Here is a 72,089-nt window from a genome sequence, read left to right as displayed (position 1 = left end):
TGATTCCTTTACCACCCTGAAGAATAAATTTACTTCAGCTCCCATACTGCAATTCCCAGATCCCAGTTGTCATTTTACGCTTGAGGTTGATGCTTCTGAATTTGCTATTGGGGCTGTTCTGTCCCAGAGGGTCTCCCAAAAAGAGCCTTTACATCCAGTTTCCTTCTATTCCCGTGTCATGAGTTCAGCTGAGATTAACTATGGCATTGGTGATAAGGAATTGCTGGCCATCAAATCCGCATTGGAGTTCTGGAGGCATATTCTAGAAGGAGCAAAATATCCTATTACTATTTATACCGATCATCGTAACTTGGAGTTCTTGAAGATAAATAAGACCTTAACTTCTCGCCAAGTTCGCTGGAGCCTCTTCTTCTCACGTTTTGATTATGTGATCACTTACCGTCCTCAAAAAATCTCAAGGCGGATACTCTCTCACGTATACCTCTTAAACCACAAAATCACCTGGCTCCAGCCGCTGTGATACCTGAGGATAGGATCATTTGTTTAACCAATGATTTTTTTGGTAACACTAAAGCTACAACTGAAGGAGGATTCTTCCATATCTGATCTCAATTTAGATAAACATTCTGATGGACTGTTCTATCATAAAAATCTACTTTATATACCTATGGCTCTTAGGAATCAGGTGTTGGCAGCAGCTCATGACTCCATATTAGCGGGTCATCCTGGGGTTCATAGGACTCTCCATGTTCTTTCAAGGAACTATTGGTGGCCCAAGATGTCTGAAACTGTTACTCAATATATCAACTCTTGCTTCCTTTGCACTACTAAAAAACATCAACATAAACGTCCATATGGATATCTTCTCTCTCTTCCCATACCAGAAAGACCCTGGGCGGACGTTGCCATGGATTATATAGTTGATCTCCCACCTTCTGCAAACTTCAACACTATTCTGGTGGTCGTTGATCTCTTCTCTAAAATGGCCCATTTCTTGCAGCATAGAGGTCTACCTACAGCTTCTGAAACTGCTACTCTTTTCATAGATCATGTGGTCAAACTGCATGGTCTACCAAATTCCATTACTACAGACAGGGGTTCACAGTTTACTTCTAGGTTTTGGAATCATCTCTGTCAATCTCTTAACATCTCTAGAAAGCTTAGTACAGCTTTCCACCCTCAGACCAACGGGCTGACTGAGAGAACAAATAAAGCTTTGGAGCAGTACTTCCGTTGTTATTGTTCCCTAGAACAAGACAATTGGCATTCACTCCTTTCTACTGCTGAATTTGCTCACAACAATATGTTAAATTCCTCTACTAAAATGACTCAATTTTTCCTTAACTATGGATTCCATCCTTCTTACGATATTCTTACTTCTAACACCTCACCCATACCAGTTGTTAATGACAAGATCAACACCTTGGCTAATGGTTTCGATAATGTAAAACAAATACTACATGATGCTCAAGCCGCTCAAAAACGTCATTATGATTTACAACGTTCCAAACCTCCTGAATATAGGGTAGGTGACAAAGTTTGGTTGAGCACTAAGAATTTGAGATTACAGGTCCCATCCAAGAAACTCGCCTCTCTCTATTTGGGTCCTTTCGAAATTAAGAAGGTTGTTAACGCTAATGCAGTGACACTCATTCTACCTTCTTCTTTGAGAATACATCCGACGTTTCACGTCTCGCTCCTGAAACCCTACACTTCTCTTAGGGATACCTCTACCACGGCTGCTTCCCAGACCCATGTGGCTGATGAGATGGAGTATGAGATTGAGTCCATCCAGGATTCTCGATACTTTCAGAAGCACCTCCAGTACCTGGTTAGTTGGAAGGGTTATGGTCCTGAAGAAGATTCCTGGGAGCCTGCTGTAAATGTCACGGCACCGCGTCCTCTTTCTCTATTCCATCGGAGGAATCCTCACCGTCCGGGTCCTTGATCCGCTAAGCGGCTCCTTGAGGGGGGTGTCCTGTCAGGGATTTATTCATGATAAGCCTGTTCCTTTAAATCTTACTCCTTGTACCCTATTTAAGGCCCCTCCTCTCTATGCTCCCTGCTTGGTAATTTGCTTTTGTTACTATACGTGACTGCTGTCAGAGAAACCTAGCCCTTTCCTCTGAATAAGGGGATTATTTACCTACTCCAGTGAAACTCTGCTGAGCACTCCCAACTCAGCTTCTCTCTACCTGAACAACTAAAACGTCTCCTGCAGATACCGCATTCAAACCGGAACCAAAAGTTTAGCTGCAGTATTCCTACTTTCGCTACTCCGGGTGTGTGTGACGTCACACCCGGCATCTCAGCGTTCCTGCAGCGCGTGTACCGCGCCTCTCTCACTCTCTCCTTCAAGGGTAACAGTATTAACCGCATTTGCTCCCACGCTGTTCCTGAAGTACAACTTGGATTTGGTCTGTATTCACTTTCTAACATTGCTGGATATTACATTGACTTTCATATTTACTATTTCATCACCATTACGCTTATTGAGTGTTTGCTACCTCCATTTGTGAATAACATCATTACCTGCCATAACTCATTGCATGATTAAGTGGATCTTTGAATTCATTGACACGCTTGTTGCTTCATTTCATCTAACCATATTGACTGTATTTGCTCATTATCTCACCAGACTCCCATAACTAATAATATCTGCATATTCCAAATTAACTATCTGTTTACTGCCATCTCCTCAAGTATTTCAGTTACATACTGTGATTTCATTGACTATCTTTGTACTCTGTTTTGGTATAAGCTCCATCAATCTCATTCTGTGCTTGTGCTCTATTAACCAAACATATCTCTTTTTCATTATCCCTGAATACATTTAGTTTGACTAATGACATATTTCTTAGGCTCTATATGCTTTGCCATGCTGTACTTTAGTATTGCATATTGAGTGTGTAAGTCTATCATATATATATATCTTGTCTACCTTATATTGCAGTATCTTCTATCATACTTACATTCAATTGTAACCTTGTCACATAGTCCTATCTATCATTAGATACTTCTCTATCATTTATTTGGTTGCGTGACAGCTCCGTTTTCACTCTGTACCCTGCAGTAGTGACCCTCAGTTCAATGAGCAAAACCGGATTCCTATAAGTTAGATCTGTGTGAATCCAAGGTTTGGTGTGAGGCTGAGTGGTCCTACAATAGTGGATACTAGGTACCAGAACTTCACACACCACTTGTTCTACTACATAACACGTATCATTACAGACGCCAAGTACTGCTAGTGCGTCAAATTCTTTCACCCTGCAAGATATGGCTGCAGTTATGCATACTACCCTCACAGAGGTTTTATCTAAGTTGCCTGGGTTGCAGGGGAAGCGCAATAGGTCTGGTGTGAGAAAAAACGCTGAGCCCTCTGACGCTTTATTAGCCATATCCTATGTACCCTCACAATGTTCTGAGTTGGGGGTGAGGGATTCGCTGGCTGAGGGAGAGTTTTCTGATTCAGGAAATATGTTCCCTCAGACAGACTCAGATATGACGGCTTTCAAATTTAAACTAGAACACCTCCGCTTATTACTCAGGGAGGTTTTAGCGACTGGATGATTGTGACCCTATTGTAGTTCCAGAGAAATTGTGTAAAATGGACAGATTCCTAGAGGTTCCTGCCTACACTGATGTTTTTCCAATCCCTAAGAGGATTTCGGACATTGTTACTAAGGAGTGGGATAGACCAGGTATTCCGTTCGCTCCCCCTCCTACTTTTAAGAAAATGTTTCCCATATCAGACAACGTACGGGACTCGTGGCAGACGGTCCCTAAGGTGGAGGAAGCTATTTTTACCCTGGCTAAGCGTACAACTGTACCTATTGAGGACAGTTGTGCTTTCAAAGATCCTATGGATAAAAAAATTAGAGGGTCTCCTGAAGAAAATATTTGTTCATCAAGGTTTTCTTCTTCAACCTATAGCGTGCATTGTTCCTGTAACTACTGCAGCGTCCTTTTGGTTTGAGGCTCTTCAGGTTGAGACCCCATTAGATGATATTCTGGATAGAATTAGGGCTCTCAAGCTAGCTAATTCTTTCATTACAGATGCCGCTTTTCAATTGGCTAAATTAGCGGTGAAGAATTCAGGTTTTGCCATTTTAGCGCATAGAGTGTTATAGCTTAAGTCCTGGTCTGCTGATGTGTCATCAAAAGCTAAGCTTTTAGCCATCCCTTTCAAGGGAAAGACCCTATTCGGGCCTGAACTGAAAGAGATCATTTCAGACATCTCTGGAGGGAAAGGCCATGCCCTTCCTCAGGATAAGACGAATAAGATGAGGACCAAACAAAATAATTTTTGTTCCTTTCGAAACTTCAAAGGTGGTCCCTCTACCTCTTCCCCTGCCGCAAAGCAAGAGGGGAATTTTGCTCAATCCAAGTCAGTCTGGAGACCTAACCAGACTTGGAACAAGGGTAAACAGGCCAAGAAGCCTGCTGCTGCCACCAAGACAGCATGAAGGGGTAGCCCCCGATCCGGGACCGGATCTAGTAGGGGGCAGACTTTCTCTCTTCGCTCTGGCTTGGGCAAGAGACGTTCAGGACTCCTGGGCTTTAGAAATAGTAACCCAGGGGTATCTTCTGGATTTCAAAGATTCTCCCCCAAGGGGGAGATTCCATCTTTCTCAATTGTCTGTAAACCAGACAAAAAGAGAGGCGTTCTTACGCTGTGTAGAAGACCTATATACAATGGGAGTGATCTGCCCAGTTCCGAAAACAGAACAGGGCCAAAGGTTCTACTCCAATCTGTTTGTGGTTCCCAAAAAAGAGGGAACCTTCAGACCAATTTTGGATCTCAAGATCCTAAACAAATTCCTCAGAGTCCCATCCTTCAAGATGGAGACCATTCGGACTATTTCTCTTGTAAGATGTATCGAGTCCACGGATTCATCCTTGTGGGATATTCTCCTCCCCTACAGGAAGTGGCAAAGAGAGCACCCACAGCAGAGCTGCCTATATAGCTCCCCCCTTAGCTCCAACCCCCAGTCATTCTCTTTGCCTACTCTAAGTAACTAAGAAGTGCAGAGCGAGTGTGGTGACAAAAATGTTAGTTTTTTATTTCTCAAGAGGAGGTTTTTTCCCCACAAATCGTTCTGAAGGGCAGGTAGGCTTGCTGAAAGTCTTTTTTACCGGTTTTGACGTTTTTTCAATCCGGTTTTGCCATTAAGGGGTTAATTGTTTATTTGCATAGTTGTGCAAAGTTACTAAGGCTGTAAGATACTTTTTTACACTGTTTTGCAGAACTTGTGCAGCTTTTTTTCTCTTAAAGGCACAGTACCGTTTTATTTCTAAATGTTATTTTCTTTGATTACAGTGTTTTCCAAACTTGCTTGTTACATTACTAGCCTGTTTAAAATGTCTGATACCAAGGAAAATCCTTGTTCTATATGTTTGGAAGTAATGGTGGAACCCCCTCTTAGAATGTGTCCCAAATGTACTGATATGTCTATAAATTATAAAGAACATATATTAGCACTTAAAAATAGAGCAATAGATGATTCTCAGTCAGAAGTAAATGAGGGTTCGCCATCTAGCTCTCCCCAAGTGTCACAACCAGTAACTCCCTCACAAGTGACGCCAAGTACCTCTAGTGCGTCACATTCATTTACTTTAAAAGACATGGCCACAGTTATGAATACAACCGTCACTGAGGTTTTATCCAAACTGCCTGGTTTACAAGGAAAGCGGGACAGCTCTGGGTTAAGGAAAAATGCTGAGCCGTCTCACGCTTTAGTAGCCGTATCTGATGTGCCCTCACAGTGCTCTGAAGGGGCAAGGGATTTGTTATCTGAGGGAGAAATTTCTGATTCAGGAAAGACGCTTCCTCAGACAGATTCTGATATGACGGCCTTTAAATTTAAGCTTGAACACCTCCGCTTATTACTTAGGGAGGTATTAGCAACTCTAGATGATTGTGACCCTATAGTGGTCCCAGAGAAATTGTGTAAAATGGATAAATACTTAGAGGTTCCTGTTTACACTGATGTTTTTCCAGTCCCTAAGAGGATTGTGAATATTATTGCTAAGGAGTGGGATAGACCAGGTATTCCGTTCACTCCCCCTCCTGTTTTTAAGAAAATGTTTCCCATATCTGATACCATAGTGACTCATGGCAGACAGTTCCTAAGGTGGAGGGAGCTATTTCTACTCTGTCTAAGCGTACAACTATACCTATCGAGGACAGTTGTGCTTTCAAATATCCTATGGATAAAAAATTAGAGGGTCTCCTGAAGAAAATTTTTGTTCATCAAGGTTTTTCTCTCCAACCTATTGCGTGCATTGTTCCTGTAACGACTGCAGCTGCTTTCTGGTTTGAGGCTCTAGAAGAGGCTCTTCAAATGGAGACTCCATTAGAGGAAATTATGGACAGAATTAAGGCACTTAAGTTGGCTAATTCTTTTATTACAGATGCCGCTTTTCAACTGGCTAAATTAGCGGCAAAGAATTCAGATTTTGCCATTTTAGCACGCAGGGCGTTATTGCTTAAGTCCTGGTCTGCCCTATTCGGGCCTGAACTGAAGGAGATTATTTCAGACATCACTGGAGGGAAAGGTCATGCCCTCCCTCAGGATAGATCATATGAGGGACAAACAAAATAATTTTCGTTCCTTTCGGAACTTTAAAAGTGGTCCCGCTTCAGCTTCCTCTGCTACAAAGCAAGAGGGGAATTTTGCCCAATCCAAGTCAGTCTGGAGACCTAACCAGGCTTGGAACAAGGGTAAACAGGCCAAGAATCCTGCAGCTGCCTCTAAGACAGTATGAAGGGGTAGCCCCCGATCCGGGACCTGATCTAGTAGGGGGCAGACTCTCTTCGCTCAGGCTTGGGCGAGAGATGTTCAGAATTCCTGGGCTTTAGAAATTGTGTCCCAGGGATATCTTCTGGAATTCAAGGGCTCCCTTCCAAGGGGGAGATTTCACATTTCTTGATTGTCTGTAAACCAGACAAAGAGAGAGGCGTTCTTACGCTGTGTAGAAGACCTACATACCTTTGGGGTGATTCGCCCAGTCCCAAAGGAGGAACAGGGGCTAGGGTTTTATTCAAACCTGTTTGTGGTTCCCAAGAAAGAGGGAACTTTCAGACCAATCTTGGATCTCAAAATTCTAAACAAGTTCCTCAAAGTTCCATCATTCAAGATGGAGAATATTCGGACTATTCAACCTCTGATCTAGGAGGGTCAATATATGACTACCGTGGACTTAAAGGATGCGTATCTACACATCCCTATTCACAGAGATCATCATCAATTCCTCAGATTCACCTTTCTACACAGGCATTACCAGTTTGTGGCCCTTCCCTTCGGGTTGGCCACGGCTCCCAGAATTTTCACAAAAGTGCTAGGGTCCCTTCTGGCAGTTCTACGACCGCGGGGCATAGCAGTGGCGCCTTATCTATACGACATCTTAATTCAGGCGTCGACTTTCCAGCTAGCCAAGTCTCACACAGACATCGTGATGGCTTTTCTGACATCTCACGGGTGGAAGGTGAAGTTCTCTCTTCCCTCTTACAAGAGTTTCCTTCCTAGGGACTCTGATAGACTCGGTAGAAATGAAAATATTTTTGACGGAGGTCAGAAAGAAAGACTCTTATCCACTTGCCGAGCTCTTCATTCCATTCCTCGGCCATCAGTGGCTCAGTGTATGGAGGTAATCGGACTCATGGTAGCGGCAATGGACATAGTTCCTTTTGCTCGTCTACACCTCAGACCACTGCAACTATGCATGCTCCAACAGTGGAATGGGGATTATGCAGATTTATCTCCTCAACTGCATCTGGACAAGGAGACCAGGGATTCTCTTCTCTGGTGGTTGTCTCAGGACCACCTGTCTCATGGAATGTGCTTCCGCAGGCCAGAGTGGCTCATTGTAACAACAGATGCCAGCCTGCTAGGCTGGGGTGCAGTCTGGAAATCCCTGAAAGCACAGGGCTTATGGTCTCGGGAGGAATCTCTCCTCCCGATAAACATTTTAGAACTGAGAGCGATTTTCAATGCACTTCAGGCGTGGCCTCAGCTTGCTGCGTGCAAATTCATCAGGTTTCAGTCGGACAACCTCATGACTGTAGCTTATATCAATCATTAGGGAGGAACAAGGAGTTCTCTAGCGATGATGGAGGTAACCAAAATAATCCGGTGGGCAGAGGATCACTCTTGCCATCTCTCAGCAATCCACATCCCAGGAGTAGAGAACTGGGAGGCGGATTTTCTAAGTCGTCAGACTCTTCATCCGGGGGAGTGGGAACTCCATCCAGAGGTATTCGCCCAGCTGATTCAGCTATGGGGCACACCAGAATTGGATCTGATGGCGTCTCGTCAGAATGCCAAACTTCCTTGTTACGGGTCCAGGTCCCGGGATCCCAAGGCGGTACTGATAGATGCTCTAGCAGTGCCTTGGTCCTTCAATCTGGCCTATGTATTTTCACCGTTTCCTCTCCTCCCACGTCTGGTTGCCAGAATCAAGCAGGAGAGAGCATTGGTAATTCTGATAGCTCCTGCGTGGTGCAGACCTAGTGGACATGTCCTCGGTTGCACCGTGGACTCTGCCAATGAGGCAGGACCTTCTAATCCAAGGTCCGTTCACGCATCCAAATCTAATTTCTCTGCGTCTGACTACTTGGAGATTGAACGCATGATTTTATTAAAGCGTGGTTTCTCTGAATCGGTCATTGATACCCTGATTCAGACTAGAAAGCCTGTCACCAGGAAGATTTATCATAAGATTTGGCGCAAATATCTTTATTGGTGTGAATCCAAAGGTTACTCGTGGAGTAAGTTTAGGATTCCTAGAATATTATCTTTTCTCCAAGAAGGTTTGGAGAAGGGATTATCTGCTAGTTCCCTAAAAGGACAAATATCTGCTTTGTCTATTCTACTTCACAAACGTCTGGCAGATGTCCCAGACGTTAAAGCATTTAGTCAGGCTTTGGTCAGAACCAAGCCTGTATTTAAACCTGTTGCTCCGCCATGGAGCCTAAACTTAGTTTGTAAAGTTCTTCAAGGGGTTCCGTTTGAACCTATGCATTCCATAGATATTAAGCTTCTATCTTGGAAAGTTTTGTTTTTAGTAGCTATCTCTTCGGCTCGAAGAGTTTCTGAGCTATCTGCTTTACAATGTGATTCCCCTTACCTTGTTTTCCATACAGATAAGGTGGTTTTACGTACCAAACCTGGGTTTCTTCCTAAGGTTGTTTCTAATAAGAATATAAATCAAGAGATTGTGGTTCCTTCTTTGTGTCCTAATCCTTCTTCTAAGAAGGAACGTCTGTTACACAATCTTGATGTGGTTCGTGCTTTAAAATTCTACTTACAAGCAACTAAAGATTTCCGTCAAACATCTTCTTTGTTTGTTGTTTATTCTGGTAAACGGAGAGGTCAAAGGGCTACGGCTACCTCTCTTTCCTTTTGGCTGAAAAGCATCATCTGTTTGGCCTATGAGACTGCTGGACAGCAGCCTCCTGAAAGGATTACTGCTCATTCTACTAGAGCTGTGGCTTCCACATGGGCTTTTAAAAATGAGGCTTCTGTTGAACAGATTTGTAAGGCAGCGACTTGGTCTTCGCTTCATACTTTTTCCAAATTTTCCAAATTCGATACTTTTGCTTCTTCTGAGGCTATATTTGGGAGAAAGGTTCTACAAGCAGTGGTGCCTTCCGTTTAAGGTCCCTGTCTTGTCCCGTGTCTTAAAGCTTTGGTATTGGTATCCCACAAGTAAGGATGAATCTGTGGACTCGATACATCTTACAAGAGAAAACAGAATTTATGCTTACATGATAAATTTATTTCTCTTGTGATGTATCGAGTCCACGGCCCGCCCTGTTTTTTAAGACAGGCATATATATTTTTATTTTTAAACTTTCAGTCACCACTGCACCCTATGGTTTCTCCTTTTTCTTCCTAGCCTTCGGTCGAATTACTGGGGGGTGGAGCTAAGGGGGGAGCTATATAGGCAGCTCTGCTGTGGGTGCTCTCTTTGCCACTTCCTGTAGGGGAGGAGAATATCCCACAAGTAAGGATGAATCCGTGGACTCGATACATCACAAGAGAAATACATTTATCAGGTAAGCATAAATTATGTTTTTGCCAATGATCCAGACCACCGTATCTACACATTCCTATCCACAAAGATCATCATCAGTTCCTCATGTTCGCCATTCTGGACAAGCATTACCCGTTTGTGGCTCTTCCCTTCGGGTTGGCCACGGCTCCTAGAATTTTCACAAAGGTGCTAGGGTCCCTTCTAGCGGTTCTAAGGCCGCAGGGCATAGCTGTGGCGCCTTATCTGGACGATATCTTAATCCAGGCGTCGACTTACCAACTAGCCAAGTCTCACATGGACATCGTGTTGGCTTTTCTAAGATCTCACGGGTGGAAGGTGAACATAAAAAAGAGTTCACTTATCCCTCTCACAAGAGTTCCATTCCTGGGAAGTCTGATAGATTCGGTGGACATGAAAATTTTTCTGACGGAGGTCAGGAAATCAAAAATTTTATCCATCTGCCGAGCTCTTCATTCCATTCCTCGGCCGTCTGTGGCTCAGTGTATGGAGGTAATCGGCTTAATGGTAGCGGCAATGGACATAGTTCCGTTTGCTCGCTTGCATCTCAGACCACTGCAGCTTTGCATGCTCAAACAGTGGAATGGGGATTATGCAGATTTATCTCCTCAGATAAATCTGGACCAAGAGACCAGAGACTCTCTTCTTGTGGTGGTTGTCACAGGATCATCTGTCCAAGGGAATGTGTTTCCGCAGGCCAGCGTGGGTCAGAGTGACGATGGACGCCAGCCTATTGGGCTGGGGTGCAGTCTGGAATTCCCTGAAAGCACAGGGTTTGTGGACTCAGGAGGATGCTCTCCTCCCGATAAATATTCTAGAACTGAGAGCGATATTCAACGCGCTTCAGGCGTGGCCTCAGCTGGCGTCTATTCCAGTCGGACAATATCACGGCTGTAGCATATATCAATCATCAGGGGGGAACAAAGAGTTCTCTAGCGATGATAGAGGTTACCAAAATAATTCGATGGGCAGAGACTCACTCTTGCCATCTATCAGCAATCTATTTCCCAGGAGTGGAGAACTGGGAAGCGGATTTTCTAAGTCGTCAGACTTTTCATCCGGGGGAGTGGGAACTCCATCCGGAGGTGTTTGCACAATTGATTCGGCAATGGGGCACACCAGAATTGGATCTGATGGCGTCTCGTCAGAACGCCAAACTTCCTCGTTACGGGTCCAGGTCAAGGGATCCTCAGGCAGTACTGATAGATGCTCTAGCAGTACCCTGGTCGTTCAACCTTGCTTTTGTGTTTCCACCCTTTCCTCTCCTCCCTCGTTTGATTGCCAGAATCAAACAGGAGAGAGCTTCAGTGATTTTGATAGCACCTGCGTGGCCACGCAGGACTTGGTGATGTCATCTCTTCCACCATGGACTCTGCCACTGAGACAGGACCTTCTGATTCAAGGTCCGTTTCAGCATCCAAATCTAGTTTCTCTGCGGCTGACTGCTTGGAGATTGAACGCTTGATCTTATCCAAGCGGGGTTTCTCAGAGTTGGTCATAGATACCTTGATTCAGGCTCGAAAGCCTGTCACCAGGAAAATTTATCATAAGATATGGCGTAAATATCTTTATTGGTGCGAATCCAAAGGCTACTCATGGAGTAAGATCAGGATTCCTAGGATTTTGTCCTTTCTCCAAGAAGGATTGGAGAAGGGGCTATCAGCTAGTTCCTTAAAAGGACAGATATCTGCTTTATCAATTCTACTGCACAAACGTCTGGCAGATGTTCCAGACGTTCAGTCGTTCTGTCAGGCTTTAGTTAGAATCACGCCTGTGTTTAAACCTGTTGCTCCGCTATGGAGTTTGAATTTAGTTCTTAAAGTTCTTCAAGGGGTTCCATTTGAACCTATGCATTCCCTAGATATTAAGCTTCTATCTTGGAAAGTTCTGTTTTTAGTTGCTATCTCTTCGGCTCGAAGAGTTTCTGAACTATCTGCATTGCAATGCGACTCGCCTTATCTTGTTTTCCATGTTGATAAGGTGGTTTTGCGTACCAAACCTGGATTCCTTCCTAAGGTTGTTACTAATAAGAATATTAATCAGGAAATTGTTGTTCCTTCTCTGTGTCCTAATCCTTCCTCTAAGAAGGAGCGTCTATTGCACAACTTGGACGTGGTTCGTGCTTTGAAGTTTTACTTGCAAGCGACCAAAGATTTCCGTCAAACATCTTCTTTGTTTGTTGTCTATTCTGGAAAACATAGAGGTCAAAAAGCTACGGCTACCTCTCTTGCCTTTTGGCTGAAAAGCATCATCCGTTTGGCATACGAGACTGCTGGACAGCAGCCTCCTGAAAGAATTACAGCTCACTCTACTAGAGCGGTGGCTTCCACGTGGGCTTTTAAAAATGATGCTTCTGTTGAACAGATTTGTAAGGCTGCAACTTGGTCTTCGCTTCATACCTTTTCCAAATTTTACAAATTTGATACCTTTGCTTCTTCGGAGGCTATTTTTGGGAGAAAAGTTCTTCAAGCAGTGGTGCCTTCTGTTTAACCATCTGTCTTGTCCCTCCCGTTCATCCGTGTCCTGTAGCTTTGGTATTCCACAAGTAAAGGATGAATCCGTGGACTCGTCTTACCTTTATAGAAGAAAAGTAAATTTCTGATTACCTGATAAATTGATTTCTTCTATGGTAAGACGACTCCACGGCCCGCCCTATCATTTTAAGACAGATAATATATTTTTTTGATTTAAACTTCAGTCACGTCTGCACCTTGTAGTTTCTCCTTTTTCTTCCTGTACCTTCGGTCGAATGACTGGGGGGTGGAGTTAAGGGTGGAGCTATATAGACAGCTCTGCTGTGGTGCTCTTTGCCACTTACTGTTAGCAGGAGGATAATATCCCACAAGTAAAGGATGAATCCGTGGACTCGTCTTACCTACCATAGAAGAAATCAATTTATCAGGTAAGCATAAATTTACTTTTTTATTTTATCCCTTCCTTTCTAGTGACTCTTCTGTGGACTTCCACATCTTGGGTATTTCTATCCCATACATCACTAACTCATGGACTCTTGCCAATTACATGAAAGAAAACATAATTTATGTAAGAACTTACCTGATAAATTAATTTCTTTCATATTGGAGTCCATGAGACCCACCCTTTTTATGGTGGTTATGATTTTTTGTATAAAAGCACAATTATATTTCCAGTTCTTCTTTTTTGTATGCTTTTTTTTACTCCTTTTTCTAGCACCCCATTACTTTGCTATTTGTTAAACTGAATTGTGGGTGTGGTGAGGGGTGTATTTATAGGCATTTTGAGGTGTGGAAAACTTTGCCCCTCTTGGTGGATTGTATATCCCATACGTCACTAGCTCATGGACTCTTGCCAATATGATAGAAATTAATTAATCAGGTATATAAAATATGTTTTTAAATCCCTCCCTTTATGATATTACTTGTGAACTCCACAGCTTGGAAATCAGTTCCCATGAGTAATGGATCATGGACTCTCACCACCTGTATGAAAGAAAACATAATTCATGCTTAACTGATAAATTAATTTATTTCATGGTGGTGAGAGTCCACGAGATTGCACCCTTTGTTTTTTGGGGTTAGATTTTTTTAGCACATATATTTTCCCTGCTCCTTTTTTGTCTCATTCCTTTTTCTTACGTCACTTGCTTGACTATACGTTAGACTGAGGTATGTGTAATATGGGAGGGGTTTTATAGAGCTCTTGGGTTTTGGGAATCTTTGTCTCCTCCAAGTGGTAGAGAAGAGTAATTCTCATGAGTAATGGATAGTGGACTCTCGCCACCATGAAAGAAATAAATTAATTTATCAGGTAAGTGTAAATTATGTTTTTCTGATTCTGTCATTGAGACTTTGATTCAGGCCCGGAAATCTGTGGCAAGGAAGATTTATCACTGGGTTTGGAAGGCCTTTATTTATTGGTGTGTAGACCATGGTTTTAGCTGCCACTGTTTTGGAATTCCTAGAATTCTTCAATTTCATCAAGATGGTTTGGATAAAGGTTTATCTACCTGTTCTTTAAAGGGCCAGATTTCAGAAGATTGATAGATTTCCTTATAGTCAGAGTTTTGTTTACGATTTAGTCAGGATTAACCCAGTGTTTAAACCAATTTCTCCACCTTGGAACCTTAAATTAGTTCTAATAGATTTGCAGGTTCCTCTTTTTGAACCTATGCATAATTTGGATATTAAGCTTTTGTCTTGTTATAGCTTTCTTTTGGACATTTATTTTGCATTTATTTTCCCTTCCTTTCTAGTGACTCTTCTGTGGACTTCCACATCTTGGGTATTTCTATCCCATACATCACTAACTCATGGACTCTTGCCAATTACATGAAAGAAAACATAATTTATGTAAGAACTTACCTGATAAATTAATTTCTTTCATATTGGAGTCCATGAGACCCACCCTTTTTATGGTGGTTATGATTTTTTGTATAAAAGCACAATTATATTTCCAGTTCTTCTTTTTTGTATGCTTTTTTACTCCTTTTTCTAGCACCCCATTACTTGGCTATTCATTAAACTGAATTGTGGGTGTGGTGAGGGGTGTATTTATAGGCATTTTGAGGTGTGGGAATCTTTGCCCCTCTTGGTGGATTGTATATCCCATACGTCACTAGCTCATGGACTCTTGCCAATATGATAGAAATTAATTAATCAGGTAAGTTCGTACATAAATTATGTTTTTATCAGTGAAAAATATGTTTTTAAATCCCTCCCTTTATGATTTTACTTGTGAACTCCACAGCTTGGAAATCCGTTCCCATGAGTAATGGATCGTGGACTCTCACCATCTGTATGAAAGAAAACATAATTCATGCTTACCTGATAAATTAATTTATTTCATGGTGGTGAGAGTCCACGAGATTGCACCCTTTGTTTTTTTGGGGGTTAGATTTTTTTAGCACATATATTTTCCCTGCTCCTTTTTTGTCTCATTCCTTTTTCTTACGTCACTTGCTTGACTATATGTTAGACTGAGGTATGTGTAATATGGGAGGGGTTTTATAGAGCTCTTGGGTTTTGGGAATCTTTGTCTCCTCCAAGTGGTAGAGAAGAGTAATTCTCAAGAGTAATGGATAGTGTACTCTCGCCACCATGAAAGAAAGAAATTAATTTATCAGGTAAGTGTAAATTATGTTTTTCTGATTCTGTCATTGAGACTTTGATTCAGGCCCGCAAATCTCTGACAAGGAAGATTTATCACTGGGTTTGGAAGGCCTTTATTTATTGGTGTGTAGACCATGGTTTTAGCTGCCACTGTTTTGGAATTCCTAGAATTCTTCAATTTCATCAAGATGGTTTGGATAAAGGTTTATCTACCTGTTCTTTAAAGGGCCAGATTTCAGAAGATTGATAAATTTCCTTATAGTCAGAGTTTTGTTTACGATTTAGTCAGGATTAACCCAGTGTTTAAACCAATTTCTCCACCTTGGAACCTTAAATTAGTTCTAATAGATTTGCAGGTTCCTCTTTTTGAACCTATGCATAATTTGGATATTCAGCTTTTGTCTTGTTATTGTTTTCTTTTGGACATTTATTTTGCTACATGTTTTTGAATTGTCTGCTTCTTCCTGTGAACCTATTAAGCTTGTTTTCATCAGGATAAGGCAGTTTTGATATATATTTTTTTTGCCTAAGGTTGTTCCTTCGGACATTAATTGTGAGAGTATTGTTCTTTTTGTCCTAATCCTAACAGATCTCCCTAATCCTAACAATTCTAAGAGAGGCTTCTCCATAACTTCGATGTTGTCAGAGCTTTTATGTTCTATTTACAGGCTACTAAGGATTTTAGACAATCCTCTAGTTTTTGTTTGTTGATTTTTCAGGTTCCAGGAAGGGTCAGAAGGCTGCAGCTGCTTTGTTGGTTGAAACTTTTGATTCAGACGGCTTACTTGGAGGTGGTGCACTGTCCTCCTAAACGTATTACTGCCTATTCTACTAGGTCAGTGGGTACCCCCTGGGCTTTTAAAAATGAGGTATCTGTTGATCAAATTTGCAGCTTTTAGTAGGAAAGTTCTTCAGGCAGCTGTTTCTAGTCATTGTTTTTGTTGTATATATATATATATATATATATATATATATTTGCAGCATAAAATTAAAAGAAAAAAATTGAACATTGAGTATTCCCGCCCTCATTACTTGTGGACTCCACAGCTTGGGTATTACTTTCCTAGGAGCAATGGCTTGTGGACTCTACATGAAAGAAAATATCATTTATGCTTACCTGATAAATGAATTTCTTTCATGGTGGTGAGAGTCCACAAGACCCCTCTCATTTTGTTTTCATGGTATTTTGTTATATTTAAAGGTATTTTTGTGGGGCTGCAGTTTAAGTATGTACATCTTGTTCTCTAATCCATTTTATTTGCTTTTATTGTTTTCTACTCTTCTTCTCCTTGCTTGGTTATATGTCAGACTAGTTTCCAATAAGGTGGGAGTTTTTTTTTTGTAAGGGCTTTTGGAGTTTTTGGAATCTTTCCTACCTCCTAATGGTCAGGAGAGGTTTTTCCAGGAGTAATGGCTTATAGACTCTCACCACCATGAAAGAAATTAATTTATCAGGTAAGCATAAATTATATTTTTTCGCATTTATCTAGTTTTCCAAAAATTCAGAGGATAATGAAACCTTGTATTATATATTTCATTGGGCCAGTCTGAAATCTGTGGATATTTTCTGGTTTATGGGACAAAAGCCCATTCAATGCTGAGCAATATAACACCCCTATCCAAGAGCTGTAATTAGTTATTTGGCCCGCATTGCATTTATTTTTCAATTTGAGTTTTTTCCCTGTGAGGTAGTTCTACAAATAATTCCTTGTTTTTTTTAACAGCAGAATAAGCTTAATTGCAAAATAATTTTTTTTGGAAGAAATATCCTAATACAGGGAAACGCCACCAAACTAAATGCAAAAGGGAAAAAAAATAATACACATTTTATGCTTTCACATTTAGCTTCAGTTCAGATACTCAAAACACCAAAATTTACTAACTGAAAATGAGATAACATTATTTTTTTTTTTCACTTTCTATAGAGAGGGGTTAATTAAGACCTGTTAAAATTTGCCAAATTCATGATATAAAACCTATGCTGAGAGGAAATTATGATAGCTGGGCACACACAGGAACACTTATTTGCTGCTTTCAAATAAGGGGTCTCATCAAGTGTCTCTGATTTGTTAGGGGTGCAGTATGCCTATGGTTCCATAAAGTTATCTGATAGCTATCTGACATGTGACCACTCCTTAGAAAGTGTAGCCTGTGCTCTTGCTCTTTCAGAATAAGTGTTACTTGCCTTATTGTATTTTTTTGGGTGCTAGGGTAATTTTTAAATGCATGAGCACAGTAAAAGTCATATGGTAGATGGGAGATTGCAAATTCTATGCCAGTCATCTACTATGTTAGGGGGCATAAGATAGGTGATTACCATTAATATGGCCTACTAATTACATTTTTCCAAACCAAGTTCTTATACCTCTTTCTGTAATGTGGGTGATAGGGACTCTAGGAGTGGCACCCTCATTATTTGAACAGGTGCCTAAATGGTAATGATTATCACCTGCAATTTAGAGGTGATTGTAACCCCTCATTCAGCAGTGGGGAGTTCCCTCTTTCACATGGGGGTCTCATACCCCTCCCATAAATTCAACGAGGGAGATATGGGTTCTATTATTGTCCCCAGCATTAAAAATGACCTGATTTCTAGACCCCTCTTTCTTTCATATAGGTGATAAGAGTCCATGATCAGTTACTCCTGGAATTATATTTCCTGCCATTAGGAGGAGGCAAAGATTCCCAAACCTCAGAGCTCTATATAAACTCTCCCACCTCTATGGTATATGTGTCTTGTCTTTGCCTTTACTGGAGGTAGGTGAAGAATGAAGATGTGCAAGATTGTTTATTTTATTTTTGGGTTTCCTGGTTAGGACCCTTGAGTTCCCCTCTTCAGTACTGAATTTGTCATGAGGGACATATTTTGAGTGTTAGGCATTAAGCTTATCTTTATGACATTTCTGACATTTAGTGCAGGGAACTTCCTTTGCACTTATGTGACTTTTACTCCAGGACATGCTTAAAACCTTCTACTGATAACATTCTCAGTACTAGGTTAAAGGCTTTTAAGGTTTATGTTTTGGGGGTGACTGTATCTCATGGTGGAAACCATTAGGGAATGCCCTTGGCCAGCTTTTTAGTCCTAGTTTAATTAGCACATATTCTTTGAGCTCAGTGGGATATATATATATATATATATATATATATTTTATATATTGTTATGTTTCTCTTATTGCACCTTTTTTTGGCACTTGGTGCACAAGAACATTTGGCGCCTTTTTTTGTTGTTGCCTATTTAGGTGTTCTGGTTGCTGCGGTCGCTGCCTTTAGTATTAGTTGGGTGGTTGGTGTGGGTTCCTTTCTCCTCTGGATCATGCTGATTCTTTTCAAGCTGGGCCTAATCCAGATTTAGAAGCCATTCCCTATAAACATTTTTAAACAGAAAAGAGATAGGAACACCCTTAGCTCTAGCTTTAAATTAAAAATTCCCTTAAAGCACACTCTATAAACCATGATTCTCCCACACACGGTTAAAGAAAAAAAAAAAAAAAAAAAATGTTTTAGAGTGGCGCTCTAAAAACTAAAAGCTAAGAGAATACTCCTGTAATCACAGCAACACATATGCAATATATATTTATCATAAATTTTAAACAAATACAAACATACTGAACACTCATTCCGGAATAAAATACATAACATAAAAATGCAAAAATGTGTTGTGGCCACAACAATAGAATAAAATATGACTTTCTAATAAAAAAAAAAAAAATGTAACTTGATCTCAAAAGCCATTAGGAAGATCGCAATGTGCGGCTCTAGTCAAATATCTAAAAGCAGACAATCCCACAGGAAAATTAAAGTGGCAAGGTTATCACATATATATCGATGAGTTCCTTCGAAAATGGCAAAACTCTTGTCAGAGTATATGAATATTATGATGAATATTACATATGTGTACATATATATGTATATATATATGTATTTCTTTCATGTAATTAGTAAGAGTCCATGAGCTTGTGACGTATGGGATATACATTCCTACCAGGAGGGGCAAAGTTTCCCAAACCTTAAAATGCCTATAAATACACCCCTCACCACACCCACAAATCAGTTTTACAAACTTTGCCTCCTATGGAGGTGGTGAAGTAAGTTTGTGCTAGATTCTACGTTGATATGCGCTCCGCAGCAGGTTGGAGCCCGGTTTTCCTCTCAGCGTGCAGTGAATGTCAGAGGGATGTGAGGAGAGTATTGCCTATTTGAATGCAATGATCTCCTTCTACGGGGTCTATTTCATAGGTTCTCTGTTATCGGTCGTAGAGATTCATCTCTTACCTCCCTTTTCAGATCGACGATATACTCTTATATATATACCATTACCTCTGCTGATTTTCGTTTCAGTACTGGTTTGGCTTTCTACAAACATGTAGATGAGTGTCCTGGGGTAAGTAAGTCTTATTTTCTGTGACACTCTAAGCTATGGTTGGGCACTTTTTTATAAAGTTCTAAATATATGTATTCAAACATTTATTTGCCTTGACTCAGGATGTTCAACATTCCTTATTTTCAGACAGTCAGTTTCATATTTGGGATAATGCATTTGAATCAATCATTTTTTCTTACCTTAAAAAATTTGACTTTTTTCCTGTGGGCTGTTAGGCTCGCGGGGGCTGAAAATGCTTCATTTTATTGCGTCATTCTTGGCGCGGACTTTTTTGGCGCAAACATTTTTTCTGTTTCCGGCGTCATACGTGTCGCCGGAAGTTGCGTCATTTTTGACGTTCTTTTGTGTCAAAAGTGTCGGCGTTCCGGATGTGGCGTCATTTTTGGCGCCAAAAGCATTTACGCGCCAAATAATGTGGGCGTCTTATTTGGCGCTAAAAAAATATGGGCGTCACTTTTGTCTCCACATTATTTAAGTCTCATTATTTATTGCTTCTGGTTGCTAGAAGCTTGTTCACTGGCATTTTTTCCCATTCCTGAAACTGTCATTTAAGGAATTTGATCAATTGATAAAAAATCTGAGGTAAATCTGAGGTAAATTTAGGTCTAATAATTGTTTTTCGTTCCATTTCATCACAACAAGGAACAAAAGCCTGATCCTTCATCCTCAGGAGCGGTATCAGTTTGGAAACCTTCTTCTCTTTGGAATATATCCAAGCCTTATAGAAACCCAAAGCCAGCTCCTAACTCCCCATGAAGGTGCGGCCCTCATTCCAGCTTAGCTGGTATGGGGCAGTTTACGTTCTTTTCAAAGAAATTTGGATCAATTCCGTTCACAATCTCTGGTTTTCAGAACATTGTTTCAGAAGGGTACAGAATTGGCTTCAAGTTAAGGCCTCCTGCAAAGAGATTTTTTTCTTTCCCGTGTCCCAGTAAACCCAGCAAAAGCTCAAGCATTTCTGAAATGTGTTTCAGATCTAGAGTTGGCTGGAGTAATAATGCCAGTTCCAGTTCTGGAACAGGGGCTGGGGTTTTATTCTATCTCTTCATTGTACCAAAGAAGGTCAATTCCTTCAGACCAGTTCCGGATCTATCAATATTGAATCGTTATGTAAGGATACCAACATTCAAGATGGTAGCTGTAAGGACTATCCTGCCTTTTGTTCAGCAAGGGCATTATATGTCTACAATAGATTTACAGGATGCATATCTGCATATTCCGATTCATCCAGATCACTTTTAGTTTCTGAGATTCTCTTTTTTAGACCAGCATTACCAGTTTTGTGGCTCTACCGTTTGGCTTAGCATCAGCTCCAAGAATTTTTACAAAGGTTCTCGGTGCCCTTCTGTCTGTATTCAGAGAACAGGGTATTGGTATTTCCTTATTTGGACGATATCTTGGTACTTGCTCAGTCTTCACTTTTAACAGAATCTCATACGAATCGACTTGTGTTGTTTCTTCAAGATCATGGTTGGAGGATCAATTTACCAAAAAGTTCATTGATTCCTCAGACAAGGGTAACCTTTTTAGGTTTCCAGGTAGATTCAGTGTCTATGACTCTGTCATTGTCAGACAAGAGAAGTCTAACATTGATATCAGCTTGTCAAAACCTTCAGTCACAATCATTCTCTTTGGTAGCCTTATGCATGGAAATTTTAGGTCTTATGACTGCTGCATAGGACGCGATCTCCTTTGCTCATTTTTCACATGCGACCTCTTCAGCTCTGTATGCTGAACCAATGGTGCAGGGATTATACAAAGATATCTCAATTAATATCTTTAAAACCGATTGTACGACACTCTCTGACGTGGTGGACAGATCACCATCGTTTTGTTCAGGGGGCTTCTTTTGTTCTTCCGACCTGGACTGTAATTTCAACAGATGCAAGTCTTACAGGTTGGGGAGCTGTGTGGGGGTCTCTGACGGCACAAGGGTTTTGGAAATCTCAGGAGGTGAGATTACCGATCAATATTTTGGAACTCCGTGCAATTTTCAGAGCTCTTCAGTCTTGGCCTCTTCTGAAGAGAGAGTCGTTCATTTGTTTTCAGACAGACAATGTCACAACTGTGGCATACATCAATCATCAAGGAGGGACTCACAGTCCTCTGGCTATGAAAGAAGTATCTCGAATTCTGGTTTGGGCGGAATCCAGCTCCTGTCTAATCTCTGCGGTTCATTTCCCAGGTATAGACAATTAGGAAGCGGATTATCTCAGTCATCAAACGTTGTATCCGGGCGAATGGTCTCTTCACCCAGAGGTATTTCTTCAGATTGTTCAAATGTGGGAACTTCCAGAAATAGATCTGATGGTTTCTCATCTAAACAAGAAACTTCCCAGGTATCTGTTCAGACCCCGGGATCCTCAGGCGGAGGCAGTGAATGCATTATCACTTCCTTGGAAGTATCATCCTGCCTATATCTCTCTGCCTCTAGTTCTTCTTCCAAGAGTAATCTCCAAGATTCTGAAGGAATGCTCGTTTGTTCTGCTGGTAGCTCCAGCATGGACGGATTCTTTTTCGGATGGCCTTTTGCCAACCGTGGGCTCTTCCGTTAAGACCAGACCTTCTGTCGCAAGGTCCTTTTTTCCATCAGGATCTCAAATCTTTTAATTTAAGGGTATGGAGATTGAACGCTTGATTCTTGGTCAAAGAGGTTTCTCTGACTCTGTGATCAATACTATGTTACAGGCTCGTAAATCTGTATCTAGAGAGATATATTATAGAGTCTGGAAGACTTATATTTCTTAGTGTCTTCTCATCATTTTTCCTGGCATTCTTTTAGAATTCCGAGAATTTTTTTACAGTTTCTTCAGGATGGTTTAGATAAAGGTTTGTCCGCAAGTTCCTTGACAGGACAAATCTCTGCCCTTTCTGTTCTTTTTCACAGAAAGATTGCTAATCTTCCTGATATTCATTGTTTTGTACAAGACTTGGTTCGTATAAAACCTGTCATTCAGTCAATTTCTCCTCCTTGGAGTTTGAATTTGGTTCTGGGGGCTCTTTTAGCTCCTCCTTTTGAACCCATGCATTCATTTGGACATTAAACTTCTTTCTTGGAAAGTTTTGTTTCTTTTGGCCATCTCTTCTGCCAGAAGAGTCTCTGAATTATCCGCTCTTTCTTGTGAGTCTCCTTTTCTGATTTTTCATCAGGATAAGGCGGTGTTGCGAACTTCTTTTATTTTTTCCTAAGGTTGTGTATTCTAACAACATTAGTAGAGAAATTGTGGCTCCTTCATTATGTCCTAATCCTAAGAATTCTAAGAAATCATTGCATTCTTTGGATGTTGTTAGAGCTTTGTTATATTATGTTGAAGCTACTAAGTCTTTCCGAAAGACTTCTAGTCTATTTTTCATCTTTTCTGGTTCTAGAAAAAGCCAGAAAGCTTCTGTTATTTCTTTGGCATCTTGGTTGAAATCTTTAATTCATCATGCCTATGTCGAGTCGGGTAAAACTCCGCCTCAAAGGATTACAGCTCATTCTACTAGGTCAGTTTCTACTTCCTGGGCGTTTAGGAATGAAGCTTCGGTTGATCAGATTTGCAAAGCAGCAACTTGGTCCTCTTTGCATACTTTTACTAAATTCTACCATTTTGATGTGTTTTCTTCTTCTGAAGCAGTTTTTGGTAGAAAAGTACTTCAGGCAGCGGTTTCAGTTTGAATCTTCTGCTTATGTTTTCATTAAACTTTATTTATTTATTTATTTTATCCCTCCCTCTCTAGTGACTCTTGCGTGGAAAGATCCACATCTTGGGTAGTCATTATCCCATACGTCACTAGCTCATGGACTCTTGCTAATTACATGAAAGAAAACATAATTTATGTAAGAACTTACCTGATAAATTCATTTCTTTCATATTAGCAAGAGTCCATGAGGCCCACCCTTTTTGTGGTGGCTATGATTTTTTTGTATAAAGCACAATTATTCCAATTCCTTATTTTATATGCTTTCGCACTTTTTTCTTATCACCCCACTTCTTGGCTATTCGTTAAACTGATTTGTAGGTGTGGTGAGGGGTGTATTTATAGGCATTTTAAGGTTTGGGAAACTTTGCCCCTCCTGGTAGGAATGTATATCCCATACGTCACAAGCTCATGGACTCTTGCTAATATGAAAGAAATGAATTTATCAGGTAAGTTCTTACATAAATTATGTTATTTTATACACTGTATATGTTAGATGAGACCTCAGGATTAATTGAACATGAGTTTGTTGAACACAGCTTCTAATACACGTCTATCAGGATTGACGATCAGCAGAGCCTTTTGAAACACGACCCCTGTAGTGTAAAACACACAAACATTTCTTTTCTAAAGGAAATAGCTCAGTGACCCTATTCATTTGACTATATATGCAGAGTTTTATAACTTCAGAACATTTGGTGATGAGAGAAAAGAATGTGTTCAATGACCCCTTTGGAATTTGACACGTGTGATAACAACAGTTCTATCTCACTGAATCTCTGACATTTGAAGATGTACTGCAGACCCCCATCTTGGGGGAAGGTGACACAAATAAAATTAAATACATTTTGCAAGGGGAACAATGCCAGTTTTCCATGTATGTTTAAAATGATTCATGCTATATATATATTGAAATTAAACACATTATATTAAATGGATAATTACTGCAGGGGATATTTATATAGGAAATAAATTCAGATATACATAGAAATGATATATATGTTTTGAAAACATAAAAGATCTTACTTAGCCTCTGTGTTTTTAAGAATATAAATAAATACTTATGGACCATAGACATATGAATGCTTGGATCATCTCTAATAATTATTTCTATTTTTATTGCAGACAACCATTGGTCATGAGCATCAATCTATGCACTTAGAAAGAGATGGAATGCCTGCATGAAATGAATTAAGTCATATCATATAAACGTGCAAATAAATGTTTATAAAGTTTCACATACATCTTTTAAAATATAGTGAGATGAAAATATGGAAGTTACTTTGATGTGATATGACTATGAGATATATATTTGATGTGATATGACTATGAAATATAAATTATTTTAATATAATGCTAGATGTATTTGATGTTTCATATCAAAATGATCAGAAAATTCATTAAGATATAACTTATCCAAAACAAATATTGTGAATAGTTGTTGCAGTAAATTATGATAAAATGAATAACCATTTAATAGAAATACTGATTTAAGTTGATTCAAATGTTGCTATGTATGTTTGTAATGATGCCACCCAGTGTTGCCATGAGAGAACTACAGCCAGAAAGCTTTTTGGCTGTTGGAAATGGGATATTCAGATTATCCAATAGAGGGACAAGGTTTCGAAGGGCCACCCATATTTCACACCTATGATTAGACTAATAAGTTGTATGCAGAAGGAAGGAGAGACACACACTGGCTGCAGAGTTTTGAACTGACTGAAACTGTTTTGCGTGGGACACAGTCAAACTATAAACACAAAGTAGGCCATACTTCTCCTATTCCATTGCAATTACACTTATTTTATATGAGGTGTGAAATTGGATCCGTTGCGAAAATTGGAAACTGGATTGCTGTTATTTGGTGATGTATATAAAAGTTTTATTATAAGATAAGTTATATGCATAGTCAATTTGTATTTAATAGATTTAAAGAAACAGTGTGTTTTAGTTAGCATTTCACAGCCTATATATATATATTGTTTAAATCTGTATCTGATTTGCTAAGTAAATCATCTGTACAAGTTCTGATATTGTAAGTTAATTCTGTATTAGGATAAATTGCAGTTAAATAGCAGAATATATATATATTATCCTATTGTTGAAAGAGCACAGTTTAGAATTGTATTGCTTGGATGTTAAAGGTTTTAGTCCCATTGTGTTAAATAAATAAGGTGGGTTTTTAAGATAAGCGTGTATGAATTTTGCATAGCATATCTTAAGAGTTAGTTTTAACGCATATAAATTTTGTTTCATTTCCTTTTATTGCGAATATACTTCAATATGTTTATGGATATTAACTAAATAAAAGAATTCAGATATTTATATTAATTGTATGATCTAGTAGATGCATGGTTGATTAGGGTTTCAATTTTTAAGGAAAATTAATATAAGATTGTGTTCATAACCCTGCCATAAACTGATATATTATTTGGATAGCACTACTAAGATTTTCATAAATATACTGACATAATAATTGGAGGCACTGCTGAGATTTATTAATATTCCGTCATATTGGATATAATATATTTGTAAGTAAATAGAAATTATTATAAAAGAAAAAAAAGAAAAAAAAAAATCATATTTCGATATTAATATTTTGAAGATATAATTTTTGAAAAGTTGAAATATTGATTTTCATATTTCGAGATTGATAATAATATCTTGAAATATTATTAAAGATTAATTTTGAAAAATTAATAAAAATATTATTTTTTTCATATTTCAAAATTAATCAAAAATATTAATTTTTCATATTTTCAAAATTAATCAAAATTATTAATTTTTCATATTTCGGAATATTAATTTTTCATATTTCAAAATTAATAATATTTTTTTTTTAAATATAATTTTTTTTTCTCTTCTCTCTTTTTATTGGCAAAAATTGTATTAACGTTTTAGTTAAATAAATACTAAACCAATACAATAATGTCTGTAGCCAGAAGTGACTCATTTAATTCTATACATAGCAATGAAATTGGTCCCATTACAATACCCATTACTAAAGGTCAGGTCCTTAAGAAAGATATCTTAAGTTACATTAAAGGGAAGTTAAATATTGCTGGTGAATTAAATGATTTTGTGGATATGCTTGAAACTAGGGCTAAAAATATTACTGTTAATAATAATATGTGGAATGAAGAGAATGAATTCTTCCAAGAATTATTAATGATTAATCAATGCAAGGCTCTCAAAAAGTGAGACGAACTAATACTAAAATGCTGGCCCCTTTTAATATGCATAATTGACGAAATGTCGTTTTGTTTCACAGACAAACGATTGCAAATACAGGAGCTAGAAAATAGTATTCGTTCCTCGCGCAGACACGAAGAGGGTTTAAAAATAGCCAAAAATAAAATGGATGAATTTGCCCAAAACCTAGCCACCTTAGATAAACATAATATGGACTTAATCGCGCAGATACAAGATTTAAATAAACAGCTTGCGCAAAGCCAGAGAGAATTAAGCGATTTAAAAAGGTCATATCGCCATAATGAAAACCCTTATGTTAACAATGAGAATAATACAGATAATGCTAACTCCTTTAGTGAATAGACATAGACAAATGACCCCTAACGGGTCAGAAATAGATTTCCCAAATAGACAATCCCCTCAGGATGTAAATCCAGAGGATTGCCGTAGCGCAGCTGATGCGGGGGAGGGAAACTCTAACAGAGAATCCCAAAATAAGTCTGATAAAGTCTATGATTCCCATAAAATAATCACCTTCGTACAACGCGCAGTACCTATATTCTCCAATAAGGGAACAACATCTGTAATTGATCATTTACAGGCTTTTGAAAATGCGTTAGCTATAATGAATGTTACAAGTGAGAAATTGAAAATTGAATTTCTGCCTTGGGTATTTGACAGTAAGCATCACAAATTCTTTGCTTCACTAAAGGATATGAATATTCATTCCTGGAATGGGGTAAAACGACAATGCAGAAAAGAATTCGGGCAATATCGCACTAAAACTGCCGCGAAGATAGCGGTATATGGTTTAAAGTGTCGTGCGAATCAGAGTCCAATCGAATTCCTTTCTGTATTGAAAAATGCGTACAGTATGGCTGAAGATAATCCCAAATTTGATGGCTCAGAATTTGTAAATTTATTTTTTGAAGCACTGCCTACACCCATCAAAATCAACTTAGCTAGAGATTTTGATGAGGACTGCTGATCAAAGAGAGTACGAAGTTATACTCTATTCAGCAGTCCAGTGAGCAGGGGGTTAAAAAGGAGTCAAAACCCAAAATTGTGGCAGAAACTAGGGTGTCACCTAGCCCCCTCAATTTGGAATCTAAAAAGAGAACTTATGCAGAGGTGACCAGTCAAAACAGGCCATCTCCACAGAGGTTTAATTCTGCCCCTCCCCCTACGCAGGTTGAGGCGCAGGGAGACTATAACCAAAGTGGGGGACATAATCAGGTGAATAATTACTCACAAAGAGAATACCCACCAAATAATTGGTATCCGCGCAAGGGTAGATACAATAGACGGCGAAGATATTCTCAGGGTAACCAGACACCCCAGGTATATAATGCTCCCCAAAATACTAATGCTGAACAAGCTGAACCCCAGGGGCAACCACGCCAGAATAGAAATAACGGCCCTGATTCTGAGGGAACCCAATGGTCCAGGAATCAGTACAATGGGGCACCAGGAGATAGGCCCAGGGGTAGAGGTAACTTGTACAATCAGGTAGATATGCTGTTTACCCAGTTAAATCGGTTGAGCAAACAAATCGCTAATATGAGTCAAAAATCTACGGCTCAGCAACCGAACAATACTTTTTTAGGGGTACAGCCAGTGGTCAGCAGTGGACCACAGGCACAGTCATAAATACTGCAGTGTCACCTGAAGGGGAGGGGAGAGATATACAAAATGTAATAATAAATATCAATGATACTAATCATGTTCTCTCCCCACAGACCGAAAACGGACAATTTAGCTGTGGTGACAAGCAACCTTATCCGGGAAAAGTTAACAAATCTCTTCCCTTGCAGCTCTCTCCTAACCTTATCTCCACAGATGCAGTACAAAAGAATCCAGCCGACCCTGTCATAGAGGAAACAGGTAGGTATGAAGGTTGCTCTGCATCGAATGACACAGCGAATTCAGGTAACACGTGGCGAAGCCCACAGATGTTTGAGAATGCCAATTTTATGTGTGAAATGGTAGAAACTGCAGGAAGATATTATGTATTAGTTGAGCTGCAAGATTCAGTCTCCAACCCTATCAGGGGATTCATTGACACTGGGTCACAGGCAACTATCTTATCCCACAGGTACTACACACAGCTAAATGAGCTAACACCCCACAAACCTAAAATAAAAGAATTTGACGGTTCTCTAATAGGTGTTGGGGGTGACTCCCTAAAAGTTTACGGTACTGCCTGGTTAAAATTTAAATTGGGGAACAGGGTCATAAGACACCCTGTCGTCCTAGTGGATCTGCCAACTGATCGTTTAATTATTGGTAGTGATCTCCTGAAGCGATTAAGCACCATAATTGATTGCATAAATAATGTAATTTGGTCACAAGTTAAGAGACCTATCAATTATGAAAAATCTGGTATATCTCGCGCCCGACATAGCTGTCACGTGGTGGAAGAGAAACCAGATGCTGTGGAGATTCATTTCAGGAATAACTCTGTACCTGAAATCACTATCCTACAAATAGATGATCAGACTCCTTTTAGTGGCTCTAATGGTAATACTTTTAAAATTTCGCCTGGAAAGATAGCGAATATTTCCCTAGATGGCGATGTATTAACCATATCACTCCACAAGGGGGATCATAAAATCCCTAAGGGGGGAGGCCACGCTCAATACCTCACAGGGATTGAGAGAGTTAAAGAGGATCTATTTATCCCTATACAAGTACATGACCTTGGTAAAACCAAGTATGCTAAAATAAACTTAAAACAGGAAGCTAGCTATATAAGCGAAGGTTTATTAGCGCAAATAGCTGAACCTAAAGTGATTAAATATCTTTCTCCCCAAGACCACTGTGTCAACGGCCTGGATGACAGGTCTGAAAGCTATAACATCACAGCTTAGTGCTTATTATCTATCTCAATTGGTAATAAATCAGTGAAGCACCTGTTTTTAGTTTTAAATACTCCCCATAATCAAATATACATTGGCAATGATATCTTACATAGATATGCCATACAAATAGATTTGATTAATTCTTGCCTCTGGAGCAGGTTAAAGGGGGACCCTGAAGTATTTCAGGATGAAAATGCAGCCCTAAAATCAAACCAGCAATTGCCATATGCTGTGAATATGCAGGTATCTAGCGATGTTATAATTCCTGCTGGGGCTGATAAATTTCTTTTACCCTTACAGGTAAAGAGAGGTCAGAAATTAAAAACTTCTGAAACACTAATTTGCCTCTCCCATAGAATACAGAATCTGGGTGTCACAGTGACTTACACTCCTATGGTGAATATTGGAACTGTTCCAATACATATTGTTGTGCATAACATGACCCCACAGGATATAACATTATCCAAGGGAACTACCATAGGATATGCACTGGAATCAAGTTATTACACTTTTGGATTCCAGAATAATGTAATTGGGCTAATACCTGAAGGATACTTAACTGAAGAACAATTAATAGAACAATCCTTTGCATCTATGCCAGAGGGTCTATTTAATATTCAGTCTATTTATCCCTTCAGCTCAGAGGAAGGCATCTGTAAAATTGAAGAAGCCTCTCTAGTGTTTGATCAGCCAATCAAACAGCAAGATTACCCCAATACCCAGAGTCATGGGAGCAATGTAAACTATAACCAAGGGGATCTCACCTCTAGATTGGAAGAAGCCTATGAAATAGGACAGCCTGAAATCTTTCCAGGATTTCCGCAAATAGTCAAAGAGCAAATATCCTTAGCTAATGGCTGTTCCAGCGATGACGAACGCCAACAGCTGCGAGAACTCCTAATGGAATACAAGGATATTTTCTCTAAGGATTCTTATGACTGTGGTACTACAGACTTGCACATTGCAAGAATACAAACAGATCCTAATGCTCCACCTGTATTTGTCAAACAATACAGACTTCCCTTAGCCTCATATGATTCTCTTGCAGAGATCATAAGGAATTTGGAAGAAAGAGGTATTATCAGACAGGTGCACAGCTCTTATAATAATCCTATTCTAGGTGTCCTTAAGTCCAATGGACAATGGCGTTTGTGTGCTGACTTAAGACAGCTAAACAAACGAGTATACATGTCTGGCTGGCCTGTACCATACATTGACCAGTGCCTAGCACAAATGCAAGGATCCAAAATATTCACTGCCATTGATTGTGCACAGGGATATTGGACCATAAAGGTACATGAAGAGGACCAATATAAGCTAGCATTCTCCTTCCAAAAGGTTCAGTATGCATTCCAGAGACTTCCATTTGGATACATAAATTCTGGACATGAATTTGCTGTATTCATGCATAAGGCTATGCCTGACACACTGGAAAGGGGGACCTTATCTTATGTTGATGATGTTTTAATCAAACGCACAGACTTTGAAAAACACATCGCAGAGCTTAAACACGTCCTCAGCCAACTTAAAAGGGCAGGTGTCAAATTATCCCTGCAAAAAGCTCAATGGTGCCGCACTCGTGTAAACTTCTTGGGACATGAAGTTACCTCTGACGGATTAAATCCCCAGAAGAAAAAGGTGGAAGCGATAGTGAATTCTAAAAACCCAACTAACTTAAAGGAATTGAGATCATTCCTGGGTATGACAAATTATTCTCGCAAATTCATTGATAGTTATGCGGAATTAGCTAAACCACTACTACTTCTCCTAAAGAAAGAGGTGAAATGGCACTGGAGTGAGTCTCAAGAGACAGCCATCAGAGAGCTGAAGAGAAAACTCACTCAAGCACCTTGCTTAGCGTACCCTGAAGGTGGCAAACCTTTCTACTTAGAAACAGGGTACACAGATGTAAGCATGAGTGCTGTTTTATACCAAAAGCATGATAATTTGAACAAAGCCATTGCTTATGCAAGCAAAAATCTATCCCCAGTAGAAATAAAGTTTAACGATTGCGAAAAAGCCCTCTTATCTACCGTATGGGCTCTACAAAATTTCCGCAGCTATATACAGGGCGAGAAAATTATTGTAGAAACGGCCCACCAGCCTTTGCTATATTTGCAAAGTGAGAGAATAAGAGATGGGAATTTGTCTAATAGCCGCATAACAGCATGGACTCTTTCCTTGCAAGGCTGGCCATTAGAAATTCGCTACAAGCAGAATAAAAAGAATCCAGTCGCACAAGGGCTTGCTGAGCTCCACGACTGTATTGCTAGAGATCCTGGGGAAGAATTATCAGAAGATGATTTTCTGGAAGAACAATTGCTTTCTCCATATAAAATGTACAATGAGGAAAATTGTCAAACATTACCTTGGGTATATGTTGATGGTTGTTCTTACCATGCCACTATTGGTAATGAGTGCAGATTAGTCGCTGGCATTGGTATAACTGGGACAAATGGATTCCCAAATATATCTGTAGGTTTCAACATTGGACCAAGATCCAGTCAAGTTGCAGAACTAACTGCTGTTTTCAAAACCATTGAAATGGCTATTGAACATGGTATTCATGAATTTGTGATCATAACTGACTCAAATTATGTGCGTGACAGTTTTGTTGAATACCTGCCAACTTGGAAATTAAATGGCATGCAGAAAAGCAATAACAAACCAGTCAAGCATTGCAAATTGTTCTGCGAGATTGATAATCTGGTAGTATCCAATGATTTAACCATACACTGGAAAAAGACCAAGGGTCATTCCAGAGTTTTAGGTCCTGATAAGGAAGGCAATGACCTTGCGGATTCTTTAGCCAAACAAGGAGCCATAACTGGAGAACTCCTTAATATTGACCATTTAATGGGTGCAATTCAGGTAGAAGCCATTACCAGAAACCAGGCAAAACAACAGAGTGAGCCTAACTTGGTACAATGGAGTCAGGATTCTCCTAGTGAGGACCTGATCACTAGTCAAAAAGAAGACCCCCATTGTAGGCATCTTCTATAAACACATAGAAGATCCTGAAAGCAACCCCATCTCAAAAGATGATTGTATTGGCAAAGAAGATCTGAGAATCTTAATAAAATCTAAATCACAATTCAAATTACAGGATGGTTTTTTAATTAGAACCTCCAAAACTGGCATCCAGCAGTGGGTAGTACCCACCAAGTTCCGAGGTCTAATGCTTCAACATGCCCATGATGCTCCCACATCTGGTCATCGTGGTGCCAAACTCACGTATGAAATATTGCGTGATTACGCTTTTTGGCCACACATGTTGAAAGATGTTCAAACCTACTGTCAAGGGTGTTTAATCTGCCCACAGTTCCAACCCACTGCACCAACATATAGAGCGCCATTGCAGAAAAGGGGGATGGTAATGCCATTGTCAGATATACAAATTGATTTTATTGGCCCAGTAACAAGATCATCAAGAGGTAACAAATACATGTTAACCGTGACATGCCTGTTCACTAAATGGGTAGAATGCATTAGTGCACCTAACAATAGTGCTGAAACATGTGCAGCATTGCTCATCAACCATGTGTTTTCAAGTTTTGGTTTGCCCCAAAGAATCGAATCAGATCGGGGGACCCACTTCACTAGCGAAGTGATGACCAAAATGTGGAAAATACTAGGGGTTAAAAGAAAGCTCCATATTGCTTATAGAGCTGCCTCAAGTGGTGGTGTAGAGCGTTACAACCAGTCCATTGTTAAAATCCTCAAAAAGTTTGTTAGTGAAACAGGTAAAGACTGGGATGTAAAACTACCTCTAGTCTTAATGGCATTGAGAGCAACTCCAAGTAGTGCTACCAAAATGTCACCTTTTGAGCTGATGACTGGTAGAAGAATGGTTCTATCTCAGCATCTGCTGTACCGTACATCAGACCAAAATTTGATAAACGCTGCCAATACACATCAATATGTGGAAAACTTAAGAAAACACCTGCAACATGCCTTTGCATTTGCTCAAAGGAATTTAGAAAGAGCCGCAACTGCCACTAAAACCTATTATGATCTCAAAACATCCAAAAAGGAATATGAAATAAATGATAAAGTTTATCTTTATAACTTTGGAAGAGATCAGGTTAGGGAGAAGAAATTTCTTCCCTCGTGGAAAGGTCCTTTCGTCATTACTGACAAAATATCTCCAGTGGCCTATAAAATACGGATCCCCAAAAATGAAAGTTTCATAGATAAATGGGTCCATATCAATCAATTGCGAGCGTGTCATCCAAGATCCCAACTACAAGTCATAGAGGAAAAATGAAGTGTCATATCCCCAAATGAACTAAAGACATACTGTAGTTCAAAGATGCCTAGCTGATAAACATGAAGACTCAAAATCGACAGACTATCTACATAGAAGACTGTCTATGAAGTATACGGTTGATCCTCATCAAATACCACTGACTTTAAGCCAATTCAAATACATGTGTCCTACATCTATTTGAAGTTGGAAGGGGGATTTATGTCAGAGTATATGAATATTATGATGAATATTACATATGTGTACATATATATGTATATATATATATATGTATATTTTATACACTGTATATGTTAGATGAGACCTCAGGATTAATTGAACATGAGTTTGTTGAACACAGCTTCTAATACACGTCTATCAGGATTGACGATCAGCAGAACCTTTTGAAGCACGACCCCTGTAGTGTAAAACACACAAACATTTCTTTTCTAAAGGAAATAGCTCAGTGACCCTATTCATTTGACTATATATGCAGAGTTTTATAACTTCAGAACATTTGGTGATGAGAGAAAAGAATGTGTTCAAGGACCCCTTTGGAATTTGACACGTGTGATAACAGCAGTTCTATCTCACTGAATCTCTGACATTTGAAGATGTACTGCAGACCCCCATCTTGGGGGAAGGTGACACAAATAAAATTAAATACATTTTCTCTTGTTAAGTGTATCCAGTCCACGGATCATCCATTACTTATGGAATATATTCTCCTTCCCAACAGGAAGTTGCAAGAGTCCACCCACAGCAAAGCTGCTATATAGCTCCTCCCCTAACTGCCATATTCAGTCATTCTCTTGCAAGCCTCAACATAGATAGGAGGTCGTGAGAGTCTGTGGTGTTTTATACTTAGTTTATTCTTCAATCAAAAGTTTGTTATTTTTAAATGGCACCGGAGTGTGCTGTTTATCTCAGGCAGTATTTGGAAGAAGAATCTGCCTGCGTTTTTCTATGATCTTAGCAGACGTAACTAAGATCCATTTGCTGTTCTCACACATTCTGAGGAGTGAGGTACTTCAGAGGGGGAATTGCGTGCAGGTTTTCCTGCAGATAAGGTATGTGCAGTAAAATATTTTTCTAGGAATGGAATTGACTAAGAAAATACTGCTGATACCGAAGTAATGTAAGTAAAGCCTTAAATGCAGCGATAGCGACTGGTATCAGGCTTATTAATAGAGATACATACTCTTATAAAAATGTGTTTTAAAACATTTGCTGGCATGTTTAATTGTTTTTTAACGTACATTGGTGATAACACTGTAATGTTGGTATAGCCTTAAATGCAGTAAAAGCGACTGGTATCAGGCTTATTAATAGAGACACATACTCTTGTAAAAGTGTGTTTTAAAACGTTTGCTGGCATGTTTAATCGTTTTTTAACATATGTTTGGTGATAAAACTTATTGGGGCCTAAGTTTTTTCCACATGGCTGGCTTAAATTTTGCATAGAAACAGTTAACTGAAGCTTCCCACTGTTGTAATATGAGTGGGAGGGGCCTAATTTAGCGCTTTTTTGCGCAGTTAAAATTACAAAATGAATCATCCAGATTCCCTCAGCAGTCCCATGAATACTACAGGACATTTCTAAAGGGCTAAAAAGACTTCCAAAATCGTTTATAGGGAAGGTAATCCACAGCTCTGCTGTGGCAGTTTTGTTGTGTCTGTTTTTAAAAACGTCTATGTCGTTTTTTTTATCTGTTTTTTGCATTAAGGGGTTAATCATCCATTTGCAAGTGGGTGCAATGCTCTGTTACATTATTACATGTACTGTAAAAATTTCGTTTGTTTTACTGCCTTTTTTCACTGTTTTTCAAATTTTGACAAAATTTGTTTCTCTTAAAGGCACAGTAACGTTTTATATATTTGCTTGTTAACTTGATTTTAAGTGTTTTCCAAGCTTACTAGTCTCATTATTAGTCTGTTCTAACATGTCTGACATAGAGGAAGCTCTGTGTTCATTATGTTTTAAAGCCATGGTGGAACCCCATCTTAGAATGTGTACCAGATGTACTGATTTCATGTTAAACAATAAAGATCATTTTTTGTCTTTAAAAACATTATCACCAGAGGATTCTGTCGTGGGGGTAGTTATGCCGACTAACTCTCCCCACGTGTCAGACCCTTCGACTCCCGCTTCAGGGACTCACGCTCAAATGGCGCCAAGTACATCAAGGGCGCCCATAGCGTTTATTTTACAAGACATGGCAAAGGTGGTGAATAATACTCTGGCAGCAGTATTAGTCAGACTACCTGAAATTAAAGGAAAGCAGATAGCTCTGGGGGTAGATACAGAGCATACAGATGCTTTAAGAACCATGTATGATACTACCTCACAATATGCTTAGTCTGTGGGTGATTTTTTTGACTCAGGGAAGATGATTTAACCTGATTCTGATATTTCTACATTTAAAATTTATGCTTGAGAACCTCCACTTGTTGCTCAGGGAGGCTTTGGCTGCTCTGAATGAATGTGTACAATCGCAGGGCCAGAGAAATTGTGTAGACTGGATAAATAATATGCAGTGCCGGTGTGTACTGATGTTTTTCCAATACCTAAAGAGGTTTATTAAATTTTTTTTAATAAGGAATGGGATAGACCAGGTGTGCTGTTCTCTTCCCCTCCTATTTTTTAGAAGAATGTTTTCTAATAGTTACCGCCACACGGGACTTCTAGCAGACAGTTCCTAAGGTGGAGAGAAGAGTTTCTACTCTAGCTAAGCGTACCACTACCTCTGGCGAGGACAGTTGTGCTTTTTTAGATCCAATGGATAAAAAATGTTTATTCAACAGGGTTTTATCCTGCAGCCCCTTGCATACATTGCTTCTGTCACTGCTGCTGCGGCGTTCTGGGTTGAGTCTCTTGATGAGGCTTTACAGTTAGCGACTCCATTGGATGAATATATTTGACAAGCTTATGCTAGCCAATTCCTTTGTTTTCTGATGCCTTTGTTCATTTGACTAGACTAACGGCTAAGAATTCTGTTTTTTACTATACTGGCGCGCAGAGTGCTATGGCTTATATCATGGTCAGCTGTAGTGACTTTAATAAATAAGCTACTTAACTTCCCTTCAAGGGGCAGACCCTATTCGGGCCTGGTTTGAAGGAGATTATTGCTTATATCACTGGAGGAAAAGGTCATGCCCTTCCTCAGGATAGGTCCAAATCAAGGGCCAAAAAAGGTCTAATTTTCGTGCCTTTTAAAACTTCAGGGCAGGTGTGGCATCCACTTCCTCTAAGGCAAAACAAGAGGGAATTTTTGCTCAGTCCAAGGCGGTCTGGAGACAATCGGACCTGGAACAAAGATAAGCAGGCCAAGGAGCCTGCTGCTGCCTCTAAGGCAGCATGAAGGAACGGACCCCTATCCGGTAACGGATCCTATAGGGGGCAGACTTTCATTCTTCGCCCAGGCGTGGGCAAGAGATGCCCAGGATCCCTAGGCATTGGAATTTATATCCCAGAGATATCTTTTGGATTTCAAAGATTCCCCCCCCCAAAAAAGGGGAGATTTCGCCTTTCACAATTATCTGCAAACCAGATAAAGAAGGAGGCATTCTTACATTGTGTACGAGATCCATCCAGTTCCAAGAGAGGAACAGGGACAGAGTTTTTACTCAAATCTGTTTGTGGTTCCCAAGGAGAGGGAACCTTCAGACCTATTTTGGATCTAAAGATCTTAAACAAATTCCTCAGAATTCCGTCATTTAAGATGGAAACTATTCGTACCATCTTAACTATGATCCAGGAGAGTCAATAGAGGACTACAATGGATTTGAAGGATGCTTATCCTCACATTGTGATGCATAAAGATCACCATTGTTTTTCAGGTTTGCCTTTCTAGACAGGCATTACCAGTTTGTAGCTCTTTCCTTTGGGATATCTACAGCCCCAAGAATCTTTATGGAGGTTCTGGGGTCGCTTTGGCGGTCCTTAGGCCGCGGGGCATAGAAGTGGCCCCTTATTTAGACGATATCCTGATACAGGCGTCAAACATCCAAATTGCCAAGTCTCATACGGACGTAGTACTGGCATTTCTGAGATCACATGGGTGGAAAATGAAGAAGGAAAGAGTTCTCTATCCCCAATCTCAAGGGTTTCCCTCCTAGGGACTCTGATAGATTCTGTAGAAATGAAAATTTACCTGACGGAGTCCAGGTTGTCAAAGTTTCTAAATTTCTGCCGTGTTTTTCATCCCATCCGCGCCCTTCGGTGGCTCAGTACATGAATGAAATCGGCTTAATGGTAGCGGCAAGGGACATAGTACCGTTTGCACGTCTACGTTTCAGACCGCTGCAACTATGCATGCTCAGTCAGAGGAACGGGGATTGCACAGATTTGTCCCCCTGTTAAACCTGGACCAAGAGACCAGAGATTCTCTTCTCTGGTGACTATGTCGGGTCCATCTGTCCAAGGGTATGACCTTCCGCAGGTCAGATGGGACAATTGTTACAATAGATGCCAGCCTTTTAGGTTGGGATGCAGTCTGGAACTCCCTGAAGGCTCAGGGATAGTGGACTTAGGAGGAGACCCTCCTAATAAATATTCTGGAACTGGGAGTGATATTCCTTGCTCTTCAGACTTGGCCTCAGTTAGCAACTCTGAGGTACATCATTCTCAGTCGGACAATATACACGACGGTGGCTTACATCAGCCATCAAGGGGGAACAGAAGTTCCCTAGCGATGTTAGAAGTCTTACAATAATTCACTGGACAGAGACTCACTCTTGTCTATCAGCTATCCATATCCCAGGTGTTGAGAACTGGGAGGTGGATTTTCTAAGTCGTCAGACTTTTCTTCCGGGGGAGTGGGATTTCCTCCGGAGGTCAAGACCAAGCAGGAGAGGGCTTTGGTGTTTTTGACAGCGCCTGCGTAGCCACGCAGGACCTGGTATGCAGATCTGGTGGACATGTCATCCTTTCCATCACAGTCTCTGCTTCTGAGACAGGTCCCTCTACCTCAGGGTCCTTTCAACCATCTAAATAGAATCAATCTGAGATGGACTGCCTGGAGACTGAACGCTTGATGTTATCAAAGCATGGCTTCTCCGAGTCAGTCATTGATACCTTAATACAGACATGAAAGCCTGTCTCTAGGAAAATTGAACATAGATATGGTGTAAATATCTGATTGTTATGAATCCAAGGGTTACTCATGGAGTAAAGTCTGGATTCCCAGGATATTATCTTTTCTCCAAGATGTTTTTGAGAAAAGGGTTGTCAGCTAATTCCTTAAAAGGGACAGATTTTTACTCTGTCTATTTTTTTGCACAAGCGTCTGGCAGGTATTCTAGACGTTCAGGCATTTGGTCAGGCTTTGGTTAGATCCAAGCCTGTGTTTAAAACTGTTGCTCCGCCATGGAGCTTAAACCTGGTTCTTAAGGTTCTTCAAGAAGTTCCGTTTGAACCTTTTTTGTTCCATAGATATCAATCTTTATCTTGGAAAGTTCCTTTTGGGTAGCTATTTCCTCGACTCGTAGAGTCTCCAAGTTATCTGTGTTACAATGTGATTCTCCTTATCTGGTCCTTCGTACGGATAAGGTAGTTCTGCGTACCAACCTGGGTTTTTTCCTAAGGTGGTATATAACAAGAACATCACTCAAGAGATAGTTGTTCCATGCTTGTATCCTAATCCTTCCTCAAAGAAGGAACGTCTATTACACAATATTGGACGTGGTTTGTGCTTTAAAGTTTTACTTACAAGCTACTACAGTTTTCAACAAACGTTCACCTTGTTTGTTGTCTATTCTGGACAGAGGAGAGGTCAAAAGACTTCAGCAGCCTCTCTGTCTTTTTGGTTAAAAAGCATAATTTATTTAGCTTATGAGACTGCTGGACAGCAGCCTCCTGAAGGGATTACAGCTCATTCTACTAGAGCTGTGGTTTTCACTTGGGCCTTTTTTAAATGTGGCTTCTGTTGAACAGATTTACAAGACGGAGTCTTGGTCTGCGCTTCATACTTTTTCAAATTTAACAAATTTGATACCTTGCTTCTTCGGAGGCTATTTTTGGGAGAAAGGGTTTTTTACAGGCAGTTGCAACTTCCGTTTAAGTACCTGCCTTGTCCCTCCCATCATCCGTGTACTTTAGCTTTGGTATTGGTATTCCATAAGTAATGGATGATCCGTGGACTGGATACACTTAACAAGAGAAAACATAATTTATGCTTACCTGATAAATTTATTTCTCTTGTAGTGTATCCAGTCCACGGCCCGCCCTGTCACTTTAAGGCAGGTAATTTTTTCATTTGAACTACAGTCACCACTGCACCCTATGGTTTTTTCCTTTCTCTGCATGTTTTCGGTCGAATGACTGAATATGGCAGTTAGGGGAGGAGCTATATAGCAGCTTTTCTGTGGGTGGACTCTTGCAACTTCCTGTTGGGAAGGAGAATATATTCCATAAGTAATGGATGATCCGTGGACTGGATACACTACAAGAGAAATAAATTTATCAGGTAAGCATAAATTATGTTTTGCAAGGGGAACAATGCCAGTTTTCCATGTATGTTTAAAATGATTCATGCTATATATATATTGAAATTAAACACATTATATTAAATGGATAATTACTGCAGGGGATATTTATATAGGAAATAAATTCAGATATACATAGAAATGTTAGCCTCTGTGTTTTTAAGAATATAAATAAATACTTATGGACCATAGACATATGAATGCTTGGATCATCTCTAATAATTATTTCTATTTTTATTGCAGACAACCATTGGTCATGAGCATCAATCTATGCACTTAGAAAGAGATGGAATGCCTGCATGAAATGAATTAAGTCATATCATATAAACGTGCAAATAAATGTTTATAAAGTTTCACATACATCTTTTAAAATATAGTGAGATGAAAATATGGAAGTTACTTTGATGTGATATGACTATGAGATATATATTTGATGTGATATGACTATGAAATATAAATTATTTTAATATAATGCTAGATGTATTTGATGTTTCATATCAAAATGATCAGAAAATTCATTAAGATATAACTTATCCAAAACAAATATTGTGAATAGTTGTTGCAGTAAATTATGATAAAATGAATAACCATTTAATAGAAATACTGATTTAAGTTGATTCAAATGTTGCTATGTATGTTTGTAATGATGCCACCCAGTGTTGCCATGAGAGAACTACAGCCAGAAAGCTTTTTGGCTGTTGGAAATGGGATATTCAGATTATCCAATAGAGGGACAAGGTTTCGAAGGGCCACCCATATTTCACACCTATGATTAGACTAATAAGTTGTATGCAGAAGGAAGGAGAGACACACACTGGCTGCAGAGTTTTGAACTGACTGAAACTGTTTTGCGTGGGACACAGTCAAACTATAAAAACAAAGTGGGCCATACTTCTCCTATTCCATTGCAATTACACTTATTTTATATGAGGTGTGAAATTGGATCCGTTGCGAAAATTGGAAACTGGATTGCTGTTATTTGGTGATGTATATAAAAGTTTTATTATAAGATAAGTTATATGCATAGTCAATTTGTATTTAATAGATTTAAAGAAACAGTGGCCTAGATTTAGAGTTTGGCGTTAGCCGTGAAAACCAGCGTTAGAGGCTCCTAACGCTGGTTTTAGGCTACCGCCGGTATTTGGAGTCACTCAAAATAGGGTCTAACGCTCACTTTCCAGCCGCGACTTTTCCATACCGCAGATCCCCTTACGTAAATTGCGTATCCTATCTTTTCAATGGGATTTTTCTAACTCCGGTATTTAGAGTCGTTTCTGAAGTGAGCGTTAGACATCTAACGACAAAACTCCAGCCGCAGGAAAAAAGTCAGTAGTTAAGAGCTTTCTGGGCTAACGCCAGTTTATAAAGCTCTTAACTACTGTGCTCTAAAGTACACTAACACCCATAAACTACCTATGTACCCCTAAACCGAGGTCCCCCCACATCGCCGACACTCGAAAAAAATTTTTTAACCCCTAATCTGCCGACCGCCACCTACGTTATCCTTATGTACCCCTAATCTGCTGCTCCTAACACCGCCGACCCCTGTATTATATTTATTAACCCCTAATCTGCCCCCCTCAACGTCGCCTCCACCTGCCTACACTTATTAACCCCTAATCTGCCGACCGCAAAGCGCCGCCACCTACGTTATCCTTATGTACCCCTAATCTGCTGCCCCTAACACCGCCGACCCCTATATTATATTTATTAACCCCTAATCTGCCCCCCACAACGTCGCCTCCACCTGCCTACACTTATTAACCCCTAATCTGCCGACCGGACCTGAGCGCTACTATAATAACGTTTTTAACCCCTAATCCCCCTCACTAACCCTATCATAAATAGTATTAACCCCTAATCTGCCCTCCCTAACATCGCCGACACCTAACTTCAATTATTAACCCCTAATCTGCCGACCGAATCTCGCCGCTATTCTAATAAATGTATTAACCCCTAAAGCTAAGTCTAACCCTAATACTAACACCCCCCTAAGTTAAATATAATTTAAATCTAACTAAATTAATTAACTCTTATTAAATAAATTATTCCAATTTAAAGCTAAATACTTACCTGTAAAATAAATCCTAATATAGCTACAATATAAATTATAATTATATTATAGCTATTTTAGGATTTATATTTATTTTACAGGTAACTTTGTATTTATTTTAACCAGGTACAATAGCTATTAAATAGTTAAAATAATTACAAATTTACCTGTAAAAGAAATCCTAACCTAAGTTACAAATAAACCTAACACTAGACTATCAATAAATTAATTAAATAAACTACCTACAATTACCTACAATTAACCTAACACTACACTATCAATAAATTAATTAAATACAATTGCTACAAATAAATACAATTAAATAAACTAGCTAAAGTACAAAAAATAAAAAAGAACTAAGTTACAAAAAATAAAAAAATATTTACAAACATAAGAAAAATATTCAGCCAATAGAATGCACGCTCAATCTGATTGGCTGATTGGATCAGCCAATCGGATTGAACTTGATTCTGATTGGCTGATTCCATCAGCCAATCAGAATATTCCTACCTTAATTCCGATTGGCTGATAGAATCCTATCAGCCAATCGGAATTTGAGGGACGCCATCTTGGATGACGTCATTTAAAGGAACCGTCATTCGTCGTTCAGTCGTCGGCCAGGATGGATGTTCCGCGGTGGAGTTCTTCAGGATGCTGCCGCTTCGCTCCGGATGGATGCCGCTTGGATGAAGACTTCAATCGGATGGAAGACCTCTTCTGGCCCGCTTGGATGAAGACTTCAGCCGGATCATGGACCTCTTCAGCCCCCCGCTTGGGCTTGGATCAGGACATCGGAGGAGCTCTTCTGGACCGATCGGTGAACCTGGTATGGTGAAGACAAGGTAGGATGATCTTCAGGGGCTTAGTGTTAGGTTTATTTAAGGGGGGTTTGGGTTAGATTAGGGGTATGTGGGTGGTGGGTTGTAATGTTGGGGGGCTTGGGTATTGTATGTTTTTTTTTACAGGCAAAAGAGCTGTATTTCTTGGGGCATGCCCCGCAAAGGGCCCTGTTCAGGGCTGGTAAGGTAGAAGAGCTTTGAACTTTAGTAATTTAGAATAGGGTAGGGCATTTTTTTATTTTGGGGGCTTTGTTATTTTATTAGGGGGCTTAGAGTAGGTGTAATTAGTTTAAAATTGTTGTAATATTTTTCTTATGTTTGTAAATATTTTTTTATTTTTTGTAACTTAGTTCTTTTTTATTTTTTGTACTTTAGCTAGTTTATGTAATTGTATTTATTTGTAGCAATTGTATTTAATTAATTTATTGATAGTGTAGTGTTAGGTTAATTGTAGGTAATTGTAGGTAGTTTATTTAATTAATTTATTGATAGTCTAGTGTTAGGTTTATTTGTAACTTAGGTTAGGATTTCTTTTACAGGTAAATTTGTAATTATTTTAACTATTTTAGCTATTAAATAGTTCTTAACTATTTAATAGCTATTGTACCTGGTTAAAATAAATACAAAGTTACCTGTAAAATAAATATAAATCCTAAAATAGCTATAATATAATTATAATTTATATTGTAGCTATATTAGGATTTATTTTACAGGTAAGTATTTAGCTTTAAATTGGAATAATTTATTTAATAAGAGTTAATTAATTTCGTTAGATTTAAATTATATTTAACTTAGGGGGGTGTTAGTATTAGGGTTAGACTTAGCTTTAGGGGTTAATACATTTATTAGAATAGCGGCGAGATTCGGTCGGCTGATTAGGGGTTAATAATTGAAGTTAGGTGTCGTCGATGTTAGGGAGGGCAGATTAGGGGTTAATACTATTTATGATAGGGTTAGTGAGGCGGATTAGGGGTTAATAACTTTATTATAGTAGCGCTCAGGTCCGGTCGGCAGATTAGGGGTTAATAAGTGTAGGCAGGTGGAGGCGACATTGTGGGGGGCAGATTAGGGGTTAATAAATATAATATAGGGGTCGGCGGTGTTAGGGGCAGCAGATTAGGGGTACATAGGGATAATGTAAGTAGCGGCGGTTTACGGAGCGGCAGATTAGGGGTTAATAATAATATGCAGGGGTCAGCGATAGCGGGGGCGGCAGATTAGGGGTTAATAAGTGTAAGGTTAGGGGTGTTTAGACTCGGGGTACATGTTAGAGTGTTAAGTGCAGACGTAGGAAGGGTTACCGCATAGCAAACAATGGGGCTGCGTTAGGAGCTGAACTCGGCTTTTTTGCAGGTGTTTGGGTTTTTTTTCAGCTCAAACAGCCCCATTGTTTCCTATGGGGGAATCGTGCACAAGCACGTTTTTGAGGCTGGCCGCGTCCGTAAGCAACTCTGGTATCGAGAGTTGAAGCTGCGTTAAAAATGCTCTACGCTCCTTTTTTGGAGCCTAATGCAGCCTTTATGTGGACTCTCGATACCAGAGTTATTTTTATGGTGCGGCCAGAAAAAAAACGGCGTTAGTTTTTCGGGTCATTACCGACAAAACTCCAAATCTAGGCCAGTGTGTTTTAGTTAGCATTTCACAGCCTATATATATATATATTGTTTAAATCTGTATCTGATTTGCTAAGTAAATCATCTGTGCAAGTTCTGATATTGTAAGTTAATTCTGTATTAGGATAAATTGCAGTTAAATAGCAGAATATATATATATATTATCCTATTGTTGAAAGAGCACAGTTTAGAATTGTATTGCTTGGATGTTAAAGGTTTTAGTCCCATTGTGTTAAATAAATAAGGTGGGTTTTTAAGATAAGCGTGTATGAATTTTGCATAGCATATCTTAAGAGTTGGTTTTAACGCATATAAATTTTGTTTCATTTCCTTTTATTGCGAATATACTTCAATATGTTTATGGATAATTAACTTAATAAAAGAATTCAGATATTTATATTAATTGTATGGTCTAGTAGATGCATGGTTAATTAGGGTTTCAATTTTTAAGGAAAATTAATATAAGATTGTGTTCATAACCCTGCCATAAACTGATATATTATTTGGATAGCACTACTAAGATTTTCATAAATATACTGACACTCTACAAGGCTGAGTTAATCAACTCTATTGCTTGCTTTGGAGCTTTCAAATTATACCTCTGCTGGGGAGACATCTAAGGGTCAGCTAGATATTTATTTCCTTCCATAAGGCAAGGAGAGTCCACAACTTAATTCCTTACTGTTGGGAAAAACAACACCTAGCCACCAGGAGGAGGCAAAGACACCCCAGCCAAAGGCTTAAATATCCCTCCCACTTCCCTATCTCCCAGTCATTCTTTGCCTTTCGTCACTATAGGAGGTGGCAGAGAAGATTTGGATAGTCCTGTAATGTGTATGTTCCCTTCAAAGAAAGGACTGGGGTTTTAAGTAGTCATGTCATCCTCTCAGGGTATTGATGAAAGTTAGAGTCTGGAGATGCAGGGAAAGTTTTTCTGTGAACACATCCAGCTTTTGGCTGGGGTGTCTTTGTCTCCTCCTGGTGGCCAGGTGTTGTTTTTCCCAACAGTAAGGAATGAAGTCGTGGACTCTCCCTGCCTTATGGAAGGAAAGGAATTTATCTGTTAAGCATAAATTATGTTTTTTAAATATCAGGATGCATTTTCCTATGGGCGTCTCTAAAAATTGTGTCTCTAAAAATTAAGCCTTGGTTTGCCTTTTAGCTGCTATCTCTAAATGGTTAAAGAATCTCTCCTTTCAGGTTCTGGTTTAGTCTGATAGAGATAACTTCCTAAAGCTTTTAGAGTCACTTAAATGTGCTAATGCTTTTATAGGTGATGCTATTCTTACTATTACTAGAATTAGTGCTAAGAATTAGTGCCTTTTAGTTGTTGCCAGGCATGCTTTATGGCTTAAGTCTTGGTCTGCTGTTGCAGCTTCTAATAATAAATTACTTTCTATACCTTTTAACAGTAATATACTTTTCTTCTACAAGATACGACGAGTCCACGGATTTCATCCTTACTTGTGGGATATTAACCTCCTGCTAACAGGAAGTGGCAAAGAGCACCACAGCAGAGCTGTATATATAGCTCCTCCCTTCCCTCCACCCCCAGTCATTCTCTTTGCCTGTGTTAGTAATAGGAAGAGGTAAAGTGAGGTGTTAGTTTCAGATTCTTCAATCAAGAAGTTTTTTATTTTAAATGGTACCGGTGAGTACTATTTTCCTCAGGGAGATATGGAATGAAGAAGATTTCTGCCTTGAGGTTGATGATCTTAGCAGATGTAACTAAGATCCATTTTGGTTCCCACAGAGCTTCTGAAGGTAGTGCAAGAGAAATCTTCAGTGTGGAGAACGGTGTCATGCTACAAGCAGCATTGAGGTATGTCCAGTCTTTTATTTCTGAGGAGACTTGTTATATCAGAACTGGCTGACATTTTTCCCTGCAAGGGAAGGGGTCAGCAGTAGACCTGCATCACTGAGGGTGTTACTGAAAATCCTGTGTTTTATACATATTGCTTTGACATATTTGTATTGGGGCTTGACACTGGGAGAGGCAGCTTGACATTATATATTTATTAATTAAAGTCAGTAGGGCTGCAGTTTCTTGTCAAAAAAGATTTTAAGTTCAGGGGACCAAATGGCTTTATTTTTCAAACCGATTCCCATGCGGTTTAACAGACTGTTGAGACGATCTCCATGATGGGTGGGGCCTATTTCGCGCGCTCAGACGCGCAGTTTACTCTGACTAAGAAGGCAGCAGGCATTAGCTCTGGTGGGGCCTAAAGTGGTGTTCTGTTCACCGGATCGTTGTTGAGTCATTTTGCAGTACCCTGGGGGCAGGTAGGCGCCACAGCTCTTGCAGGGGTCATTTTTTCTATTAAGATATATTTTTTTATTAAAATGTCTCTTAGAGGGTAACTTCACCTTTTACTTATAGGGTGCAATAATTTTTGGGCCAATTGAATTATTATATTTAATTGTTAAGCCTTTTAAAATGTTTTAGGCAGTTTGAGAAAAAATTGTTGCGTTTTTTATTTCTTAAAGGCGCAGTACACATTTTTCTAAAAGTTGTTTGACTCAATAAATGAGGTGATTTACGACTATTGTGGATATTTCTAGTCTGTTCAACATGTCTGACATTGAGGAAACTAATTGTTCTACGTGTTTAGAAGCCATTGTGGAACCCCCTCTTACTTTGTGTACCTCTTGAACTGAAAGGGCTTTACAATGTAAAAAGCATATTTTAGGTAAAGTAAGTGTGCCTAAGGATGATTCTCAGTCTGAAGAGAATCAGGATGTGCCATTTAATTCTCCCCAAGTGTCACAACCTTTAACGCCCACACAAGCGACGCCGAGTTCCTCAAATGCGTCTAATTCTTTTACTCTACAGGATATGGCTGCAGTTATGTCAACTACCCTTACAGAGGTATTATCTAAGTTACCAGTGTTACAGGGTAAACGCAGTAGGACAGGAATTAATGTGAATACTGAGTCCTCTGATGCTTTGTTGGCTATTTCCGATGTACCCTAACCGGTCTCTGAGTTGGGGGTCAGGGAATTGTCTGAGGGAGAACTTTCAGACCCAGTAAGTATGTTACTTTAGACAGATTCGGACGTCATGTCCTTTAAATTTAAGCTTGAACACCTCCACTTGTTACTTCGGGAGGTTTTAGCGACTCTGGATGATTGTGACCCTATTGTGATACCACCAAAGAAATTGTGTAAAATGGACAAATATGTAGAGGTACCTACTAACACTGATGTTTTCCGGTTCCTAAAAGAATTTCGGAAATTATAAAGGAGGAATGGGACAGACCGGGTATACCGTTCACTCCTCCTAATTTCAAGAAAATGTATCGCATATCAGACACCATTCAGGACTCTTGGCAGTCGGTCCCTAAGGTGGAGGGAGCTATATCTACCCTGGCTAAGTGTACAACTATTCCTATTGAGGACAGTTGTGCTTTCAAAGACCCTATGGATAAGAAGTTAGAGGGTCTTCTAAAGAAATTATTTATTTATCAGGGTTTCCTTTTACAACCAACAGCCTGCATTGTTCCAGTTACTACTGCAGCAGCTTTTTGGTTTGATGCTCTAGAAGACTCTCTGAAGGTTGAGACCCCTTTAGAGGACATTTTAGATAGAATTTGGGCTCTCAAGCTAGCTAATTCTTTTATTACAGATGCCGCCTTTCAAATTGCTAAGTTGGCGGCGAAAAATGCAGTATTTGACATTTTGGCGCGTAGAGCGTTATGATTAAAATCGTGGTCTGCAGATGTGTCATCTAAATCAAAGCTCTTAGCTATTCCTTTCAAGGGGAAGACTATATTCGAGCCTGAGTTGAAAGAAATCATTTCTGACATTACTGGAGGTAAAGGTCACACTCTACGTCAAGATAAATCTGTTAAGATGAGGGGTAAACAAAATAATTTTTGTTCCTTTCGAAATTTTAAGGGAGTACCCTCTGCTTCCTCTTCCTCCACAAAGCAGGAAGGGAATTTTGCTCAGGTCAAGTCCATCTGGAGACCCAACCAGGCTTGGATCAAGGGTAAGCAACCCAAGAAGTCTGTTGCTGCTACAAAGACAGCATGAAGGGACGGCCCCTCAAATCTTTTCGTAGTGCCCAAAAAAGAGGGAACGTTCAGACCTATTTTAGACCTCAAGAGTCTAAACAAGTTTCTCAGACTTCCATCCTTCAGGATGGAGACCATCCGCACAATTTTACCAATGATCCAGGAGGGTCAATATATGACTACCGTGGACTTGAAGGATGCATACCTTCATATTCCTATCCACAAGGATCATCATCAGTTCCTAAGGTTTGCCTTCCTGGACAAACATTTTCAGTTTGTGGCTCTTCCCTTCGGGTTGGCCACAACACCCAGGATCTTCAAAAAGCATCTAGGGTCCCTTCTGTTGGTTCTCAGGCCGCGGGGCATAGCAGTGGCGCCTTATCTGGACGATATTTTGATTGAGGCGTCAACTTATCATCTGACGAAATCTCATACAGACACAGTGTTGTGCTTTCTGAGAACTCACGGATGGAAGGTGAACCTAGAAAAGATTTCACTAGTTCCACGGACAAGGGTTCCCTTCTTGGGAACTCTGATAGATTCTGTAGACATGAAAATATTTCTGACGGAGGTCAGAAAGTCAAAAATTCTAAATACATGCCGAGCCCTTCAGTCCAATCCTCGGCCATCAGTGACTCAGTGTATGGAGGCAATTGGATTAATGGTAGCAGCAATGGACATCATTCCGTTTGCTCGTTTTCATCTCAGACCACTGCAGCTGTTCCTGCTCGGACAGTGAAATGGGGACTATGCAAATTTATCGCCTCCGATAAATCTGGATCAAGAGACCAGAGACTCTCTTCTTTGGTGGTTGTTGCCGGATCGTCTGTACTAGGGGACGTGTTTCTGCAGACCCTTGTGGGTGATAGTGACAACGGACGCCAGCCTTCTGGGCTGGGGTGCAGTCTTGAATTCCCTGAAGGCTCAGGGTGTATGGACTCAGGTGGAGTCTCTACTTCCAATCAGTATTCTGGAATTGAGAGCAATATTCAATACGCTTCAGGCATGGCCTCAGTTGGCTTCAGCCAAATTAATCAGATTCCAGTCGGACAACATCACGACTGTGGCTTATATCAATCGTCAGGGGGGAACGAGGAGTTCCTTAGCGATGACAGAAGTATCCAAGATAATTTGATGGGCGGAGACCCACTCTTGTTATCTGTCAGCAATCTACATCCCAAGAGTAGACAACTGGGAAGCGGATTTCTTAAGCCGACAGGCTTTTCACCCAGGGGAGTGGCAACTCCATCCGGAGGTATTTGCCTCACTGGTTCTCCGATGGGGCAGACCAGTATTGGATCTGATGGCATCTTGAAAGAATGCCAAGCTTCCAACATACGGATCCAGGTCGAGGGATCCTCAGGCCGAACTGATAGATGCCTTAGCAGTGCCTTGGTCGTTCAGCCTAGCTTTTGTGTTTCCACCGTTTCCTCTCCTTCCCTGAGTGATTGCTCGGATCAAACAGGAGAGAGCTTCAGTAATTCTGATTGCGCCTGCGTGGCCACCCAGGACTTGGTATGCGGATCTAGTGGACATGTCCTCTCTGTGGAAACTTCCATTGAGACAGGACCTTCTCATTCAAGGACCTTTCCAACATCCAAATCTAAATTCTCTGCAGCTGATTGCTTGGAGATTGAACGCTTGATTTTATCTAATTGGGGATTCTCCGATTCGGTCATCAATACTTTGATACAGGCACGTAACCCTGTCACTATTAAGATCTATCATAAGATATGGTGTAAATATCTTTTTTGGTGTGAATCCAAGGGCTATTCATGGAGTAAAGTTAGGATTCCCAGGATTCTGTCCTTTCTCCAAGAAGGATTGGAGAAAGGGTTATCAGCGAGTTCCTTAAAGGGACAGATTTCTGCTTTGTCAATTTTGCTACACAAACGTTTGGCAGATGTTCCAGATGTTCAGTCTTTTTGTCAGGCTCTAACCAGAATTAAGCCTGTCTTTAGACCAATTGCGCCACCCTGGAGTTTGAATTTAGTCCTTAGTGTTCTTCAATGGGTTCCGTTTGAACCCATGCATTCCATAGATATTAAATTGTTATCTTGGAAAGTTTTGTTTTTGGTTGCTATTTCTTCTGCTCGTAGAGTTTCTGAGCTTTCAGCATTACAATGTGACTCGCCTTATCTTATCTTTCATTCTGATAAGGTGGTTTTACGTACCAAACCTGGATTCCTTCCTAAGGTTGTTTCAAATAAGAATATTAATCAGGAAATTGTTGTTCCTTCCTTGTGTCCTAATCCTTCTTCTAAGAAGGAGTGTCTGTTACATAACTGGGACGTGGTCCGTGCCTTGAAGTTTTACTTGCAGGCGACTAAGGATTTCCGTCAATCATCTTCATTATTCATTGTTTTTTCTGGAAAGCGTAGGGGTCAGAAAGCTACGGCTACCTCTCTTTCTTTTTGGGTGAAGAGTATCATCCGCCTGGCATATGAGACTGCTGGACAGCATCCTCCTGAAAGAATTACGGCTCATTCTACTAGGACTGTGGCTTCCACATGGGCTTTTAAAAACGATGCTTCTGTTGAACAGATTTGCAAGGCTGCGACTTGGTCGTCTCTTCATACTTTTTCCAAATTTTACAAATTTGATACTTTTGCTTCTTCTGAGGCTGTTTTTGGGAGAAAGGTTCTTCAAGCAGTGGTGCCTTCCGTTTAGGTCTCTGTCTTGCCCCTCCCGTTTCATCCGTGTCCTGTAGCTTTGGTATTGTATCCCACAAGTAAGGATGAAATGCGTGGACTCGTCGTATCTTGTAGAAGAAAAGTAAATTTATGCTTACCTGATAAATTAATTTCTTCTAAGATACGAGTCCACGGCCCTCCCTGTCATTTTTTAGACAGATTTAGATTATATTATATTTTTTTATAAACTTTAGTCACCTCTGCACCTTTGGCTTTTCCTTTATCTTCCTAACTTCGGTCGAATGACTGGAGGTGGAGGGAAGGGAGGAGCTATATATACAGCTCTGTTGTGGTGCTCTCTGCCACTTCCTGTTAGCAGGAGGTTAATATCCCACAAGTAAGGATGAAATCTCGTCGTATCGTAGAAGAAATTAATTTATCAGGTAAGCATAAATTTACTTTTTTTTAAGTCTAAACTGGACAATACCATTTTAGCAGTTAATGCTGGCAAAAGTTAGTTTCTTCCACAAGATAAGAAGTTTTTAGAGTAAATTTAAAATTTCTGGTCAATTTAGTTCCTTTCGCCAGAACAAGGAGCAAAACATCAGCCGCTTCTTTTCCAAATCAAGGTAGTTCAAGTAAGCCCTGGAGGTCTGGTGCCAATTGGCACAAGTCCTTGCAGGCCAAATTCCGCCCTACTTCTAAGTCAGCATGAAGGTGCGGCCCCAGTCCAGTATCTCTGGTAAAGGGCAGGTTAATGCATCCTGGGCTCTGAAAATTGTCTCTCTAGGGTATTTAATAGGCTTTAATTCAAGGCCTCCCAGAGACTGATTTTCTTTCTTTCAAGGATGCCAAGGAATGTTACAGCAACGCATTTCTCAGCATATAAGCCATTTCATCAGCCTGATAAACTGCTTTTATGCTGAGAAATGTGTTGCTAAGAAATTCTTCATAACTGGGATGATGTCAAGACTTTGAAATATTATTTTGAGCTTTCTCAGTTTTCAGACAAACTCCTGATTTCTTTGTTCATTTTCAGGCAAGTGCAAGGGTCGGAAGCCATCTTCTGTTGCTCTAGCTTCTTGGATTAAGCAAATTAATCCATATTGCTTATGTAGAAGCAGGTCAGTCTCCTCCTAAGCGTATTACAGCTCATTCTACTCACTCTATAGCCACTTCCTGGTCATTCTAGAATGTTGAACAGCTTTGAGTACAGCTATGAGCCGAAACTCGGCAGCTGTTTTAGTAGACTTCTTTTGTTGTGTTTATTTTTACTTGTCCGCTGTGATTACATTTGTGTTTTTAAGAAGATTTTGAATTTTGGATTAGTTCCCAGGAGTAATGGATCAAGGACTCTTATCTCCTATACGAAAGAAAACATAATTTATATCTTACCTGATAAATTTCTTTCTTTCATGGTGGTAAGAGTCAACGATACCCCACCCTGATTTTTTTTTTTATTATTTTTTTTAATATTTTTGGCACATCCTTTTTTCCCATTTCATCTATTTATTTTGCAATATTTCATTCTCACCTCTGTCAGCTTTGTTATACGTCAGACTGATTGCAATAGAGGTGGGAGGGTTTATATAGAGCTCTGAGGTTTAGGAATCTTTGCCTCCTAGTGGCAGGAGAGGTAATTCCCAGGAGTAATGGATCGTGGACTCATCACCATGAAAGAAAGGAATTTATTAGGTAAGAAATAAATTGGGGGGTTTTGTGGGTTTTTTTTATATTTAATAATCTTTTATTGAGGTTTTGCGAAAGATAGAACATACAATGAATTCCATATGACAGTAATGACAAAAATCCAGTTGAACAATAGACTCTAATATTAGAATGAAAACCAATTAATGACAAAATATAGGCATCTCAAACCTCCAATTTACATTAACAATATCAATTGAATGACTATTTGACTGGCCTCTTGGTAATAAAAGGTCAAAAGCATAAGCCCCATGACACCTGATTTATATATATATATATATATAAACGGACAGTATACCAGCTGCAGAGTTTAAAATGTATGAAGCAAATTAAATAATAGAAGTAAATTGAAAAGTTGTTTAAAATTGTATGCTCTGTCAAAATCATGAAAGAGAATTTTTTTGGGTTTCATGTCCCTTTAACATTTTATTACTTAAACTATCCTGCACCACACTGAGAGTGTAATTTCTTCTGCTGGCTGTGTTTACATAGTTTGTCAATAGCATATACTCCAGTATCAAAACTTTTAGTATAGGTTAAAATACCACATGCAAAATCAGCTATTTCATATGCAGAAATAGGGGTAAAGGAGCTACTTGTAAACAATGTAATACACTACAACAGGTAAAACGGATTATTGGGAACAATTTAAAGGGGAGAAAAAGTTTGGGTGAACTGTCCCTTTAATTACTAGATGCAAGAATGAGCACTATATGAACAATGGAACGGTAGAGACAGGCTGTAGTCTATTATAACTGTTGTTGATTTACATCTGAAAAGTTTAAACAATCCTATTACATACTCTCTGAATAAACTTTGGGAGTCCCCAATGATAGTTTACAATTTGAATATATAACAGGAAGGATGGCTTATACATAACCAGAGAGGAGTAAACTACAGCTAATAAAGTCATTCCGATGAATCTCTCTAAAAATATATAAGATTTATAATACATAGCAAGTAAGTTTGTAAAGGAAGCAGTCCATTACTTAAAGGGACATGAAACCCACATTTTTTCTTTCATGATTCAGATAGAAAGTACAATTTTAAACAGTTTTTTAATTTACTTCTATTATCTAATTTGTTTCATTCTGTTGGCATCATTTGTTGAAGAGCAACAATGCACTAATGGTTTCTAACTGAATGCATGGGTGACCCAATCACAATCAAAATATATATGCAGCCACCAATCAACAGCTAGAACCGAGGTTCTCTGCTGCTCCTGAGTTTTGCCTAGATAAACCTTTAAGCAAAGAATAACAAGAGAAGGAAGCAAATTAAATCATAGAAGTAAATTGGAAAGTTTTTTAAAATTGTATTTTCTATCTGAATCATGAAAGAAATGTTTTGGGTTTCATGTCATTTAAAGATATACAGCTGCAGAAATGAATTCCTGTCTATCTATGACTATTCATATCTGGACACCGTAAACCCCAATGTCTTGACCGCTGACAAAAGGGCCACAAATCAAAAAAGAAGTATTATTAAGTAGCATGTTGCACCTTCACTTCTGCCAGGTAAAAATAAAAATATTTTAAAGATTATGCGTAAACAGCAGGGCTTGTATTCTTTAATACCTGAAAGGGCCAGTAAATCTAGGAAATAATGTTATATAATAATGCACATAGTGCAGAATTATATAACATTAGCTTAGCTCCAGATTTAAAAAGTGAATAGTTAAAAAGATATCACGCAAAGAAAACAGAACACCGCTCTAGGCTCTACTGAGCGGGTCTGTTTTCTTCTGCTAGGCGCATCACGGGCAGGCTGTCTATTCACAGCGCGCCCGATCGCGCTATTGAAATCAATGTAGCTCGCTCCTGCTACCAGAGCGGGAGCGAGCTACATTGATTTCAATAGCGCGATCGGGCGCGCAGTGAATAGACAGCGTGCCTGTGATGCGCTTAGCAGAAGAAAACAGACCCGCTCAGTAGAGCCAAGAGTGGTGTTCTGTTTTCTTTGCGTGATATCTTTTTAACTATTCACTTTTTAAATCTGGAGCTAAACTAATGTTATATAATTCTGCACTATGTGCATTATTATACAACATTAGTTCCTAGGTTTACTGGCCCTTTAAGAGTCAATGTAAAATACAAAAGTGCTGAAAGGTAATCTAATAAGATTCAAACAGGGAATTTCCACATCAGATTTCTAATATATAAAAAAAAATCCTTCCTCTAGTTGGATATGGGTCAGTCCTCCCTGATTCAAAAAAAATAAATTAATAAATAAATGAACTGAGGGTTTCAGGAAATGCAGCTATTGTAAGAGCTTACTTTAATGAAGGCAACAAATAACAAGGAAAACAAAGTCATTTTACAAATACTAAACAGTTAATCCACTACTCTAGGAATTCTAGCCATCTCCAACACAGGGAACATCTAGCAAGTGTCTCAAATATATGTGAAGGGGTAACTTCTGATTTTGTGTTAGCAGAGAGCGTCCCATTACTGTCCCAATGATCAAAAGGATCAGTGATTGCAATCCCAAAGCATGATCTCCCTTCCAGTCCGCAACCATGGGAGTAACCATGTGTTGAATATGCTTCTAGGTTCTATTAGCTGGTCAGCAGTGTTGCACCAGCCACCAAATATCTTAAATATGGTGATGATGTTATTTCCCTGGTTATTCTAGTCCTCTAGGGTAAAATACTGAGAGCGACTAACAATGGTCATTCACTAGAGGCTCTCAGGCGGTAAGTGGCAAATCCCTTGGGTCGCTACTGGAGGCTCTGGCTTTCCAGAAGAGGGACTGCAAACATCTCTCAAGGAGTTCCACTTTCTCTTGTAAGGTGTATCTAGTCCACAGATCATCCATTACTTGTGGGATATTCTCATTCCCAACAGGAAGTTGCAAGAGGATCACCCACAGCAGAGCTGTCTATATAGCTCCTCCCCTAACTGCCATATCCAGTCATTCTCTTGCAACTCTCAACAAGCATGGAGGTAATAAGAGAGAAGTGGTGAAAAGTAGTTGTTTTTTTTCTTCAATCAAAAGTTTGTTATTTTTAAATGGTACCGGAGTTGTACTATTTTATCACAGGCAGAAAATAGAAGAAGAATCTGCCTGTGATCTTTATGATCTTAGCAGGTTGTAACCAAGATCCATTGCTGTTCTCACACATAACTAAAGAGAGAGGTAACTTCAGCTGGGGAATGGCGTGCAGGGTATCCTGCTATGAGGTATGTGCAGTTAAAAAAAAATTCTAGAGATGTAAATGCTAAAAAAAGCCACTGATACCAGATTTATGTAAGGTAAGCCTGAATACAGTGACTTAATAGCGACTGGTATCATGCTTACTTTCAGAGGTAATACTCTTATAAATTTGCAATATAAAACGTTTGCTGGCATGTTTAAGCGTGTTTATATATGCTTTGGTGATAAAACTTTATTGGGGCCTAGTTTTTCCACATGGCTGGCTTAAATTTGCCTAGAAACAGTTTCCTGAGGCTCTCCACTTTTTTAACATGAGTGGGAGGGGCCTATTTTGGCGCTTTATTGCTCATTAACTTTTACAGACTGAGACTTCCAGCTTCCTCCAGGAGTCCCCTGAATGCTATAGGACATCTCTAAAGGGCTCATAGGCTTTCCAAAGTCGTTTGTTTGGAAAGGTAGGGCCACAGCAGAGCTGTGGCAGTTTGTTGTGACTGTTAAAAAACGTCTATATCGTTTTTTTTTATCCGTTTTTTGAACTAAGGGGTTAATCATCCATTTGCAAGTGGGTGCAATGCTCTGTTAGCTTATTATACACACTGTAAAAATTTTGTTTGATTTACTGCCTTTTTTCACTGTGTTTAAATTCTGACAAAATTTGTTTCTCTTAAAGGCACAGTACCGTTTTTATATTTTGCTTGTTAACTTGATTTAAAGTGTTTGCCAAGCTTGCTGGTCTCATTGCTAGTCTTTTTAAACATGTCTGACATAGAGGAAACTCCTTGTTCATTATGTTTAAAAGCCATGGTGGAACCCTCTCTTAGAATGTGTACCAAATGTACTGATTTCACTTTAAGTAATAAAGATCATATTCTGTCTTTAAAAAATTTATCACCAGAGGAATCTGATGAGGGGGAAGTTATGCCGACTAACTCTCCCCACGTGTCAGATCCTTTGACTCCCGATCAAGGGACTCACGCTGAAATGGCGCCAAGTACATCTATGGTGCTCATAGCGTTTACTTTACAAGACATGGCGGCAGTCATGAATAATACACTGTCAGCGGTATTAGCCAGACTACCTGAATTTAGAGGAAAGCGAGATAGCTCTGGAGTTAGAAGAAATACAGAGCATACTGACGCTTTAAGAGCTATGTCTGATACTCCCTCACAATATGCAGAAGCTGAGGAAGGAGAGCTTCTTTCTATGGGTGATGTTTCTGACTCAGGGAAGATGATTCAACCTGATTCTGATATGTCTACATTTAAATTTAAGCTTGAACACCTCCGCGTATTGCTCAGGGAGGTTTTAGCTGCTCTGAATGACTGTGATACAATTGCAGTGCCAGAGAAATTGTGTAGATTGGATAAATACTATGCAGTGCCGGTGTGCACTGATGTTTTTCCAATACCTAAAAGGTTTACAGAAATTATTACTAAGGAATGGGATAGACCAGGTGTGCCGTTCTCTCCCCCTCCTATTTTTAGGAAAATGTTTCCAATAGATGCCACCACATGGGACTTATGGCAGACAGTCCCTAAGGTGGAGGGAGCAGTTTCTACCCTAGCTAAGCGTACTACTATCCCTGTCGAGGACCGTTGTGCTTTCTCAGATCCAATGGATAAAAAGTTAGAGGGTTACCTTAAGAAAATGTTTATTCAACAAGGTTTTATCCTACAGCCCCTTGCATGCATTGCCCCTGTCACTGCTGCTGCGGCTTTCTGGTTTGAGTCTCTGGAAGAGGCTTTACAGGTAGAGACTCCATTGGATGACATACTTGACAAGCTTAGAGCACTTAAGCTAGCCAATTATTTTGTTTCTGATGCCATTGTTCATTTGACTAAACTAATGGCTAAGAATTCTGGTTTTGCTATACAGGCGCGCAGGGCGCTATGGCTTAAATCATGGTCAGCTGACGTCACTTCAAAGTCTAAGCTGCTTAACATTCCCTTCAAGGGGCAAACCCTATTCGGGCCTGGTTTGAAGGAGATCATTGCTGATATCACTGGAGGAAAAGGTCATGCCCTTCCTCAGGATAGGTCCAAATCAAGGGCCAAGCAGACTAATTTTCGTGCCTTTCGAAACTTCAAGGCGAGTGTGGCATCAACTTCCTCTAATGCAAAACAAGAGGGAACTTTTGCTCAGTCCAAGTCGGTCTGGAGACCTAACCAGACCTGGAACAAAGGTAAGCCGGCCAAAAAGCCTGCTGCTGCCTCTAAGACAGCATGAAGGATCGGCCCCCTATCTGGTAACGGATCTAGTAGGGGGCAGACTTTCGCTCTTCGCCCAGGCTTGGGCAAGAGATGTCCAGGATCCCTGGGCGTTGGAAATTATATCCCAGGGATATCTTCTGGACTTCAAAGCTTCCCCTCCAAAAGGGAGATTTCACCTTTCACAATCATCTGCAAACCAGATAAAGAGAGAGGCATTCTTACACTGTGTTTAAGACCTCCTAGTTATGGGAGTGATCCATCCAGTTCCAAAGGAGGAACAGGGACAGGGATTTTACTCAAATCTGTTTGTGGTTCCCAAAAAAGAGGGAACTTTCAGACCAATTTTAGATCTCAAGATCTTAAACAAATTCCTCAGAGTTCCATCATTCAAGATGGAGACTATTTGTACCATCCTACCTATGATCCAGGAGGGTCAATATATGACTACAGTGGATTTGAAGGATGCTTATCTTCACATTCCGATACACAAAGATCATCATCGGTTTCTCAGGTTTGCCTTCCTAGACAGGCATTACCAGTTTGTAGCTCTTCCCTTTGGATTAGCTACAGCCCCAAGTATCTTTACGAAGGTTCTGGGGTCGCTTCTGGCGGTCCTAAGACCAAGGGGCATAGCAGTGGCCCCTTATTTAGACGACATCCTGATACAGGCGTCAAATTTCCAAATTGCCAAGTCTCATACGGACATAGTTCTGGCATTTCTGAGGTCGCATGGGTGGAAAGTGAACGAAGAAAAGAGTTCTCTATCCCCTCTCACAAGAGTTTCCTTCTTAGGGACTCTGATAGATTCTGTAGAAATGAAGATTTACCTGATGGGAGGCCAGGTTATCAAAACTTCTAAATTCCTGCCGTGTTCTTTATTCCATTCCTCGCCGTTTGGTGGCTCAGTGCATGGAAGTAATCGGCTTAATGGTAGTGGCAATGGACATAGTGCCGTTTGCACGCCTACATCTCAGACTGCTGCAACTCTGCATGCTCAGTCAGTGGAATGGGGATTACACAGATTTGTCCCCTCTACTAAATCTGGATCAAGAGACCAGGGATTCTCTTCTCTGGTGGCTATCTCGGGTCAATCTGTCCAAAGGTATGACCTTTCGCAGGCCAGATTGGACAATTGTAACGACAGATGCCAGCCTTCTAGGCTGGGGGGCAGTCTGGAACTCCCTGAAGGCTCAGGGATCGTGGACTCAGGAGGAGACACTCCTTCCAGTAAACATTCTGGAACTGAGAGCGATATTCAATGCTCTTCAGGCTTGGCCTCAGCTAGCGACAATGAGGTTCATCAGATTTCAGTCGGACAACATCACGACTGTGGCTTACATCAACCATCAAGGGGGAACAAGGAGTTCCCTAGCAATGTTAGAAGTCTCAAAGATAATTCGCTGGGCAGAGATTCACTCTTGCCACCTATCAGCTATCCATATCCCAGGTGTAGAGAACTGGGAGGGGAATTTTCTAAGTCGTCAGACTTTTCATCCGGGGGAGAGGGAACTCCATCCGGAGGTGTTTGCACAATTGATTCATCGTTGGGGCAAACCAGAACTGGATCTCATGGCGTCTCGCCAGAACGCCAAGCTTCCTTGTTACGAATCCAGGTCCAGGAATCCCAAGGCGACGCTGATAGATGCTCTAGCAGCACCTTGGTCTTTCAACCTGGCTTATGTGTTTCCACCGTTTCCTCTGCTCCCTTGTCTGATTGCCAAAATCAAGCAGGAGAGAGCATCGGTGATCTTGATAGCGCCTGCGTGGCCACGCAGGACTTGGTATGCAGATCTGGTGGACATGTCGTCCTTTCCACCATGGACTCTGCCGCTGAGACAGGACCTTCTACTTCAAGGTCCTTTCAACCATCCAAATCTAATTTCTCTGAGACTGACTGCCTGGAGATTGAACGCTTGATTTTATCAAAGCATGGCTTCTCCGAGTCAGTCATTGATACCTTAATTCAGGCACGAAAGCCTGTCACCAGGAAAATCTATCATAAGATATGGCGTAAATATCTTTATTGGTGTGAATCCAAGGGTTACTCATGGAGTAAAGTCAGAATTCCCAGGATATTATCTTTTCTCCAAGAAGGATTGGAAAAAGGATTATCAGCTAGTTCCTTAAAGGGACAGATTTCTGCTCTGTCTATTCTTTTGCACAAGCGTCTGGCGGACGTACCAGACGTTCAGGCATTTTGTCAGGCTTTAGTTAGAATCAAGCCTGTGTTTAAACCTGTTGCTCCGCTATGGAGCTTAAATTTGGTTCTTAAAGTTCTTCAAGGGGTTCCGTTTGAACCTCTTCATTCCATAGATATTAAGCTTTTATCTTGGAAAGTTCTTTTTTTGGTAGCTATTTCCTCGGCTCGTAGAGTTTCCGAGTTATCTGCCTTACAATGTGATTCTCCTTATCTGATCTTCCATGCAGATAAGGTAGTTCTGCGCACCAAACCTGGGTTTTTACCTAAGGTGGTATCTAATAAGAATATCAATCAGGAGATTGTTGTTCCATCATTGTGTCCTAATCCTTCTTCAAAGAAGGAACGTCTATTACACAATCTTGACGTGGTTCGTGCTTTAAAGTATTATTTACAAGCTACTAAAGATTTTCGTCAAACATCTGCTTTGTTTGTTGTTTACTCTGGACAGAGAAAGGGCCAAAAGGCTTCGGCAACTTCTCTTTCACTTTGGCTAAGAAGTATAATAATGAGGCTTCTGTTGAACAGATTTGCAAGGCGGCGACTTGGTCTTCGCTTCATACCTTTTCAAAATTCTATAAATTTGATACTTTTGCTTCTTCGGAGGCTATTTTTGGGAGAAAGGTTTTATAGGCAGTGGTACCTTCCGTTTAAGTACCTGCCTTGTCCCTCCCTTCATCCGTGTACTTTAGCTTTGGTATTGGTATCCCACAAGTAATGGATGATCCGTGGACTGGATACACCTTACAAGAGAAAACATAATTTATGCTTACCTGATAAATTTATTTCTCTTGTGGTGTATCCAGTCCACGGCCCGCCCTGTCATTTTAAGGCAGGTATTTTTTACTTTACACTACAGTCACCACTGCACCCTATGGTTTCTCCTTTCTCTGCTTGTCTTTGGTCAAATGACTGGATATGGCAGTTAGGGGAGGAGCTATATAGACAGCTCTGCTGTGGGTGATCCTCTTGCAACTTCCTGTTGGGAATGAGAATATCCCACAAGTAATGGATGACCGTGGACTGGATACACTACAAGAGAAATAAATGTATCAGGTAAGCATAAATTATGTTTTTTTGTGAGTACTTTATGAAGCTTGAAAAAAACGATCCTCCATAATTGCCTCAACTTCCTGTAGTAGTGTTATAGCAGCTGCTTCCATTTTAATTACCTCTTTAGACAGATGGAGTAATTTGCAGTGAAAATCTTTAACAGATGATCCTGATAGTACAGGCTTACCATAAGATATATAAATCTTGTGTCTACGATTCCCCATTTAGCAAGGTTAAATATCGATTTATTCACATTAGGTGATATAAAAATGTAAAAACGGACGTCTCCGTAAATAAAAACAATTTCTACAATTAAGTTGCCATCACTTGATATAAGACTAGACTCGCAATATAAAGTTCATAATATATCAAAGATAGTCCCAATCCGCACTTAACTTTTCAATCGGGAGTTGGTTTGTTAGCAAGACAGGGGCTTACCCAGACGAGTGCACAATCAGTCTGCTCCGTGACTCGTTGTACGGCCGTAATGACGTCACTATTGAGGGCGCTGTCCTGAAAACACTTTCTGATTGGTGTAAATGCGATGAGTAAGTTACACTGTTTCTTGGCCTCTTTTGCTCCAATGTAGCGTTCAAACGAAAAGAATAATCCTGCACTTAGTGCCAATTAGCACGCAGGATACCCAATCCAAGAGTATAGTATAAAGTAGTGTCCAGAGTTGACCCGTTACAGGTCTAACGGCCAGTGGCCTGCACACTTTTAGGTGATAGAAAGTAGCTTTGGCTTATTTTTTGTAATAAGAGTAGCCAAAGCTACTTTCTATCACCTAAAAGTGAGCAGGACTGCTAACACTGTTAGCCATTTCCACTGGCCGTTAGACCTGTAACGGGTCAACTCTGGACACTACTTTATACTATACTCTTGGATTGGGTATCCTGCGTGCTAATTGGCACTAAGTGCAGGATTATTCTTTTCGTTTGAACGCTACATTGGAGCAAAAGAGGCCAAGAAACAGTGTAACTTACTCATCGCATTTACACCAATCAGAAAGTGTTTTCAGGACAGCGCCCTCAATAGTGACGTCATTACGGCAGTACAACGAGTCACGGAGCAGACTGATTGTGCACTCGTCTGGGTAAGCCCCTGTCTTGCTAACAAACCAACTCCCGATTGAAAAGTTAAGTGCGGATTGGGACTATCTTTGATATATTATGAACTTTATATTGCGAGTCTAGTCTTATATCAAGTGATGGCAACTTAATTGTAGAAATTGTTTTTATTTACGGAGACGTCCGTTTTTACATTTTTATATCACCTAATGTGAATAAATCTATGTTTCTTTAGACATCATTTACTTTGTTTGTTTATTTTCTCTCTCTAATAAGTACCACAGTAATACACATAGCACCTTTAGCTTTTAGCGCTCCTATCTATTTTTCACTCATATGTCCATTTCTACTACCTAGTTGGGGACCCATAGGTGTTTTTAGGAGTTTGGTGTATCTTCCTGCGCTCTCTAGTATTATTCTCTTAAGGTTAAATATCACTGTAGGTTGTGGCAGTATAATGCAAACTGCTTTTACCCGGATAATCGGGGGGTGTATAGAGACACGTTGTAGGCCGCTGCCTGTGTTTCAGTCCCGATTAAGGCTCTAGTGAATGATGATAAAAATACTTGCAGCAACGTCCCCTGAATCTTGTTCTTCTAAAATTTAAAAACTATGCCACTTCTATTTAGAGATAATCGGCAGATTATAGGATTGTCCCTAAGAGCTCCCAATTTGGCATGCTATTATGGCCGCTGCCTGGACACCCCCCCATCTATTCTATAATTGCGTTTGTAATGTCCATCGGCAGTTGCGCACGCATCCTCAAAGGAATGTTGGCAGCGCAAGGCAGCCAACAGAATGTTGGCTGCACGCTAGAATTCACCTGGATGCAGCGAAGCTGCATCCCGGTGGATTCCCGAAAATGGCAGGGTGGTGAAAGAATCCACCACTCTGCCATTTTCGGAATCCACCGAGATGTAGCGAAGGCAAACGGAGCATTACAAATAAAAAAAAAACTGCCTTTAATAAGTATGAAAAAAATACCTAACCGCAAGGAATAAGTATTAAAAAATACCGCCCACAATAAGTATTAAAAAAAATAATAATAATAACCGCCGGTACGATTTATTAAAAAAATAAACTAACCGCCCGCACAAAGTATTAAGAGAAAAACAACAACTATCTTATAAAATTATTAACCCCTAAATCAGCAAACCCCAACATCGCAAACTACCTAATACATATATTAACCCCTAAACTGCCAACCCCCCACAACGCATTAAACCTAATTTACTTATTAACTCCTACAATGCCAAGCCCCACAACGCAAAAAACGAATTTAATGACTAAGCCCCCTAACACCCTCTAAATTAACTCCTTAATTACAATAAAAATAAACTACATTACAATAAAAAATACAAAAAAATTACATTACATTAATCTTATTACAAAAAATAAAAAAGTCTAACATTCCAAAAAATAATAAACACATTATCCAAAATAAAAAAATTAAACCTAATCCCTATGAAAATAAAAACACCCCTAATCTAATGCTAAACTACCAATAGCCCTTAAAAGGGCTTTTTTGTAGGGCATTGCCCTAAGTTAAACAGCTCTTTTACATTAAAAATAAACAAAGTCCCCCCAACAGTAAAAAAAAACCCAAAATAAAAAAACCTGACACTAATAAACCTAATCTACCCATTGCCCTGAAAAGGGCATTTGTATGGGCATTAAAAAATAAAAATTAAAAAAAAAACTAACAATAAAGCCCCAAATTGGTACTCACAGTTTCAGATGTCCGGCGGAGAAGGTCTTCTTCTAAGCAGGTCCATCATCTTCATCTACAACGAAGGCAGCGCAGAGCGGAGGCCTGGAGCGGTCTTCCCAGAAGTGGCGATCCTCAGCGGCAGTCATCGGCGGAGGTGGTGGTCCTTGGCGAAGGCGTGGAGGTTCCTCTTCATGCGATCGTCCGCCACACACTGAAGAAAGAATTCTTCATATTTATTGGGGTACCTTGAATTCCTATTGACTGAAATTTTCAAAATCAGCCAATAGGATGAGAGCTACTGAAATCTTATTGCCTGATTTGAACAGCCAATAGGATTTCAGTAGCTCGAATTCTATTGGCTGTTTTGAAAAATTCAGCAGCCAATAGAGTGAGAGCTACTGAAATTTAATTGGCTGATTTCAGTCCAATAGGATTTTATTAGCTCTAATCCTATTGGCTGTTTTGAAAAATTCAGCCAATAGGAATGCAAGGTACCCCACATTGATTGCGGTACCTTACATTCTTTCTTCAGTATACCACGGACCATCGGATGATCAAAATGTTATTATGCAAAGTGAAAAATCTTCAATTATTCATTTTGTCTGCTTTGCCTGACATTCAGATTCCATAATAATCTTACTGCTGCACAATGAGTGCTTAATATATGCAGCAACTCATTTAATTGGCCTCAGCTAAGCAGATAACACTGAATGCTTTTCAAGGAGTGTGTGGCGCTTTCACAGGAGCGTTGTCCCATATTTTTCACTGCATGCTGCAGCATCCATACCGCATTTTTGTGTTCGAGTAGCCACGATACAATTTAGGCTTGTATATGTATGAACTAGTGAAGGACTGAAGGATCTTAGCTACCGTTGGGCGCATGAATGATTTGTTATCAAGTGGTATAACCAATACATGAGAATGAATGGGCTAATTTAGCCACTCCATACTATTTGGTATAACGTTAAAACCTTACAAATGGCAGGTAAATCAAACTGATGAACTTATTCACAAACTGCAAGAAGAAAATGAGTGCTAGCATTAATATTGCAGGCTGCAGCAATGTGTTTTAATCACTATTTTTTTGTACCAATACACACTCACTGGTGATTTATTTCAAATAAGGTAAAGAGGACATTATGTAATACAGGGCTGACATGACAATAATAATATAAGCAACAAGGTAAGAAAAACACTTGTCAGTCTGACTTTTATGCAGATTCATTACAATCTTTCCACCTGACTGGTAATTTATCATTATCCAGTGAAGAATTTTTAAATACTACATGTACTAGGTCCGATCTAACCGGATTCTTTTTAATTAAAACAAATAAAAGTTACATTTTAATTAAAAATGTTCATTCCCACACAAGATTAATATGATTCTGCTCTGTATCCAATATGTATCTAATGTGAAAAAGGCTTTCTTCTCTAAGTATCTATTTAATTTAGTATGACTAAGTAACTTTTCAAGGAGTGTGCCATTTGCTACTAAAATTAGAGTTTATATGTTTTTACAATAATTATTTTGAAGTCATTAAATTGACATTAAACACTTTGAGGTTGTATTTTAAAATGATAAATCATATACTTAAAAAAAAAGTCTGCAATATGCTTTCATTATTTATTTTGTCTCCTTTTCCTGTAATTCCATTCTGAAATTATGAGCATTTCAGTTCCTGTTAGAATTGGAAGTGCAGAACACTGTTATATTCCACACAGCCATTTGCTGCACACTCTAGTGACTTCTTTATAACTGTCCCTAATTGGTCACAGAAGAAAAGGTAACCTAAGTTACAACATGGCAGCTCCCACTGCTTTATAGTCACTAAGGCCTAGATTTAGAGTTCGGCGGTAGCCGTCAAAACCAGCGTTAGAGGCTCCTAACGCGGGTTTTTTACGCACTCCGGTATTTAGAGTTTATTTACCGCGACTCAAAATACACCTAACGCTCAAATTTCTACCGCCACCTCAGACCCAGTAGTAAACATATACCGCACAAAAAAACATCCACGAATCACAAAACAAATATTACACAAAGTACACTTACACTCATACAAACACAACACTATCTTTATTTTTCGTATTTTTTATTTTTTCTTTAAAATACAAAGGATTAAAGTTGCGAGATCTCGGGTGTTTGAAAAAAATCCACACAAATCCATTTTCCCATTGACTTACATGGACATACGGGAAAAGACCCTCATATACCTACATCTAACGAATAACATTATCACAAACATACACTCATCGATGCATACAAACAATATACACCACATTACATACACAAAATATTTATTTATTACAAAAAGAACACGATTTAGTTACTTTTTCACACAAGCTCATGACGTCACTCACTTTACGAGGAAAACCAGTCTTAGAAAAAAAAATATAGAAATCTTTGGAGCCTCCATTGACTTCTATTGGGAAGACGTGCTCGTGCACGCGAAACCCTCATTTCCCTAACGCACGCAAATAGCGTAGACTGAAAAACTCCAAATACCAGCGCTAGAAAATACATGATTTCATGCGTTAGACCCAGCTATGATAAATAGATCAAGAAATGACTATTTCCCTATGGTGGACTTATGTTTTTTAATATTAAATATTCACCACACCATAAATATTTTTAACACTTTTAGATTACATCAACTACAAATCCCCATCACTAGTAACACATTATTATTTCAATAAAATTACATTTACAATTAAAATAAAATTCAATACACATTTCTGGATTCACAAACACTACACAATGGGAAACATCTCTCATTTACCTTTATTATTGCATTTCTGTTATTCAACTCATATGCTTGCAGCAACTGCATATCTACATAGGCTTAACACATGATCACTCATGGATGCACATACATTACTTTTAACATTCAATCATACATGTGCATTCAAATGATGGGGGAAAAACACATTACATTCTCTCGAGGAATCACAAAACACAACATATGGATTTTACTGTACTTTTAACATCATGATTCCATCACCAGAAACCATTAGGAATTACGTACAACAAGAACATCATTACACCAGATTACAGATGTCACTTTATGGGAAGGAACAACAATGCCAGACCGCTATATAGAAGTCAGCATATGTGGGACACAATCACAATATATACGTACATGTACATAACACGCATCACCCATCACGCAACCACAAAGCACACATTTAGATTTTATTCAGCACACAATAACAATGTAGCACAATACAACAACACAATGAGGATTTCACAACTACATAGGCAGGTTAATAATATCATGACGTCATTAGAAGATTCAACCATACACATCACAGATTCACCACTGTACCGCCCCTTTAGGAACTTTAACACTCAATACTACAATACAACATATACGTAAAACACACTTTTGAACAGCATTATTATGGAGATTTCAATGGGACAATTAAGAAATATTGTCAGATCGCACATCAATTATATATATAATACTACAGATGACAGCCGGAAGTTATTCAGTATTCGTGCAATTTTTATGGGACGCATACAATATCGTCAGATCGAAAATCACTTATATATACAATACTACAGATGACAGCCGGAAGTTATTCAGTATTAGTGCGATTTGAAAGGGACGCGTACAATATTCACATCTCGGCAATCACTTATATATACAATACTACAGATGACAGCCGGAAGTTATTCAGTATTAGTGCGATTTGAAAGGGACGCGTACAATATTCACATCTCGGCAATCACTTATATATACAATACTACAGATGACAGCCGGAAGTTATTCAGTATTAGTGCGATTTGAAAGGGACGCGTACAATATTCACATCTCGGCAATCACTTATATATACAATACTACAGATGACAGCCGGAAGTTATTCAGTATTAGTGCGATTTGAAAGGGACGCATACAATATTGACAGCTCGGCAATCACTTATATATACAATACTACAGATGGCAGACGGGAAGTTCTGAATTATTATTGTGATTTTAAAGGGACGCATACAATATTGACAGCTCGGCAATCACTCATATATATACAATACTACAGATGGCAGACGGGAAGTTCGGAATTATTATTGCGATTTGAAAGGGACGCGTACAATATTGACAGCTCGGCAATCACTTATATATACAATACTACAGATGGCAGACGGGAAGTTCTGAATTCTTATTGCGATTTTAATGGGACGCATACAATATTGACATCTCGGCAATCACTTATATATACAATACTACAGATGGCAGACGGGAAGTTCGGAATTATTATTGCGATTTTAAAGGGACGCATACAATATTGACAGCTCGGCAATCACTTATATATACAATACTACAGATGGCAGACGGGAAGTTCGGAATTATTATTGCGATTTTAATGGGACGCATACAATATTGACATCTCGGCAATCACTTATATATACAATACTACAGATGGCAGACGGGAAGTTCGGAATTATTATTGCGATTTTAAAGGGACGCATACAATATTGACTGCTCGGCAATCACTTATATATACAATACTACAGATGGCAGACGGGAAGTTCGGAATTATTATTGCGATTTTAAAGGGACGCGTACAATATTGACAGCTCGGCAATCACTTATATATACAATACTACAGATGGCAGCTGTTACTTTATCGTTTACAAACAATATTGCAGCAACATTGATCGATCACATTCGATGCACATTATACACAACTATGCACTTTCATTCATGTTAGCCTGGACGTGTGCTTGTTACTATAACATCGCGTTTAGGAAATATTGATTACGCATATGATCAAACATTACAAACATGCACTGTATGTGTGATATTTGACACTTTCACATTGAGAATCATTGTTTGAAACTAACATTTCAGCAAACAACAAATAAACGCCCACTGTGAAAGCATTCGCGCCGCTCACATACAAACAGGTGAATACAATCAGCAATCATTACAAACTCACTACCATTGGACTAATTGTACTATAAATCCCCCAAACAACATGGCCAATGCATCACTTGTGATCCACATCAGATCAAGTGCTTACCTTGTTACGCTGTTTTGAAAGATGGATGACGATGACATGGTAGACGCTGCTGGTGGTGCTATTGGCGAACTAGCTGTTGGTCGAATCAGGCAGCCTCGGCGGCTCAGACCGAGACGAAGGGGTCGTCTGGTTCGAGGTCCTCGTGTCTACAGGGTGAGACCCACCTTGGAAAACATGAGTGACTTTGAGGTTTTTGATAAGTATCGGCTCGATCGCGAACAGCTCATTGGCCTTTACGATCTTCTTAAACCTCATTTGGAGCCACGTATACAAATAAGGACTGCTGTTCCCCCCATGAGTAAGATGCTAAGCTGTCTATACGTCCTGGCCTCCGGGAGTTTTCAATCAGGAGAACTGTACATGCATGGCCTGGCTCAAGGTACATTCTCTGGGGTGTTTGATAACTTTCTGAACGCCATGGTACGTATCAGTAAGCAATACATAGGATTCCCACAGAATGATGGTGATTGGAGGCGCCTGAAGCGGGAATTCTTTGATATTGCTCAATTGCCCAATGTCTTGGGAGCCATTGATTGTACCCACATTGCGCTGCGTGCTCCAATTGATGACTTGCCCTTCAGAAATCGCAAACATTTTCATAGCCTCAACGTGCAGTATGTTTGTGACGCACGGATGAGGATTATGCATGTGTATGCGAATTTTGGAGGTGCTTGTCATGATGCCCGCATCCTCTCTCTGTCGTCCCTGTGGAGACAGTTTGAGGAAAGACAAATGCCCCCTGGTTATCTCGTTGGTGAGTATTTGTGCACAACATGGTTAATTATTTTGACAATTGCCCCTGTATTTTTTAACTGTTAGCGTCATGTTCAGCTATAGGATTAAATTTAACCATTTGTTATTTACCGACGCTAATGTCTATTTATATTGAAATGCAGATATGTAGCATGTCTTACCTTAAGTGTTCAGATAGAGAATGCAATGTAAACATGTAGTTAGCATTTTACACAAGGTTTGTTTTAGGAGAAATACGCATATGTAGCATGTCTTAGATGAAATGGCAAGATATTATCTCATGCAATTTAACCCTGTCATTGTCTTTTTCTGCTAATGTCTATTTTTATTGAAATGCAGATATGTAGCATGTCTTACCTTAAGTGTTCATATAGAGAATGCAATGTAAACATGTAGTTAGCATTTTACACAAGGTTTGGTTTAGGAGAAATACGCATATGTAGCATGTCTTAGATGAAATGGCAAGATATTATCTCATGCAATTTAACCCTGTCATTGTCTTTTTCTGCTAATGTCTATTTTTATTGAAATGCAGATATGTAGCATGTCTTAACTTAAGTGTTCATATAGAGAATGCAATGTAAACATGTAGTTAGCATTTTACACAAGGTTTGGTTTATGAGAAATACGCATATGTAGCATGTCTTAGATGAAATGGCAAGATATTATCTCATGCAATTTAACCCTGTCATTGTCTTTTTCTGCTAATGTCTATTTTTATTGAAATGCAGATATGTAGCATGTCTTAACTTAAGTGTTCATATAGAGAATGCAATGTAAACATGTAGTTAGCATTTTACACAAGGTTTGGTTTATGAGAAATACGCATATGTAGCATGTCTTAGATGAAATGGCAAGATATTATCTCATGCAATTTAACCCTGTCATTGTCTTTTTCTGCTAATGTCTAGTTTTATTGAAATGCAGATATGTAGCATGTCTTACCTTAAGTGTTCAGATAGAGAATGCAATGTAAACATGTAGTTAGCATTTTACACAAGGTTTGGTTTAGGAGAAATACGCATATGTAGCATGTCTTAGATGAAATAGCAAGATATTATCTCATGCAATTTAACCCTGTCATTGTCTATTTCTGCTAATGTCTAGTTTTATTGAAATGCAGATATGTAGCATGTCTTACCTTAAGTGTTCAGATAGAGAATGCAATGTAAACATGTAGTTAGCATTTTACACAAGGTTTGGTTTAGGAGAAATACGCATATGTAGCATGTCTTAGATGAAATGGCTAGATACAGATTTATATATAATTTTTTTTTTTTTTTTTATGTTTCTGACAACTTTTAATATGGATTATGGTTTTTAAAAAATATATTTATACAACAATATACTAGTTTAAGTATTCTGTTTGAATTATGTTCTGTTCTAAATTTATAGGTGATTCTGGGTACATGAGCCGGCCTTGGCTCATTACCCCCTTGCGTAGCCCAACTGATGTGTCTGAGGAGCGCTACAATAGGGCTCATAAGAGAACCAGGGCGGTGGTTGAAAGGATGTTCGGGCTCCTGAAGATGAGATTCAGGTGCCTGGACCGTTCTGGAGGAGCACTCCAGTACAACCCAAAGAAGGTGGCTAAGATCGTTGTAGCCTGTAGCGTCCTGCATAATATTGCACAGCGGGCTGGGATGCTGCAGGCCGTCCCGGTGGACAGAGACCTCCTCAGAGATGAGGAGGATGATCCTGTTCTAGAGGGGGAATTCCAGGACGAGGGACTTGATGTCAGAGCAGACGTCATCAACCGCCACTTTAGACGGTAAATAATAGAAGTTACACTTGAGTATTTTCAATAGATGTGAACTCTAGGGAAATGACAAGTAGAGAATTGTGCAAACATGTTAGTATTGATCAAATGTTATAATAATATTTATTTCTCATAATATAGGTGATGCTCTGGGCATTGGGTCCTATAGCGAGTCTTTGCCACCTGGTTTTTATAGAGGACATCAGATGGTAAGTAGAAATGTATGGACTGTTGCTGGCATGATTTGTACACAAATACATAATATGGCATACATTTTTAAAAATATAACTTTGTTTACACATTACTTATGTACATAATCAGAAAGGGATACTCTAGAATGACTATG

Source organism: Bombina bombina, chromosome 2 (genome assembly GCF_027579735.1).
Source record: "Bombina bombina isolate aBomBom1 chromosome 2, aBomBom1.pri, whole genome shotgun sequence".
NCBI classification, from domain to species: Eukaryota; Metazoa; Chordata; class Amphibia; order Anura; family Bombinatoridae; genus Bombina; species Bombina bombina.
Note: the sequence above shows the minus strand (reverse complement) of the source record.